This window comes from Ailuropoda melanoleuca, chromosome 15 (genome assembly GCF_002007445.2).
Source record: "Ailuropoda melanoleuca isolate Jingjing chromosome 15, ASM200744v2, whole genome shotgun sequence".
In the NCBI taxonomy this organism is placed as follows: Eukaryota; Metazoa; Chordata; class Mammalia; order Carnivora; family Ursidae; genus Ailuropoda; species Ailuropoda melanoleuca.
In genome coordinates, this window is record NC_048232.1 from 22,520,308 (window position 1) to 22,592,396 (window position 72,089).

At 38.0% G+C, this 72,089-nt stretch overlaps 2 protein-coding genes across 4 annotated transcripts; one reads left to right on the top strand and one right to left on the bottom strand.

Annotated features, from left to right (window-relative positions):
• Nucleotides 1–16,894: 16,894 nt before the first annotated feature.
• On the bottom strand, nt 16,895–41,404 carry ENKUR (enkurin, TRPC channel interacting protein). Its single transcript, XM_034643788.1, has 5 exons — nt 41,121–41,404; nt 33,310–33,455; nt 29,189–29,412; nt 25,629–25,775; nt 16,895–18,077 (listed from the first exon to the last, which is right to left on the bottom strand). Exons 1-5 carry the CDS (start codon nt 41,195–41,197, stop codon nt 17,901–17,903), a joined length of 771 nt encoding a protein of 256 aa, XP_034499679.1. The 5' UTR covers nt 41,198–41,404; the 3' UTR covers nt 16,895–17,900.
• Nucleotides 41,405–41,680: 276 nt separating this feature from the next.
• Nucleotides 41,681–51,448, top strand: THNSL1 (threonine synthase like 1). Of its 3 annotated transcripts, none has more exons than XM_034643787.1 (3): nt 41,681–41,797; nt 47,713–47,869; nt 49,098–51,448. In XM_034643787.1, the coding sequence occupies exon 3, from the start codon at nt 49,146–49,148 to the stop codon at nt 51,375–51,377; it is 2,232 nt and encodes a 743-aa protein (XP_034499678.1). In that variant the 5' UTR covers nt 41,681–41,797; nt 47,713–47,869; nt 49,098–49,145; the 3' UTR covers nt 51,378–51,448. The 3 variants fall into 3 exon arrangements, with proteins under 3 accessions (XP_034499678.1, XP_019649396.1, XP_002931132.1); XM_002931086.4 differs by lacking the exon at nt 41,681–41,797 and adding an exon at nt 41,847–42,074; XM_019793837.2 differs by lacking the exons at nt 41,681–41,797; nt 47,713–47,869 and adding an exon at nt 41,845–42,074.
• Nucleotides 51,449–72,089: the final 20,641 nt, after the last annotated feature.

A 72,089-nucleotide genomic window follows, 5' to 3' on the forward strand; every position in this document is an offset into this window, starting at 1 on the left:
TAGACGGCATTTTTTAAAGTAGCAGACTTTTAAAAATGATAAATATTGAGAATGGTTACTGAAATTGTCACTTGGGTAGTTAATCAGAGACCTCTTTGTGTTCAAAAAGTTTTTCTGAATCTTCTTCCACATTTTCTGCCCCTTATAAAAAAAAAGGGGGGGAGGGAAACTCTGGCTTTAAAATCAAGTTATGAAAAGTGATGTACAACAGACTAGCGACAATTCTCAAAAGCCAGTTTACTTCTGTATAATAAGAAATACAGAGAAAGGAGATGGTAGAAGTAATTACCTAAGCTCATTCGAGGAACTTCGAAAATTAATAGAGAATGTGGGAAAGATGTTCCCTCGCCACCCGTCAAAAAGTTCTAGGCAACTCCACCGGCCTGAGATTCTTTAGGTTTGAAGCCTAAAGAGTGGCACCCAGGGGGGTGAACTCCCAGGCATTTCATCTGGTCTAGACCAGAGGTTCTCAGCATGAGCAATATTGACATTTGGGGTAGAATCAGTCTCTGTTGTGGGGGCTCTTTTGTGCATTGCTGGATGGTTAGCAGTGTCCCTTCTACCCACTAAAAGCAAGTAGCAGTCCCAGTTGTGGTAATTAAAAATATCTCCAGGGGTACCTGGGTGGCTCATTTGGTTAAGCGTCTGACTCTTGATTTTGGCTCAAGTCATGATGTTGTGGGTTGTGAGATAGTGCCCGGCGTGGGGCTCCACTCTCCGTGTGGCTGCTTGGGATTCTCCCTCTCTCTCCCTTTGCCCTCCTCCCCTACGCCCTGCCCCTGTGCACGCATGCACGCTCTATTTCTTAAAAAAAAAAAAAAAAAAAAAAGTCTTCAGAAAGTAACAAATATCCCTTCCTAGGGTTGGTGGCAAAATTGTTCCCAGTTAAGAATCATGATCTTAGAGTGACAGCTCTTATACTGGTCTCAGCTCTTTTCTACTCTATTTCGAAGAGGTAAAGGAAACTGTTTAGCCCATAGCCAATAGACCCATAGACAGTAATAGCTCTCTTGGCTATGGAATAATGCTAGAAGAGTTTGAGGGAGGGTTTTCTTTCCTTCCTGCTTCCTGGAATAGAGAAACATACCAAAACAAAAAGAAAACATTGACTATGTTTCAAACATAGAGAAACAAATCAAAGTTCAGGTCAAAAAGCAAACCCCAGACTTGGTTTCTACACTGTCTTTTTCTTAATGACGCAATCATTTTTCATTTTTTCCTAGTCCTCCAAAATAGGGATTTGAGTTTATATTATTTAAGAGAGCTCTAAGGTTCGTTAATATTCTTTCCATTTAATGTAAAGAAAGGTGAGTCTCGGGGAGGGCAGGTGAGCTATATACTTAAGACTGCCCAAAGTACTGATATTTTAAATTCTGAGGCATTGCGCCGGAATTGGAAGTGACCTTCCCTTCTTAGACCTGTCTTTAATGTAGGGCTGTGCATGCTGGGCTGAGCAAGCCACTGCCCAGGCGAGCCCACCTGATCTCACGGGCAAACCCGGAATCAGGAGTCAAGGCTCTGAAGTCTTTATCCTGCCTCTGCCAATTAATATGACCTTGGGACTCAGTTCCTCCCGTGAAAAATGAGAACTCCCATGATGAACTGATGTGACTGCTGTGACGGTTACTAACATCATGATCATTGTCACTCATGTTATTCTAATGTTCCTCCCTCCCTTTCTTTTCTCTCTCCAACGGCTTTTCCTTGTACCCACCCAGACCTCAGGAGCCGCAGCCCTTCAGTACTCACTCGGCACCAATTCTGAGCCCCTGCATTACAGAAAGCTCACCACCACCTCTCTGGTTTTCAGAAAACCAAGGTCACATGCTTCAAAAAAATTAACAGAGCTGTCTTACTATTTGAGATCGTTTCATATAATATCCAAATGCTTAGCTGTTCATGCATGTAAAAAATTAAGTTCTTTGTGAAATGAACCAAAAAACTCCTAGAGCTGGGGCAGGAGGAATATTGGAAGTCATCTAGCCCAGCAAGGATTCCTTATATCGTGCTCCTGGCATGTGGTCAGGATACTTTCATTGAGGGGTATGCAGACCCATCTCGGTAAATTCTAATTCTTGCTATTGCCCTACCTTGGACGTTTTGGGTTTTCTTCTGGAACCATACTGGTTGCATCTTCTTCCTCATTCGCTAATGAGCTCCATGGCCATCGGCAAGTCATGGGCCTATAAGTTTGCTGCGTTTAATGGCTTTATATGTGAATACATCAAACACAAAACAAGGAAACTAATTCTGCAGCCACACAACCACCTGAATCCTAGTCTCATTTCTTGCCTTTAGTGAGGACTATATAACTTGGAAGATGACTAATCTCTCAGTGATCTGAACCTTCAGATAAAAGGTTTACAGAATACATTCAGATTCACAGTCTTCCTCCAGAAGAATCAGTTTCAAACACACTGCAAAGGGAGTATGAATTAAAACCTCCAAGTACGTCTAGAAAATAGAGAAAGAAACTTGAACGTGACTTTTAGGCCATTTCTGCATTGGCATTTATGTCACCCTTGTAATTGGAGAAGAAAAATGAAGTATTGGGGGCGCCGGGGTGGCTCAGTCAGTTAAAGCCTCTGCCTTTGGCTCAGGTCATGATCTCAGGGTCCTGGGATCCAGCCCTGCATCGGGCTCTCCGCTCAGCAGGGAGTCTGCTTCTCCCTCTCCCTCTCTCTCTCAAACAAAGGAATAAAAATCTTTAATAAAAAAAGAAAACTGAAGTATGTGCAAACCTAGGGAATATGGCCAGTGGTGCTGGGACGGCGCTGTGTGGTGACAGACAGTAGCTCCGAGCGGGTGGTTCATCCCCCATAGCGCTGTTGAACCACTAGGTCGTACACCTGAAAGTCATGGAATGTTGTGGGCCAACCGCATACAAGTGAAAAAAAATTTTTTTTAAATGAAGTGTATGAAAAAGCCTTAATATTAACACGGCTATTAAGGGGGAGACCCCATTACGTGTCGTATGTGCAACTTTCTCACTGAATTTGAAAGCCGTGCCGACACTCTCTGGGACCGTAACACCCACCGGTTTCCTCTCATCCTTCCTGCCCGGGCCGTAGGGCTTTTTCTGCACACCAGAGACACCTTCCTCTGAGTCACTTTCCAGCGTCAACTGAGCAGCCCGTGCTGCCAGCCCGGTTCCCGGACGCCTTTTCCATAACGCAATCTCCCTCTGTCAGAACGCAGCACTCCTCGTACGCAGGCACTGAAGCGAATGGAATATGGTACAGAAAGGATGCTAGAGATGAAGGAAATCTTTGTAAGAGGCACTCCAGGTGCCCAAATATATACCTTTATTTAAGGACATCCACACTCTCCTATCAACGCTTCCAGTACCAACCCTTAATGGTGGGATCTTGAAAAATTACCTATCTGTGCCTCAGTTTCCCTGTTGGTAAAAAAGGGTGGTAATCATACTTACACGATAAGGTTATTATGAGCACGAAGTGAGTTTATTTAAGTCAAGCACGTAGACTAACACAGACCCTGCAACTCCTGTATGTTTCATGTTCTTCCTGTTACAGAGAAGAAAATGGGGCAATGTCTCCGTTTCTCATTTTCTTGGCTCTTCATGGCTTTGGGAAGCCATATAATAATTGAGTTATTTTTTTACTAAATTTAATGAGCACATTTTGTCTCCACTATGAGCAAGACCCACTGCTTTGTTCATCATAACAGACCAGAAGATTCTAGATTCCACGGGTACCAGGTTCAATTTCTGTCTCCACAAATTTAGAGCTTCTGAAGTCGTCTTTTTCTGGAGTCTGTGTGTGTGTGAGTGTGTGCGTGTGCCTGCACACCCCGAGAAAGTGGCAAATATGTATCCAGCTGGTCTGGACAACCCATTCTTCTGTCATTCCTCTTCATAATGAAACCGTGTGATTTCTTTCAGCAAGTGCAGCTGGTACCACCTGGCCGGCCTCTTATGGATGCCCTGCCCAGAAAGGACGAAAGGCTTTGGTTCTTACAAATGAGAATATCCCTCCAAATGAGCTAAATACTCACCATGGAGGTAGGGCAGGAAAAATCACAAATTATATATTTTTTCTCATTCAGTAAAGCCCCAGTGTTTCTCATTGAATTACTCTTTGCGTAATTCAATATTTAGATCCTTGAATAAAAATTCTACAAGAGTCATCCAGCAGTCTTACTGTGATCCTGACCTTTCTTTATGCCCTTCATTGGATAGTACTGACACCAATATGAATATGGGTGTATAAAAAATATAGATATTTAATATATTTATACTTACATATAAAAAATAAATATGTGTATATATACACACGTGTGTGTATATATATACACATATAATTTTGACCAAATAATTTTGGCTCAACACACTCAAGACAAAAAGATATTAGTCAGGGGCGCCTGGGTGGCTCAGTTGTTAGGCATCTGCCTTTGTCTCGGGTCATGATCCCAGGGTCCTGGGATCGAGCCCCACATCAGGCTCCCTGCTCAGCAGGAAGCCTGCTTCTCCCTCTCCCACTCCCCCTGCTTATGTTCCCTCTCTCACAGGATCTCTCTCTGTCAAAGAAATAAAATCTTCAAAAAAAAATAATAAAGGTATTAGTCATCTTAAACATAAAAGGAAGTAGTAAAGCAATACATAATTATTTTTCTAGGGATTTTATTTATTTATTTGACAGAGAGAGCACAAGTTGGGCAGCAACGGGAAAAGGGAGAGGGAGAAGCAGGATCCCTGCTAAGCAGGAAGCCTGATGTGGGACTCAGTCCCAGGACCCTGGGATCATGACCTGAGCTGAAGGCAGCCGCTTAACCTACTGAGCCACCCAGGTGCCCCTATTTTGAATTCTTTATTAATAGCAAGGTGGATGCTGCCAATCCTTAAGTAAGCCCGTGCTGCCCCTTTAATTATGAGGACTCAGCGTTTTAGAGTCTACACAGGCCATGTTTGCTGAGGATGGGAGTTATGTGCTTAAGATCCTATGAACATGTTTCATAACTCCTCTTCTAAAAGTCTATCACAGAACTATCGAATCCATAGATCTCTCTTTCTGGGAGTGAGCTCTGAAGAAAAATTCTCATGCATACCCACAAAAGAAAGATAAAATGAAAGGAGACCATGACATAAACTTTTCTAATAAATGCTAAAGTTGTAGTTTTGGTGTTTTCTTCTCTTTTTTCTTTTCTTTTTTTCTTTTTTTTTTCTATAATAAGACTGTAACATATAATTTTTTTTAAGATTTAATTTATTTATTTGATAGAGAGACAGCCAGCGAGAGAGGGAACACAAGCAGGGGGAGNCTTTTTTTTTCTATAATAAGACTGTAACATATAATTTTTTTTTAAGATTTAATTTATTTATTTGATAGAGAGACAGCCAGCGAGAGAGGGAACACAAGCAGGGGGAGTGGGAGAGGAAGAAGCAGGCTCCCAGCGGAGGAGCCCTCTGTGGGGCGATCCCAGAACGCCGGGATCACGCCCTGAGCCGAAGGCAGACGCTTAACGACTGCGCCACCCAGGCGCCCCTGTAGCATATAATTTTTAAAGGGAAAAATTCATAGAGGCCAATTAATTTGAAGAAAAAGATCAGGAGGGCCTTTTGTTTGCAAAATACAAAGAAGAACGCTTTTCAAAACTGTGGCTTAAGTGATGTCAATAGTTACGAAGTCCTTGGAACTGATGAATTTTATCCTGTGGAATGACATTGTAGGCCATTATTGACATTTATCCTTTCTTATCATGAGCGTTCTTAGGTCATTCCCCAAGGAGTTCTCCGATTTTTCTGAGGAACTTCTGCATCAATCTAGAGTAGCATTTGCTAAACTTAACTGCCTTAGGAAAAAAAACACTCTTTTATGTCATTTTGCATAGCAACATCCCAAACACAGCAAACATGATGATGCATGGAAAATAGAAAGAGTCTGGGAGAAATACAGCTATGGAGGGACTGGTCATGTGTTCCCAGAAATCACTTGAGGACTGTTTCTGCTCTCTCATGACAGCTGCCAGGGGTCAGGCTCATCCATGGTTCTTATTTCCTGAAGCTCTGCCTTAGCAATTCTTACAAACAAAGCTTTATTTTATTCGGAAATCAGGTGAAAAGGGAAAAAAAATCAATGCTTATTAAAGGGGTAAAAAAATCTTTCAAGATGATGTGTACTCCCATAAGGATGGGCTGCATATTTTAGAAGTATAGTAAGTATGCACTGGTCTGAAACAGTTGCCATAGGAACAAAACTTTTCCCCCATTAAATGGAAGGGTAGTCACTGTAGTAAATTTCCACACAAATATCTAAGCTACACCAATTGAGCATCAGTCGGGAATCAAATCCAACAGACTGTGGATTTAATAGGCTGACGTTAGAGGCGGAGGATAAGGACTCTAATATAAGGAAAATCTTTGCACATCCAATGATCGAACTAGATTTGCTAAACAAACCATCAAAATAGACACTTTGGTGCCCATTGCTGTTTTTATTCTGCTCTAATTTCCCAGAAGGGCATCACCCAACTCTCAGCCGAAAGCTGTGCTGAGCAATATCAAAGAGGAGTCTTACAGCATGGTTCATAAGAATTTATTCTGAAAAAAAGAGAGCAAATGTGACAGAGCACTACATAACGGATACATAGGGTTCTGGGAGCACTGGGAAGTGTCAAGTGGGGTTAGAGTTATGGATGCTTCCACAATAAGCTGGATTTGAGTCTAGCTCTGAATGTAAAGACATTTTAGGATTACCTTAGCCTTAATCTCTTTATTTCACATAAGACTACATGAAGAATCTGCATCTGAAGCTGAAAAGGGCTCTTTTCCTATAAAATAAAAATTCTAAATGATAAGAAAGCATTACAAAAGTTTGTTAAGATTTTTTTTTTCTTAATGGTACCTAAAATGATAGCTCTATGATGACATCTTACACTTAATGAGATATGGGCACAGGAGAAGGATGAATAAGGAAAATATGATCTTGAAGACACGCAAGAGAAAAGCAGAAGTTCACTTTGTGAGGTGGAGAGGGGGCGAAAGATCATACCACACAAGACTCCCAGAAAAATATTGGTTAGCAAACATAATAATTTTAGATTTAGTTTTCTCTTAAACATTTGAATAAACTATCTAGCACACATGAATTCTGATATGACTTTTAAAAGAATCTAACAATTTAAAATAGTTTTAAAATCTAATTACTTTAAGAAAATTAGTCCCAATGTGTGTATTGAAAGGATTGTAATAATAAAATATCAATCTAGGGGCACCTGGGTGGCTCAGTCAGTTGAGCGACCAACTCTTGATTTCGGCTCAGGTCATGATCTCAGGGTTGTGAGATCGAGCCCCACGTCAGGCTCTGTGCTCAGCAGGGGGTCTGCTTGAGATTCTGTCTCTCCCTCTGCCTCTGCTTCTCCCCCTGCTGACATGCTTTCTCTCTCTCTCTCATTCAAATAAATAAATAAGTCTGTAAAAACATGTGTCAATCTAAACGCTCTGAATTGAATTGAATTGAATTTACATGAAAATACCTCAGTCTAAAAAAAATCCCCAAATACCAGATGTTGAATCATGCCAAGAGATGACTTAAGGGCCGCCTGGGTGGCTCAGTCCGTTAGGCATCTGCCTTCGGCTTGGATCATGATCCCGGGGTCCTGGGATTGAGTCCCGCATCAGGCTCCTTGTTCAGTGAGCAGTCTGCTTCTTCTTCTGCCTGCCGCAGTCCCTGCTTGTGGGTTTGTACAGTCTCCCCCTCTCTGTCTAACAAATAAATAAATAAAATCTTCAAAAAAAAGGAAATTACTTAAAACATACGTAAACTTCTAAGAGAATACTAGAAACCTAAGACTAAATGGTGATAGAATAATGTCTCCTTTACAAAAAGCATATTCTACTGAAGGCCCTTGGCTTACGGTTTACTTTTTTGGAATTCTCCATTTCATTTAATTTTTAAAAGCATAAGGATCAATTGTCCATTTCTTGGCTCATACTGGAGTAACTAGAAATTTTGAACACTTACAATCTTGGCACGTTCTTTATTTTACTTTTTATGTTATAAAATATACTTAGAAGGCTTCTTACCAGAGTCTTTTAGGCTTTACTACTGTATTTTAATTCTCCAAAGGGTGTGTCAAAGAGATTTAAAAAAAAAAAACAGTTTTGGGTGCATTACCAAAGAACTCAAGCAGTTTAATGCTACAGAAGATGATGACCGAAAATCTAAGATAATGTTATAATTTCAGGCTGAACTCACCAATCTCACTTGTCTATATCATCCGTACCCTAGAAGGCCCTTGGGTTAATGCTGGACATCATCTCACTACGTGGGTGGCAGCTGCCTGTCATCTCAACAATTCTGAAGAAAAGCCAGGGAATTTGTTTGAAAGTATTTGTCCAGATGAAGCCACATGTGGCCTCCAGGGTGCTCTGGGCCTGAAGCCTAAGCCTGCTGGCTATGGAGAGCCACAGAGCTCATCCAGAAGAAAATCTGATGTCTCCTCAAAGCCAGTAAAGATAAAAGAAACCTGCATTGGTCCAAAACAGCACAGTTCATGTGTGGGAATTGCACAAGATTAGGGTTTGTCCTCTTTGTTGGCCTCAGAAAGGCCACGGAATAGAAAGGAAAGTAGACAGCTGCTGAGTCCTTCTATTTTGTTGTTTTCCTTGCTTACAAGAAACTTTGGACAGTTAACTTTGCCTTGATTAACCCTATGGGTGGATCGGGGGCCTTATAATAGTGAACATATAATAGTGAACTGGTTATTATGTTCACTTAGGTGACGGAACCACACGACTGGAACAGAATCCTGTGACAGGTAAGACTTGACAGGCTTTCTATGCCTTAAAAAGGTCTGATTCCTCTTAATAGTGGTTGACTTGCATGACATATGGATGGTAGGAAAGATTCTCGGGCAGGCTGGAAAGCTGTTGACCCTTGTTATCCCATGGCAAAATATTTGGTAAAGTTGTCACTCGAATTGTCATAGAAGAGAAACCACTCGCTTATCTATCCCGTCGAGGGGAACTGTTTGGAAGAACTCAGACTACTGCGGTAGGTTGATGGCTCCTTGTTGCTTTTCTCAAGATATGATGAGAGAAAAGAATTCAGGCAAGGGCCATGCAGTTTGCACGGAGAGATGGAAGTAAACAGACTTGTGTTAAGGAGGGCTTCTTAGAATGCAGTTTGCCATCTAAAGTCCAAATGTGTAGCTCTCCAGTGTTGGAAAATGCAATCAAGAAAGAGAGAAACACAAAACAAAGGGGGCAGGACACCCAACACAGACTCTACCCCTGGGAAGATGAAAGGGGATCTCAGATAGCTGCAGCGACTCCAGATTGGAAAATTCACTCAGTACCGATGGCCGCTCTTCCATCCAGAACGTACAAAGAGACCTAGCGAAGGTAGTCCTATGACCTTCCAGAATGTACACAGAGGCATCCAGAAGGCACAGAGGCTTTCCTGATGGAATCCACAGTGTTGTTGGTGTCTGGCTGATGAAGAATGATAAGACAACAAAAACAGTCTATTCCTTACTTGAATACTCACAGTGATTGATGATGCCTCTCTTGGCAAGAGTCTTCTGATTCTCATAGGCTGTGACAGAAGAAAACTGCATTATCTGTCAGACTGAGTACTTCTCCTATAGATACATATATGATTGTTTTTATATTATAGATACATGTGCATAGAATATTCTAGTGCATAGAATAGTCACAGTGGCTGCTTCTGGGAAGAGGGTTACAGTGCCTGTAGGAAACAGCATGAGGGAGGCTTCCTTCCCCCTGTTCCCAATTAGGTAAATCATCAGTCCATGTACCTGCATCTCCTATTCACACACACACCGCAAAGTAAAAAAAAAAAGTTTCTAATAAAATTACAAGTGCACATACCTTTTCACCTAGTTATCTCCCTCTTGTCAACGATCTACAGATAGAACCAAATGTGTGAAATGATGTCTGTTTAAAGTCGTTAAATTGTAGCATCACTTTTAATAGCAAATATTGAAAACAATTTAAGTGAAATCTTAAACATCCATCAACAGGGCACTGGTGAAGTGTATTATATACAGCCATATGATTTAATACCACACATTCACAAAAAAGAAATAAAGAACAGTATATATTGGTAAAAACGAGCTCTACAATATTACTAACTCAAAGAGGCAAGTATTACATAGTCTCATTTGAGTTAACAAAATGAGAGGAATATATACGGGTACGTATAAATACGTGTATATATATAGTTACGCGTGTTTTTGTATATACATATACATTTGTTTTGATTAAATATTTCTGAAAGGTACACAAAAGATGATAACATTCGCTGTCTCAGAAAAGGAGAACTTGGCAGAGGTTCAAGGGTGGGATAAGTAACGCTCATTCCGAAAGAATTCCATATCCATATTCCATATCAATAACAACGTTTAGGTGTATAACCTTGCTTCATAGACAACATTTGAGTGCCTAAGTAAGGCATTTAAAAAAATATGTATATATATATTACCCCTCCAAACTCATTTCCTTATATAGGCAGCATCCCATAGAATAAAAAGTGTGATTCTAAAGGCCATATCTGCATGTACAATTTAAAAAATTAATATGTGCATGGATTTTTTACACTGATCTTGTGAAACAGTATGTTCAGTTTCCAGGGATAATTAGCATCAACTTAGTCTGTTGCTAATTTCAGTTATTTCTCACCGAGTACATTATGAAGAAAAAAACGCTGCTGCCACCTTTGATGTCTTTCACCAATGAACGAGTGAATCAATTGTTTATTGTGAAGACCAGATTCCTTTTTACTTATTTATTTTTTGGCCACGGGCATTGTTCTAAGTGCATCGAGTCTGTGGCATGGTCAGAGAGAATGTTCTTCTATAATGGAAACCCCTCTTTCTAGCTACAAGGACATATTCCATTTCTTTTTAAAATGTTCTCTTCCTATCCCTGTTGCCTTCCCTTCTCTTTGTTTTCCACTTCTTTCCTTCTGTTTTTCAGCATTAGTTTCCTAGAGAGACCATTTGTTTAAAATCCTTAGAGTAAAGAATACCTTAGAGTAGTTGGAAACCTCTAATGACTATTATTAATAAAGCTTTCATCTAAAAAGACCTAAAAACTAGCAAGAGTTTTGCTTTACTTAACATTCTTTCTAGTATGTCGTGTCGAATGCAGATTGAGCTGGTGAGTGTTGGTGCAAATCATTGGCTCTGGATCTTCTAGTGCTTTTCTGTGTCCTGAAGAGTTTCGAGACCAAACTTCTGCATAAACTAAATTGAAAATAGTCATATACTTTGAGAGCGATGGACCATCAGAACTGGAGGGAGGGTTGAACAAAGCCTACTTCAGTTTCTTTGCTTTACAGATGAGGAGACTAAGGTTGAGGGACACTGAGTGATTTCTCAAAGGTCACATTACTTAACAGTCAGAGCCAAATTTTTTTCACCATAGAGGTCTCAGCCAGGAAGAAACAAACCCTCCAGAAAAATTACCTTGCTCTTTTTGTCCCTTATCTATGCTTGTCTTTTACTTGGAATAACCAGTGTTTATGAACAAATCACCTTCTGTGGGTTACGAAGAACTTGGAAATGAGAGGAGTTATATTGCCCTCTTAAGAGTTAATTGTGCTATTAACCAGCATTGGCCTTCTTACCTACTGAAAAATTCCCTTGGGCTGTTGAAAAGTATCCTTGGCTTTGGTGGTCAAACTGTTAATGTGGGCTGTATTAATAGACAAGTTAAGTCACATGCTAATCTTGTGACATTGGCCAATGACATTAACATATCTAGAGAGATAAGAGGATTTCAGCATAAGAGTTTGAACTGCAAATATAGAACAGGAGCAGGGGAGCCAAGGTAGGAGTTGACCTGTATCCTGCTCAGAGCAGGGGAGAGGAAAGCCCAGCTAGGGTGTTGAGAATTTCATTGTCCAGCATCTCCCTTAGGAAAAGGGTCCTTCTGTTTTGAATTTCCTTGGGTTCCTGGTTTTCTTCTGACCTCTGAGGCCACTCATTCTCTAATCTACTTGCTCCTTCCTGCTCTCCCATCTGACTTCTATGTGGTAGAGTCATTGAAACCTCATTCATTGTCTTCTCACCAGATAACTTTGTCCCAAGGTGATCTCATTCATGCTGATGAATTCTCAGATTTATAGCTCTATCCCAGGTCTCTTTTCTTTTTTTTTAGAGACAGACAAAGAGAGAGAGAGAGAGTGAGTGTGTGTATCCCAAGGAGGCTCCATGCACAGCACAGAGCCCAACACTGGGTTGGATCTCACAACACTGAGATCAAGACCTGAGCTGAAATCAAGAGTCAGACACTTAATTGACTGAGCCACTGACTCAAATATCTATCTATCTATCATCTATCTATCCAACCACCTACCTACCTATATATATCATCTATCTCCAACGAGATGTCACAAGATTGTCATAAATACAAAAGGTCTAAAATTATATTCTTGATCTTTTTACCTATCCTCCCCAGTCTGGTCTGCGTTTAGATTTCCCCAACTCAGAAAATGGCACCTCAATTGCCTGGCTGCTAAAATCATAAGTTTAGTGGTCATCCTTGAAATCTCCCTCTTTCTCCCCTTTCAGTCCATCACCATGTTACATTTTTATTTTTTATATATTTCTTGAAGCCAGAAGCTATGCTTTGTCTTCACTACCAGGGCACTGGTAAATGCCAGTATCTTCTTTACCTGGTGGGCTGTGATAATGTCCTAGCCTTCCCACATTCATTCATTCTTCTGCTTTAATCCATGTAGCAAGTGATCATTTGCCCCCTCCCTGCTTAGAACATGTTAATGCCCTTGCTTTCCTCTTCATCTTCAGCTTAAATCCTTCTCCCTTCTCTGTGTACTCCAGCACCAATGGCTACCTTCCTCCTGTGGGTTGAGGGTTCCTTGCCCCGTATCCTTTATACATTTTATTCTCTCTGCTTGGAATTCTTCTGCTTCCACAATCCTTCTCTTCCTCATCTCTCCCAGCTTCTATTAATTCTTAGGCTAATTTAAATGTCATAGAGACAGAAAGTAGAATGGCAGTTGCTGGGGGATGGGGGAGAATGGGGAGTTATTGTTTAGAGGGTATAGAGTTTGTTTTATAAGATGATAGGACTCATGGAGAAAGACGGTGGTAATGGGTGCACAACACATTGAATGTTTTTTTTTTTTAAGGATTTTATTTATTTATTTATTTGACAGAGATAGAGACAGCCAGCGAGAGAGGGAGCACAAGCAGGGGGAGTGGGAGAGGAAGGAAGCAGGCTTCCAGCAGAAGAGCCTGATGTGGGGCTGGATCCCAGAATGCTGGGATCACACCCTCAGCAGAAGGCAGATGCTTAACGACTGCGCCACCCAGGCGCCCCACATTGAATGTATTTAATCCCACTGAAATGTACACTTAAAAATGGTTAAGATAGGGGCGCCTGGGTGGCACAGCGGTTAAGNTGCTGGGATCACGCCCTGAGCCGAAGACAGATGCTTAACGACTGCGCCACCCAGGCGCCCCACATTGAACGTATTTAATCCCACTGAAATGTACACTTAAAAATGGTTAAGATAGGGGCGCCTGGGTGGCACAGCGGTTAAGCGGCTGCCTTCGGCTCAGGGCATAATCCCGGCGTTATGGGATCGAGCCCCACGTCAGGCTCCTCTGCTATGAGCCTGCTTCTTCCTCTCCTACTCCCCCTGCTTGTGTTCCCTCTATCGCTGGCTGTCTCTGTCTCTGTCAAATAAATAAATAAAATCTTTAAAAAAAATGGTTAAGATAGTAATTTTGTCATGATTTTATCACAATAAAAAATTGATGTTCAGGTGACAACTCAGACTCACGTGCCTTTTAATTCTGTGCACCAGNAAAAAAAAATGGTTAAGATAGTAATTTTGTCATGTATTTTATCACAATAAAAAATTGATGTTCAGGTGACAACTCAGACTCACGTGCCTTTTAATTCTGTGCACCAGTCTCTGAGGTCCTGCAAACAGTGAACCTGTGGGCCCTCAGACTTGAGGTCAGGCTCTGGGCCACATTAATTCACTAATAAATATCACCCAGGAGGCTTTGTTGGAGACAACCTTGCAAACCGTTTTCTCAGTGATGCTTGGCAGCATTACTGACTTCAGCTTATCTTTTTGGGGGGTAATATCTGTGCTGAGTAATTCAGGAAGTATTGCCAAATTTTTGCCAGTTATTAAAGGTAGCAGTTTCCAAATACAGTTATAATCTGCGTGTGCCACTAAGGAGATTAGCCAGGCTAGGGTAATTTCAGGCTAGGACTTCTAAACTGTTCAATCCGGTCCTTTCCTGTAACTGGATTTCATAAGCTTGGAAAGTTCTACTGATAGTATGCTAATGGGCCCAGAACCAACTGGACAAAAGTACTACAGAGTTGAAGGGTTTGTTTTTGGTGTTTTTTTGTTTTTTTGTTTTTTTTTTGAGAGAGTGCGTGAGCTTGGCGGGGGGGGGGGCAAGAGTTGCAGAGGGGGAGAGAAAATCTTGAGTAGGCTCCATGCCAAGCACGGAGCCCCACACAGGGCTCAATTCCATGATCCTGAGATCATGACCTGAACTGAGACCAAGAGTCAGACACTTAACCAACCAAGCCAGCCAGGTGCCCCAGAATTATATTAATAATTATTATTAATAATAAATAACAAAATAATAAATATTATTAATAATAAACCTTAGCAAGGAATGTATTGTCTTTCTACATACCAGGGACTATGCTGTTATATTGTTTCGTTTCATTTTCATCACAACTCTACAAAGCATGGCTGTAGGTTATCAACCCCATCTTATAGACTAGGAAAACATATCTTAGATTTTGAAGCACAGTTAATAAGTGCTGAGCTGGGATGTGAACCTGAGTCCACCTGACTCCAGAGTTTGAGCTCATAAGCCCTACAAGAGATCGCCCTCTGACTTGCTCATGCAGCTAGTTGCTATGCTATCAACTGCTTTGTTTAGTAACCAAAATCCCTATCCTCTAAGTCTGGTTTATGTCATGATAATAATGCCAATGGGTCATCAAAATATATGTTCGGACATCATTGATTTATTCAACAAAGGTTTTTTGAGCACCTTTTATGATGTAGATTCTAAGGAAGGTNTCAGAGGGCGATCTGACTTGCTCATGCAGCTAGTTGCTATGCTATCAACTGCTTTGTTTAGTAACCAAAATCCCTATCCTCTAAGTCTGGTTTATGTCATGATAATAATGCCAATGGGTCATCAAAATATATGTTCGGACATCATTGATTTATTCAACAAAGGTTTTTTGAGCACCTTTTATGATGTAGATTCTAAGGAAGGTAGACGAAAAATACGGTCACTTCTCCCCCAGAAGCTTGCAGTTTTGTGGGGAAAAAGCAGACAATCACACAAACACAATACAAGATGAGCCATGCTGGAATAGGAGGATTGAGTCTGAGGACTCAAAAAGGGGTGTCATGGAAATGTAATGCGATGCAACTCTTGAAGAGCAGATTTTCTCCAGGAAGATATGTAGGAGGAGAAAGAAAAGGGCAGAGGGAACAATGTGCAAAGACTGGGGGCCCGGGGGCAGGCATCTATACCTCAGTATTCTAGGAACACCGATCACCGTGGGGAGGGGGCAGCATTTCAAGGAATCAAGCCGAAGAGATCACCGGCAAGGGGCCAGACCACATCGGATCTTTATTCGGCTCAGAGCTCTTTTGAATAGGAATAAAAACCAAGTCAAACTAGCTGCAGGAATGAAGTCTGACCTTTTAGGCTCAAGTGCCTGCTCCCAAATGGCTCTGGTCTCTGTGTCTCTTAATTCACACCCTTGAGAAAAAGAATCTGATCAGTCACTGACCGATCACTGAGTCAGGTTTCTGTCCCTCTTCTGCCTGGTAGAATGAGCCAGGTATATGTGTGTGTGTGTTTGGATGTAGATGTGGGAAGCTAGCACTGGAGCTTTTCAAGGTCGGGATCCCATGGTAGGAGTGTAAGATAATGTCTCAGGAATAACAGATGGGAAGGTTTCCCTAAGAGGCCTGTGAGTGAGAAGGGCAATAAAGTCAATCTAGCAGGACATTGTGGGCCATGGAGAAAAGTCTATTCTTTAGCAGACATTTACAGGAAGCAAGAGAAAAACCATCTGTTAAAACCACAAAGTTATCATGTAAGGCAACTCTCATTCACGGCCCCCAAACCTAACCATCGTAAGGCTGAAATAATTAGAATATTTTTGTATCACTGCTGATTGTGAATTTTAAAAAGCTTAGTATGTGTAGGGATCATCTCACAAATAAAATACTAACCTAAACATCTTATCCTTCAGTGTGGTAGAGAAGGGTGACTGTACCAGCAGAGCCACTAGACAGAAGGAGACTTAAGTCCCTGAGTGACTGCATGGAACAGAGTGTGGTCCCCGCCCCCATCACCTAGGGCAGTAATGTAAATGGGAAATTAATGTTTATCAGACAAATAAGATTTGGAGGTGGTTTGTGTTTGGAGGTAGTTTGTGCAACTAGTGTTCCTGACTTAGAAAATGCAAAGAGAAATGATGTGCACCTTTTCTAGGCTTGGCCTGTACACAACACTCTGAACTCTGGAAAGAACAGAGCCTATCGCTCCATAAGTCTGGGTCCTTGAGCAACTTTGTGCAAAGGAGTTCCTGTTCATTTGTTCACAGCACAGTACTGTTACATGAACAAGAAATGAGTTTCTATTGCGTTATTATTATATGTTTTGGGGTTTATTGTTACAGATATTCAGCTATCCTAAATAGCAAGCAACCATTCTGGATAATCACTAGCCTTAGTTTTGTATCTGCTATAAGGTAATAAATACAGAAATGATCTTCATAAAAAGATGTGAAAAAAGTTTAAAGTGAGTTTTCAAAAACATTTGTATATAACCATTTTTATTTAATTAAAGTAAACTTTTCTACAATGCTCTCAAATTCTGTTTGTGAAAAAGCTAAAAAAAAAAATGCCATTTTTTTCTATTGTCCCTGAGATAAAAATCAGTGTAAGCAGCAGATGTTATTGCTCTGATATTTTGTATTTCATGTTCTACTGAATTTCTCTAATTTAAAATTTCACACAGGAATCTTTTCCTTTTAGACTTTCCTTAGATGCTTATTTTGAGTTGAAGACAGCTCTACTCACATAAACTTATTGCTTAATAAATTAATCATACAAAAGGAAACTTCAGAATTCACCAAATAGATACAGGAGAACAAAAAAGAAAAAGGAACATTCCATTTTAGTGAAACACCCGTAGTGAATTATGGAATAAAGCATATTGAATAGCAAAGTTTTTAAAAGTTGCTATGCCTGGAAGAAGGCTGTTCTCTTTGATTTTCCTCAGTGATGCATTTTCTAAGTTGTCTTCTTGATTTTAGGTTGCCTTCCTCATTTTTCTTCCTCCCAATACGAGCCCTTCGGCATAGCTAGCATCATGGACACTGACGGTATTTGGGAAGAGCTGCAAATGACATAGACTGTGAGAGACCGTATGCTGTTGAACGTGTAGCAGTCTTCCCACTGGAGTAGGAAGAAAGCATACGCCGCTATGTCCCATTCAAAATACTTCACAGTCTTTAATGCTGTGCTCTTTGTATCATGCAGTATAGAAAAAATCTTAAGTTCCGAGTGCTGACAATATTCTTTAGCATCCAGAAATTAATCTTTGTGTGAAACAAGTACATAAAAATAATGGATCACCTTACAGATTGGAACACGCCACATCAAACTTCCGTGTCTATGGGGAAAACCTAACGCTGGTTAAAAAAAAAAAAAAAATTCTCTCACCTAAGTAGAATAATTTGAATACCCTTTAATCATTGCCTCGGCATTTTGGTAAAGACTATTTTTATTCTCTTCACAGTATTTTCCTCTTTGAAAAGCAAAGTTTCATTTTTTTCCCTATGTGAAAATGACTATATATATATTTTTAAAACTCCATTATTCCTTATTGGCAATATAAATAATCTTGTGCTTTTCGATGACGCTGATATCATGTTCCAGTTGCTTCATCTCTTCCTCCAGCTTCTGCTTGCGGATCCTCTTTGGGATGGAGTCGATGAACACCGAGAGGGACTGGAACTCCGTATGTACCTCTTCCCAGTTCTTCTTCAGCCCCTGCAAAGGGGATGAGAACTGTAAATACTAAGGTAACTGCAAAAGGAATGGAACTGGCTAAAAAAATATATAGTGTACTGGTGAAGAGAACTGTAACTAGGTAAAGGAAACTGATGAAAATAACTTTAACAAAACGATATGTATTTATCGCGTACTTGGCTCCAGTAACAGAAAATATTGTGCAGAGGCCAAATCCTGTCCTCCGTTGCGCGCTCAATTTCCAGAGGGAGTATTTATTTGCTCTGTGTTTAATGTTACTGTTACTTGTTTTTGCCATTAAATATGCGTATGCAGAGTTAGGGGCAGTATGAAAGTAAGCTCACAGCAAATGCTTTGGTAAAGACGAGAATCGATGTCCCCGCCCCCCACCCCAAGCAAGACATATTTTTGAACAGGAAATTATTTCTTATAAAAATTTTAGTTTTTTTCTTTAGAATTTTAGTTTTGAACCATTATTCCCATTCATCAAAAGACCTGATTTGGACTTGCACGTTTGCTTCTATCTGGCTTAAATGGAATTGTACAAAATGCCCAAAATTCAATATAACAAGAGATGATCCTTTATGTATTTTTTCAATATATTAGAAAGAACGCTTCATATAGTCAAGGGGGCTATACTTCCCATTAACGTGTACCCGAAATGACTGAGATGTCGTTAAATGTAACACGCATGCTAATTCAGTAATGTAGTTAATGTTTTATATTCTCAGAAGCTGACAAATGCAAAATTAGGGATCTCTAAGGAGCAATAAAGGTTATTTTCGTCTGCCTAGTTCCCATTTCTTATCACAGTGCACTAGAGGGTCCCATTGACAAAATGGGCTGAAACCTCTAATCAAATTCGAGTCATGAAATTTTTGCAAAATTAACACTTTCTGTTATTTACTAAGGGTACACAAATCACTTTATTTACACAAAAACAAAAAGTCTAACTGAAAGTAGAATTTAAAATATTGCCTTGAAGGTATGGTCCTTGAAATCCATGGCTATATATTTAGGTGTAAGAGAAGATGAGAAGTATTTTATATAATAACATCTTCATAATAAGCCCTCATAGTACAAATTTAATCTTGTAGAAACTTTCAGGGGATAATAACATTTCAGAGGTTTATTCCTATGCTTAGGTAAAAATGATGATAGGGATAGCGCACACTGTTGGCTGGGGAAAAGGGCAACAGATTTTTGAACCCTTATTGAGTGAGACTAGATGAAAGCTTTAAGGAAAGGGAAAGGAAGAGGGAAAATATCCAGGTTACATTTTAAAAAGAGGAGGATGGGTTAGTTCAGTTCTTCATAGTGTATGAGATATATTCCAAAAAGAGGTCCTCAGAAGAATTCTTTTTTCATAGCCTTTCATTGTGAAATGAGAAATCTGTTTCCACGGTGCCCCACGGGGCTGCCTACTGCACAGAGGAAATCTATGCTTTTATACACTTTCAAATATCAAAGGTTTTTCATAGTTACTTGAGTGATATGTCCACATTTTTTGTGGTCACAGCAGCTACACTTTTTCTCTGTAGCCTTTATCTTCTAAAGGATAGTTTGCTTTATCTGCTGGTGTGTACAAAAGCCTTTGGATCAAAGTCAACAGGCAGGGATGGAAACTACATGTAACTCATATGTTATATTGACATAGCCTCTCTGCTGTTCTTAAGACTTATTTTTGTTTGTTCATCTAAAAAATCGTTTATTCATTGCAGGAATAGTGATTTTCTTTTTTTCTTAATTGACTTCTCTCTCTTCTATTTTATTTTATGTTTTTATTGTTAGTTTGGGAAAAGCTTCAAGTAAGGAGAAGCGGTCATAAAATAAAGAAGTGGTGCCTTCAGTTCTATGTCCTGCTCTGGGCCTAGGGCAGGGTGCTGCGAGGTGGCTGCCCACACCATTCCCTCCCCCACCCCCCACTCTTTCGCCCTCCAGCCTCTGAGTTCAAGTTCAGCACTGGTGGGAGGAGAGAGAGGTTGGGGCATTTCTTCTTCCTCTCCCTTAGTGTTACCTGGACCCTAGTTCTGGCTCACGTGTCTGTGAGAGCAGCATGGCTCAGCGGCCCCTATTCCAGGCTCCAGATCTTACCAGGCTCTGGTAACACTGTTTCTTGCCTCTGCCCTTCGAGCCTAGGGTGGTGATGGATTTCCACGGTCCTTAATCCTGGGGTGCTTCGGGGTTTTTTGTTGGCTCCCTTAGCCCTGCTTTCCTTTTGTAAATATTTCCTACATAAACGCCCTTCAGAATCCTGGCCAAGGGTGCCTTGCATTTCCTGCAGGATCTCTGACTGACAGAGCTTCCTTTTGTGACTTCCCATGCACGTGTGCACAACGTAGTGGGGGAATCGCTGGCCTAGGAGTTGGCCGATGTGGGCTTTAATCCCTGTGTAGCTACCGGATAGTTTTGTGACCAAGGGCAAATGTAAACCAAACTCTAAGTTCACTGACAGTAAAGAGGGCATTTGTCTTGCTCACAATAGTATCCCCTGGGCCGGGTATAGTGCCTGTTCAAGAGAATGAATAGATAAATGAACAAAACTTAATATATTTGCATTTTATATCCTCATATGTCAGATGAGAAGTGTGGAATCATTAGACCAGATGATCCTTTAGGTAGAATGAGACTGTTATTTTATGAAGAATGAGCAGGATGTGGCCTATTCAGGGACATACAGCTATATTGTCATAGTGCTGTGTGCCACTCTGCACTGAGGGAAACATGACTCAGGGTTTGTCAGGAGCAGAGCTGGTCGTTTTGTTACCATGGCAGCTATATTACCTGGCTAATAAGGCATATAAGGAAGGGTCTGCTATTGTTCTATCAAACTCCGCAGTGACCGTATTAGGAAACTGAGGGCTGCTTATCCACTATAGCCAAAAAGACACAGGACAGAAGAGCCTTTTCCTCTGAGGGAAGTTCTTCCTCTCTTTTTCTGTTTTTGTTGTTGTTGTTCTTGTTCTGTTTTGTTTGTTGTTGTTGTTTTTGTTATAATATAACATTATATCAGTTTCAGGTGTACAACATAATGATTTGATATTTGTATATGTTGTGAAATAATCAGTACAAGTCTAGTTACGATGTCACTGTACAAAGATACAGAATATTTTTTTCTTGTGATGAAGGCTTTTAAGATTCACTCTTTTAGCCACTTTCAAATATGTGATACACTATTACTGACCATAGTCACCATGGTGTGCATTACATCCCCAGACTTATTTTATATGAAGTTTGTATCTCCTGATTCCCTTCACCCACTTCCCCTACCCCCCACCTCACTCCCCTCTGGCAACCACCACTCTGTTCTCTGCGTCGATGAATTTTGTTTTGCTTGTTTTGCTTTTTAGATTCCACGTATAAGTGAAATCATAGAGTATGTTTTTTTCTGTGTGACTTATTTCACTTGGCATAACACACACACACACACACACACACACACACACACACTCACAGGTATGCCACATCTTTCTCACCCATTCGTACATCAATGGGCACTTAGGTTGCTTCCATATCTTGGCTGTTGTAAATAATGCTGCAGTGAACATGGAGGGGGCATATATAGTTTCAAATTAGTGTCTCCATCCTCTTTGGATAAATACCCAGACGTGGAATCGCTGGATCATTTGGTAGTTCTATGTTTCATCTTTGAGGAACCTCCACACTGTCTTCCACAGTGGCTGCAGCAGTGTGCATTCCCACCAACAGGGCAGGTGGTTCCCTTTTCCCTGCATCATCATCAACACTTCTTATTTATTGTCTTTTTGATAATACTCATTTTGACAGGTGTAAGGTAGTATTTCATCATGCTGTTTAATTTGCATTTCCTTGCTGAGTAGTGATGTTGAGCATCTATTCACGTGCCAGTTGGCCATCTGTATCTCTTCTTCGGGAAAATATCTATCCAGATCCTCTGCCCATTTTTTTTTAAGATTATTTATTTATTTATTTGGCAGAAAGACAGCCAGCGAGAGAGGGAACACAGCAGGGGGAGTGGGAGAGGAAGAAGCAGGCTCCCAGTGGAGAAGCCTGATGCGGGGCTCGATCCCAGAACGCTGGGATCACGTCCTGAGCCGAAGGCAGACGCTTAACGACTGCGCCACCCAGGCGCCCCCATTTGCCCAATTTTTAACTGGATTGTGTGGGGGTGTTTTGGGTGGTGGTTGAATTGTATGAGTTCTTTATATATTTTGGATATTAACTTCTTATCAGATATATGATTTGCAAATATCTTCTTCCATTCAGGAGGTTGCCTTTTCATTTTGTTGATGATTTTCTTCCCTGTGCAGAAGCTTACTAGTTTGATATAGTCCCAGCTGTTCATTTTTGCTTCTGTTGCTCTTGCCTTTAGAGTCAGAGCCCAAAAAACCATTGCCAAGACTATGTTTTCTTCTAGGAGTTTTATGGCTTCAGGTCTACATTCAAGTTTTAAATCAATTTTGAGTTAATTTTTGCATATGGTGTAAGATAATGGTCCAGTTTCATTCTTTTGCATGTGGTTGTCCAGTTTTCCCAACACCCTTTTTGAAAAGACTGTTCTTTTCTCATTGTATATTCTTGCCTCTTTTGTCATAAATTAACTGACCATATATGCATGGGTTTATTTTTGGGCTCTCTATTCTGTTCTTTCCATCTATGTGTCTGTTTTTATGCCATTACCATATTGTTTTTAAATTACTATATCTTAGTAATATAGTTTGAAATCGGGGAGTGATTTGAGCCATCTTTTCATCCCTGGAATAAATCCCACTTGATTATGGTAAATGATACATTTAATGTATTGTGGAATTGATTTGCTAATATTTTGTTAAGGTTTTTTGTATGTACGTTCAACAGGGATATTTATGGCCTATGATTTGCAAGTGTATGTGGTGTCCTTGACTGGTTTTAGTATCAGGGTAATGCTGGCCTTGTTAAATGAGCTTGGAAGCATTCCTTCATGTTCAATTTTTTGGAAGAGTTTGAGGAGGGTATGTGTTAAATCTTTGAATGTTTGGTAGAATTCATCAATGAAGCCATCTGGCCCTGAACTTTTATTTGTTGGGAGTTTCCTGATTACTGATTAAATCTACTTACTAATACTTGGTCTATGTAGATTTTCTACTTCTTCATGATTCAGTCTTGGAAGATTGTATGTTTCTAGGAATTTATCCATTTCTTCTAGATTGTTCAAAATGTTGGCATATAACTGTTCATAGTAGTCTATTATGATAATTTGTAGTCCTGTGTTCAGTGTAACTTTTTCTCTTTCATTTCTGACTTTATTTATTTAAGCCCTCTCTCTTTTTTTCTTAGTGAGTCTAGCTAAAGGTTAATTTAGTTTATTTTTTTAGAGAACCAGCTCTTACTTTCATTGATCTTTTCTAGTCTTATTAGTTTCTATTTCATTTATATCCACTCTGATCTTTATTATTTTCTTTTTTTCTAGAATGTTGGGCTTCTTTTGCTCTTCTTTTTCTAGTTCCCTTAGCTATAAAATTAGGTGGTTTCTTTGAGATTTTTATTGTTATAAAATTCCTCTTAAACTGTCATCCCATAGATTCTGGTTGTATTTCTATTTTCATTTGTCTAAAAGTATTTTTTTTTAAAGATTTTATTCATTTATTTAGGGAGAGAACCTGCGAGAGGGGGGAGGGGTATAGGGAGAGGAAGAGAGAGAATCTCAAGCAGACCCTGCACTGACTGCGGGGCCCTACATAGGGCTTGCTCCCACGACCCTGAGATCATGACCTGAGCCAAAACCAAGAGTCAGACACTTAACTGACTGAATTACCCAGGCACCCCCAAAGGATTTTTTGATCAATTCTCCTTTGATTTCTTCATTGATCCATTAGTTGCTCATTAGATTATTGTTCAATCTCCATATGTTTGTGATCTTTCCAGTTTTCTTCTTGTAATTGATTTCTAGTTTTGTGCCATGATGGTTGGAAAAGATGCTTGCTATGATTTCAATCTTCTTAAATTTATTGAGACTTGGTTTGTGGCTTAACATACGATCTTTCCTGGAGAATGTTCCATGTACACTTGAGAAGAATGTGTATTCTGGTTTGGATGGAATGTTCTGTATCTATCTGTGAAGTCCATCTGGTCTAATATGTTGTTTAAGTCTGAGGTTTCCTTATTGATTTTCTGTCTGGATGGTCTATCCATTGGTGTTTTTTCCTATTTTTCAACATTGGTTAGATATAAAAACCTGGCTTTCACAAAAGCATGTACTTTCTATAAATGGTAGAATTCAAACTAGAGAGAGATGGAGTGGGAGAAGGAGAAAGAGAAAGAGCAAGAGAGAGAGAGAGAGAAGGGGGGGTGGGCTAAAACCCAGTACTCTGAAAATGAAATCCAAAGTCCCACCTCCATGTCTGCCAGCCTTCTTGCCTACCTTCTTCCTTTCTTCTTTCCAGCACACCAATATTAAAGCTCTGTGTTTATACTAGACACTGAGTTAGGCACAAAGGAGACTGCTGTCAACAAGAAGACACAGTCTTTGCCCTTAGGTCAATTCTGTTGTCTGGAAGACACTCTTACTGTGCAGTTTAAGGTCCACCTACATCCTTCAGTGGATACTCTGTCTTAGAATTTGATCAAACTTACAATCTCTACACACACACACACACACACACACACACACACACACACATATCTACATACATACGTATATACATATCACCTCTCATCCATTATATTACAACATTATCTATAGTAGAATTTTATCTTACGTCTTTTTAATATCCTTGAGGCTTAGCATGATACTTAATGCAAAACAGGAATTTAGTAAATGTTTGCTAATGATTATGACATTAATAAAATGTTAAGAATTTATAGCAGCATACAAATCCATTTTCAAGAGAAGTTAATGTGGAAAAAAAAATTTTCTGGTCACTAGAAATGACTTTTGTAAAAATCTTTCAAAATGACAAAATAAGAATAAAGTACTATTTTTACCTCTACAAGAGATATCATGACTATAGAAGAGTACAATTAGGTGCTTAATAAATACTCTGTAAAGATATTTTAAATGCTTCAGATAAAAGTCTTGCATTAAACACATAAGGTCATATATTTTTAAGCCTATTTTATTCAAAACAAGGAAAATACATAAAAGACCTAACACCTGGTTATTTTAAAATTTGGACGTTTGGCTTATAGGAAAGGAAAAAAAAGTTGGTCTAGGAGCAGTTTCAATTATTCTAGAGCTCCATCTAGTGAAAAACATCTATTTTATGGATATTATTTTTGAAAAATTCAGGGACATGACAATGAAAATAAAAATGCCTTTTCACTTTACTTACGTACGTTCGCTGAAGGAGAAGGTAGGCTTCCTTACAGCACTAACTACCCCCAGGAAGAAACAAAAGCTCGCAAATTTGGAAACAAAATATTATTCCATAATTCCTAATTGCAACTTTTGCTCTCCCCAAAGAGCCAGTGTGCTGTACGTAGCCCTCACCATAATCAAAGAGAGTGTTCTGATTTCAAAGTCAAGGTGCAGGCTTTCATATTCATTGATAATGGACCGTTCTTTCAAAGATGTTCCAAAGTACTACATATGAATATAAATTACAGAAGAGTTACCTGCAGAACCGCCTTCCTTTCTTCATCAGAGAGCCTTTTCATTGCTGCTTTCCTAAGGTTTTCCTGGATATAATTATCATATTCTTCTTGGGCTTTCTTTACTTCCTCATTTCGCTTACATATATATTCAGGTGTGACGCCATAATCCTTATAAGAATTTTTCAGAAAAAAATTAATATCCTGAATATAATCTTGTATTTGTGTACATATCAACTAATGATTGGGAGAAAAAGAAATGTTACAGATTTTTTTGAGCAAAACATGTCAAATTGACAAAACTTAATGTTTTTTTTTTTCTTTTCCCATTGGGGACTAGTTGATTCTATGTCTTTTAAAACCATCTGAATTGTTATTGTGGCTGCTTGTATTTCTCTTCTGAAGTTTCCAGCCCCTGTTCCTGGCTGATGACTCAGTCCTTGTTTTACCTCTAAGAGTTGGCTTTTCTTTATTTCTTTTAGGTGCTTCAGCTTTTACCTTTACAGATCTTGAATATCTTGAGGTCTCTTTTACAAGTTCTTGTTATATAAGAGAAGATAAATGCCTCCAAAGTATTATAAAAAAACAAATACATGACGCATGTCTGCTTTAAGTAAAAACTGAGTTGGGACCCTAAGGTTGTTTTTGGCATGCAGAATCGATTTTTAAGGTTCCTGGGCTGCTTACAAGGACTGAGAGTGAAGCAATCTGTTGTGATTTTTTCAGACTAGTAAATATGCTTGATATCACTGTGTACAGAAACAGATCTACTCCTTACTTATTTTTCAAAAAATTATTTAAGAATGTACTTGATGCCAGGTATACCAGTGAATAAGAAAGGCCAAGTTGCTGTCCTTATGGAATGTGCATTCTGTGGTGAGAGAAACTCACCAAAAATAGAGTATAAAGTAACATATGCATCAGTGTTCCAAACTGAAAACAAAGAATAGTAAGGGGGAAGAAAGAAATAGGATCTATTTTAGATAAATAAGGAGGTCAGTAAAAAACTCTCAGAGGAAGCAGCTGTTAAGAAGTATGACAGTCATTAAAATTATTCATAAACATTCTGGTTCTCCTCCTCCTAGGCAGTTGATGGGACAACACTTTCCTGATCCCCTTGGAGTAAGATGTGATCATGTGACCTGACTTGCCCAGTGAGAGTGGAAGTGACCTCTGTCCCTTTTGGGTAGAAGCCTCAAGAATTAATGGATGACTTGCCATGTTAGTATTCTGTTTAGTATAATGATGGGAAATATTTGGGGCTGCCTGGGTCTTGGAATGAGGACAAGAAGCAGAGCTTCCAACCCTTAATGGACATGGAGCATAAGCAAACAATAAAACTTAGTTGCTTTTAGCTACTGAAATTGGGGGTTATTTGTTACCAAAGCATAACTTAACCCATCCTGGCTAAAAAAGGGATAGTTTGAAATCCTAGCCATAAATGTGTTCTGGCAAGTTGCAAAACCTTCTACAAATAAATCCTAAGAGCACGGTATTCTGGTAAGTTAGTGCAGTGGTAAACAGTCCAACTCATTTCAGGAAACACTGAGGGCAAAACCTCATTACAGCTAAAGTAGTTACTGATGCTCCCAACAGATGATTCTGAGTCATCGCAAAAGGATTAAATGATATTTGGCATATTCTGTTTAATAAAGGGGATAACGTAATACACTTCAGAAAAAAGAACTATCTCGCAAATGGGCAAAAGCTTCAGTGATCTGAAATATTCCCACGTGCTGGGTCACTGAGGGCTGATGCATAATGTTAATAATTAATAATACCCACTCTCTATGGAACTTCTATTAGGTGCCAGATACCGTGTCAAGCGCTTGATAGATTTTATATCCTCTAATACTCACTACAACTCTGTGATAAATCTAATAATGTGAAAAAGTTCACAGGGTTAAGTGGTGGAGTCAGAATTTGAAGTGACGTCTCACTCCCATTGCTCTAGACCTCAGGCCACCATCAGTGCTCTGGTTTGTTTTCACAGGTGGTTTCCCATGCACAATTGGGCATACAATATTTTATTTGAAACTAAAACATGAGGTTCACTCACTTTTTCTAAAAAAATGACATTGCCCTTTAAAGACTTGATCTCTCACTTACCATTAATAGGTTTTAAAAACTTAACTCTGAGCAGTGGTGAGTAAGTTGAGAAAGTCTTTCGTGAGCTCTGAATGCCCGGCCAGCAACCCCAAGAGTGTAACAGGTGCAGAGCGTTTGCATGGCTTGGTAAACAAGCACAGGGATACTAACTTAATATTTTTCTGTCTCCATGATGAATACTCTCAATTTGCTGTTCAGGGCAGAAAATGTACTGAAGCGGACAGCTTAGGCAGAAGGCAGCCAGAAGGAGGGGCACGGTGTGGACATTGGTGGCTTAACCAGTAAAGGAGAAGGGTTTTTACATCATAGTGGACAAATAATGGATTGGAAGTTGCCTTAAAGAGCCAGCCAGAAGAGTGAAATTTCTGTTTTTCCACCCCATATGGGACAAGGGCTACATGCAGCCTTCAGGGCACAGGAGGAAGCATTCATAGAAGCTGGAAATAACTTTATCGCCATGTGCTGCCAACCCCTAGATACCTGCTAAGGTCTCTCCAAAGTGTCTTAGCTTAATGAGTGACAGGAGTTTCGCAGACAGTAAGTGGTATACTCCGACAACAGCCTTGAGGTTCCCATTTTGATTTTGAACAGGCACTGGATTCATCGTGGTAGATAACTAAACCCCTCAAACATCACTACTGCAATTTCTATTTTTCCTCTTCCTTTCTTCCTTCTGTCCTCCCTTTCTTTTTTGCTACAACTTATTATTATGGATTATTACTCTTTAGGATTTTGCATTCATATTTTACTATGTGTGTTCCAAGCAATTTTGCACTCTGTAAGTATACAAAGTAAAATAGGTTTTGTATGAGGTATTTTTGTAAGCTTTTTAAATTTTAAAGATCTTCTATATTTAAACAACCTGAAGCTCCTATAATTTTCAACAATAAAATTGTATGCCTATCTCATAAGTACTTTTTCAGATAGAGATGAAGGTCCCAAAGGACTAGATTATTGTACAGTACTTTGAAGGTCTGCTTTATTCCACACACATTCAAGTTGAAATTGTAATGTGAATTATTTACACTACATTGATAGAATGGATGGCTCTAAAATTATTTCCCTCTTCATTTTTCCTCATTCTGTTACCAAGATACTACAACCCAATGACTAAATCTTTGGACTTTCCGAAAGGTTATTTCTTAGTAATGACTCATAGTAATGACTATGCTGTTCATGAAATTTCCACCACACTAAAAATTAACATCTTTTAGAGAATGTTTGCTATAATTGTTAAATATATTCATAATTGAAATTAAGGGAAATAATTAGAGTTTTCCTCTACTGGACTACATGGTGTTATTCTTTCCAAATTCTCCATAACTTCATCACATTAGATTTGGACCAAACACCACATTAGATTTGGAGGAATAATTTACCCTGAGAACACTATTAATAATATTATGGATAATCATTATGAACACCATACTTAAATTATTTGCATTTAAGTTCTCATTAATACATCACAAGGCTACCTTTTTATTGATGTATTTTGGAACTAGTCCTGAGGTTTCAAGATCATGCTTGTCTCCAGTTCTTTTGTCAACATAAATTGGTTTAGGCTTTCTAGCCACGCCCATAATGACGTCGGCTGCATTTGTATTTATAAAATTTTTGTCGCTCTGTATTCCCATGACTGGATGGTCAGTCCTCAGTGGCACAGGAGGCTTTTTGGGCTCATTCCGATCAAACTTTTTTTCTGTTAAACATAACATTTTCTTGTTAATATTAAATTATAAACATTGCTATCCAGTACTATTTATCATATCTAGATATTTTACCACTAGTATATTAGAGTTTTATTAATAATATATTCAAATATTTAGGGGAAAATCAGTAATCATAAATGCCAAAAATTAAGCACAACATAATCAATTAATGTTGAAGAACGCTATACAAATTTAAGGGAAGAAGATAAGCACCCCAATCATATGCCAGCTAACTAGTATATTTTTACTAGCTGTTGTAAAAACATTTTCTACAAAAGATATCAAAAATAAATGTTTAGCTTTTTCACTGAAAAAAATTCAAAGAAACTTCGAAACTCTTTTCTGAGTACTAGCAATACTACTAGTAATTGTTTTTTCAGAGGAAAGTTACTGTAAAGTCATCAATAACTCAAACTTGATGAAAGTCCAAGAATTATGGATTTTTTCACTAGAACTCTTATTATAAGGTATGAAGATCATGTAATAGCTTTGTTCCCAACATGCAGCTTAACGAATAAAAATTACCAACACAGCTGAAGTTTCTAATTCGTTCCTCCCTGATTGCATCTCACTTCCTAAAATTACTACTATCCAGGGGACCCTGGGTGGCGCAGTCCTTAAGTGTCTGCCTTCGGCTCAGGGCGTGATCCCGGCGTTCTGGGATCGAGCCCCATATCAGGCTCCTCTGCTAGGAGCCTGCTTCTTCCTCTCCCACTCCCCCTGCTTGTGTTCCCTCTCTTGCTGGCTGTCTCTAACTCTGTCAAATAAATAAATAAAATCTTTAAAAAAAAATAAAATAACTACTATCCAGAATTGATCTTATTTATTTCTCTCTACCACATTCTCTTCATTAGCAGCAGATGAGACTGGCCATTTTCACACAACCTCTTCAACTTGACCATTCTGACTCCTCTATTTTGATAGAGCCACATCAAAACAAGAATGCTAAACGTAAGAAAGGCTAAAATGTGAGATAATCACAATTTATTTCCAAGAACTGAAAGCAACAGCCATCTTGACAAAACCTTACCCAAATCTTAACCCCACACAATTACTAGGTACTTTGCCTTTATTCATTTCTGCACTGTTTGAGCTTTTTATGAGTTTATGTAACTTTTATTAGTGGAAAAAAGGTACTTATTATTAAATGTCTAAGGCCTGGATAAACCTCTTGTAATGGGCTGAATTGTGTCCCCTCCAGTACACATATGTTGAAGCTCTAACACTAGTACCAAATACATTTCAGTTTAAGCCACCCAGTCCGTGATATGTTGTTATGGCAGCCCTAGCAAGCCAACACTGCTGATATTAATTCCACACACCCAGAAATATTATCAAGGGGTTTTTGAATATTTACTTATTCATTAATTCATGCACTATGTTTTTGTTGAGAAATACTATGTCCTCAGTTAATGTCCTAGGAACTGCAGATATAGTAATGAACATGAGACAAGTCCCCGTTCTCTTGGAATTTACGTTACGGGGGGAAAGAAAAAATAAAATTTAATACGTAGAATATAACATATGTATTTGCTTGAACTATATGTGAAATTGTTTACTGTTTCTGATCTACCAAATAGTATCTTCTGATTTAACGTATTAATGAGATGTCGTGAGCATTGGTAGAAATTGAATTTGTATTAAGGAGGGCACGTATTGCATGGTGCACTGGGTGTTATACGCAAGTAATGAATCATGGAACTTTACATCAAAAACTTGGGATGTACTGTATGGTGACTAACATAACATAATAAAAAATTATTATAAAAAAAAAGAAATTGAATTTGGAGTTCCTATAAAGCCTGGAGCAGAGAATAAGGGCTCGTTGTTACAACCCAAACAGCTTCCTTCTACCAGATACATTCAACCAAATGAGGTTTGCATAATCTGTTTGCCTAAAAAACTAGAGTTATCTATCCTCTAGACGTTCACTTTGAAAATATTAAGAGGCCCAATTTAATTATGAATTGAAAGTGCATGCAAAAGTGACTATAAGGAAATCTGCAGTGTTAGAAATGTATATAAGAGGTAAAACTGAATTCTTAGAAAATGAGGAAACAGTTTAGAAAGGCTGATAATTCATTCTTACATGAGTAAATTACAACCCTTGACTGGTTTTTGTTGTCTGCCCGATGGTGCCTAGAGCCGGCCCTGTCTTTTCGTTATGTTAATCTATTTAAACATCACCTTTTCTCTCATCCCAGGCGTAGGCGTTGGCAGTGGGGTGAGGCTTGAAAAATGGCATGAGGGTGTCTCTTCACAAGTTATTTGGTAGCTGTGATAATAAATCTGAAAACCAAATGGTTTGTTTTTTTATCAAAATGGCAAGGTCAACACAGCCTTGTAGTCATGCAGATGTTCTATCAATTGAATTTAGAGAAATATTCATGTATCTGTAAAGTATCATTCAGTGTGTCTAGAAATTACTCTCTTCAAAACTATTGTGTTCAAAATGACAGAATATTCGAAAAGACTGGAAGCAGCCTTGCTCTACATTACCTTTAACTCATTGGATTGAACTCTTGCCAACACCCCCACCTTCTTGATTATTCACAAGACTAATATTTTTTTGTGTTTGTTTTGTCCTGTTATAAGGGGAGAGAGAGACTTCATCTCTTTTTCCTTATTTGATATTTAGGATTTATATGTTTGGTAGTTGTGTTATATAATGTGCTTAACTCTAGAGAGGATACATGAGAACCTAAGTAATATCATTGAAATAAACTGATTCCATTTTAAGATTTTCCAGTGCTCTCAAGTGGCTGTGGGTCACAAAGTACCAAGACTCCCCTTGAGAAATATACAAAAGAGACTTTTGAAAGACATGAATTTATGCAAAATGTTGTATTTTTAGATTTGCTTTTTCCATCTTTCCTGATAATATCCTCATCCTTTGTCATGCCATTATGGGTTATGAAAGGGGATTGTGGGATATAAAATATTGCCAAAGGGAGAAGTAGTTTCACTTTTGTCAAAAGGTGCACCCTAGGTGGGCTTGAGATGTTGCATTATTTCCTTGATGCCAGGCAACAGAAAGAGGCTAACTTTGTAAAAAGAGAGAGACTAATTTCCCTCTCCTCTCTATCATCCTAAAACATCAGGAAAGACACACCCAGGATAGGAAGAAGCCGCTTCCGTGCATACATACCTGTCCGTTTTCCAGGTGGCCTTTTTCCTAATAGCTATATACTCTATGACCATGATTAATTACATAATTTGCAAAGCCTACTACAAGATAACAACGTGGAGCTCCTTGATCAAAAATTAAGAATTTCAAGAGAGCACAGCAGAGCATTAAACCAAACTTCTAAGCACACACCCTGTGTGACTACACACATGCCCAAGAAGTTGGCTTTGTCTCCCACTCATTCATGAAGCCTCCTCCATGACACCTGACTCATTTACTGTCTTAATGGTCTTAGAGATCTGGGACAGTTAAAGCCCATGCCTGATAGTTGCTTCAACTGGTATAACAGCTGTGAGTCTCATCTCTTACAGAAAAGACTAGACAAGGTTTAGAAGCCACGCAATCTTCTCACTGGGGTTTTGAACTCTTCTTGTAATTGTTATTTGTTACTGAAATCATCTGGCTAGGGACCAAGATGGTGAGGCATGTGGGGCTGGAGGTGGGGCTTTATTGGCTAGTCCACGATGTAGGTCAGATGCTTGTACCATCACCGGGAAAGTTGATTTTGGGGACAATTTAGTATTCCCCACCTTCTTTTTCCACTACATTCTCTCCTACTACTTTCTCCTAGAACTTCAGATTCTGTTAAATATGAGGTAAACTTCTCACCTGTGAACATTCAGTATTCATCGACTGTAAGATAATTCTAGTTAACTGATCTGTTAGCCCTTTTACTATTAAATAGAGTGATAAAACCTACTGGGTGGTAGAGGTTTTTCCTTTGAATGTTTCTTCAGGAAATCCTTTGGAGAAGGCACTGCAACTTTTGGTGGTCCCATAGTCTTCATTGCAGTTTTATGTTTTTGCATGTTATCTTTTACAGATGTCTTAAAAATGGATATGTACCTAAAATTAAAAAAAAAAGTTGTAGCATTTGTATTTCCAGTAAAAGTGATTTCAAGTTTAAGAAAAGATATACATTTTAACTATATATAAGTCTATATTCATTCAGAGACAGACATAAAGTGTAATTATCTGAGCCCTGTCTATCAAGCACCCTTGATGGAAGCTTTGCCCTCAGAGAGAGGTTCCAGGGTCAAGTTTGTAGTAGTTCCTTGTTAACTTGTGAACATGTGTAGCATTGACAGGGATGTCACCTCTCCCATTCCTGATATTGGTGAATTGTGTCCTTGTTCCTCTGCTGATCTGTTTAACTAGGCATTTATTTCATTGATCTTGTCATTGTGTTTCTCTAATGTTTACATGTTTTCCATTTCAGTGATTTCCACACTTATCTTTGTTATTTCCCCTTATTCTGGTTTAATTTGCCCTTCTTGATTTAGTTTCTTAGGGTGCACCTTTAGGTATTTGACTTTAAACTTAATAGTTTCCTATTAGAAGTATCTAAAACTGAAGAATTCCCTCTAAGCCTGCTTATAGCTGCATCCCACAAATCTTGATATGCTTGTGTTGTCCTTTTCATTCAGTTTACAATACTTTCTTAATTCTTTTCTGTTATTTTCTTTGACTTCAGAGTTTAAGTCAAAGATGTGCTTTGTTTGGTTTCCAAATATTTGGGGATTTTCCAGATGTCTTTCTGATTTCTAATTAATTTCTACTATGGCTAAATTATATATTTTGTACAATTTCAATCCTCTTAAACTTTCTGACACTTGTATTATGGCACAAAGCAGAGTCTAACCTGGTAAATGTTCTATATACAGTCAAAAAGAAAATGTACTTGGCTGTTGCTGGCTGGAATGTTCTATAAATATCACTCAGGTCACACTGGTAGTGTTTTCAAGTGTTCTATTAATTATGGAAAAATGTTGAAATCTCTGACTACAATTGTGGATTTGTTCATTTCTTCTTTTAGTTCTATCAATTGTTGCTTCATATATTTTGAAATTCTTTTTTTTTTTAAGATTTTATTTATTTATTTGACAGAGATAGAGACAGCCAGCGAGAGAGGGAACACAAGCACGGGGAGTGGGAGAGGAAGAAGCAGGCTCATAGCGAAGGAGCCTGATGTGGGGATCGATCCCATAACGCCGGGATCACGCCCTGACCCAAAGGCAGACGCTTAACGACTCTGCCACTCAGGCACCCTATATTTTGAAATTCTGATCATAGGTTCATAACATTTAAAATTACCATATCTTCTTGAACCGACTACTTCATCATTATGAAGTAATGCTCTTTATTCCTTTTGAAACTCTGTACTCTAAAATCTACTCTATCTTGTATTAATAAAACCACTTCAGCACTCCTTTGATCTGTGACAACACAGTTATTACATTCTTTGACTTTTTACTTATTTTGTGACTATTTTTTTTAAAGGATTGGTTTTTTTTTAAATGGAGGGCACAGAAATTTAATTTTTTCTAATCTCTTTTATTTGTTTGGACCATTAATACCTGATGTAATTTTAAAAATACATTTGTGCCTAAATTTTCCATCTTGTTATTTGTTTTCTACATACACCTTTGTTCATTCTTCCTCTTTTTATCTCACCTTATTTTTTATTTTTGTTTGACTTTATTTTGTGGATATTCTAAAGTTTACAATATACATGTTTAACTTACCAGAGCCTACCTTCAAGTAACATTATACCATGTCACACACAGTATAAGAACTGTACAAAAGAATATTTCCATTTACTCCTCCTCTCACCTTTGTCCCAGTGTTTAATATATTTTACTTCAATGTGTTATAAAACCCATAATTCATTGTGATTAATCCCCTGTAAAAAGCTCACTATATTTTAATTAAATTTAAAGAGAAAAAAATAATTTCTAATATTTATCATATATTTACCATTTCCTGTGTTCTTTATCTTGTTATATAAATCCAAATTTCCAACTTATACCCTTTCTTGTGCATTAAGGACTTTGTAACTTCTGGCTTCTATTGTTTCTGATGAGATACATGCTATCTTTCTTCTTCTGTATGTGATGTTTCTTTTTTCTTTGGCTGCTTTTAAGATTTTTCTCTTTATTACTGGTTTTAAGAAAAATATTTTTTTAAAAGATTTTATTTATTTATTTGACAGAGGTATTATTTATTTGACAGAGATAGAGACAGCCAGCGAGAGAGGGAACACAAGCAGGAGGAGTGGAAGGAGGAAGAAGCAGGCTCATAGCGGAGGAGCCTGATGTGGGACTCGATCCCATAACGCCGGGATCACGCCCTGAGCCGAAGGCAGACGCTCAACCGCTGTGCCACCCAGGCGCCCCTGGTTTTAAGAAATTTGATTGTAATAGCCCTTGGTATGGTCTTCTCCTCCTCCTCCTCCTCCTCCTTCTTTTTCTTCTTTCTGCTTGGGACTCATTGTGATTCTTGGATTTGTGGATTTGGAAATTTCATTAACTATGTCAAAATTTTGGCCATTATTCAAATATGTTTTCTATTAACCCATCTCTCTCCTCTCCTTCTGCAATTCTAACTATACTTATGTTAGGCTGCTTGATGTCATCTACTCACTGATTCACTCTTTTCCTTTTCAGTTTTTTCCTTTCATTTTGTATTGTTCTATTACTGTGTCTTCAAATTCAACAATATTTTCTTCAGTGTTTTAGCTACTGTTAATCCCATCCAGTAGACCATTTTCATTTTAGAAGTGGTATCCTTTATGTCTAGAGGTTAGATTTTGGTTTCCTTTTTTGTTTTGTTGTTGTTGTTGTTGTTTGGTCTTTTTTTTTAATCCTTCCATTTCTCTTCATATCTTGCTCATGTTTTCCTCTACCTTTTTGAATACATAGAGAATATTTAAAATAATTTTAATGCTCTTGTCTACTAATTCTTTCATTGATGTCATTTCTTTGTCTGTTTGTATTGACTGATTTTTCTTTTGGTTATGGATTATATTTCTGGGTCCAGAAGAGCTTTGAGTCTAGTTCTAATTTGGCCCCACTACTGAGGCAGGCAATATACTTTTGAGTGGACTACTCAATGCCCTGTGCCTTAGGAGGTGTTTCCACTCTGGCTGGTGGGAATTCAAACTTTATCTGGCTCTACTATCTTCTGTTGGTTATTTCTCTGGCCTCTGTAGTTTCATTGCATACATGTACTGTCAACCAGACTTCAGAAAAATCTTCTTGCATATTTCTATAGCACACACACACTCTCTTTTTCTCTCTCCAGTTCTCTCCTCTCTGGTTCTCCGTGTCTCTGTGCTGTGAACTCTACATGCCTTGACCTCCCCAGGCTCTGAACTCTGTCTCCTTTAACTCAAGGAACTGCTGGGTTTTGTTTAAATTCCTCTTCTCTTGACTTTGGCCTGGAAACTCTCTAGGAAGAATGTTGGGGCAATTGTGAGGCTTGTTTCTCTTCTCCTAGGGATGACTGCTCTGTGTTGCCTATTGTCCATTGTCTGAAAACCATTGTTTTACACTTCCCCCCCGCTACTGTTTTAGTTGTTTAAGGTGACAGAGTAAATTCCATCCTTGATTGGAAGCAGAAGTTTAGCTATACCACTTTTAAAAACTTGTATTCTCTTCTTACATAATGCGGATAAATTTGTTTGGAGAAACACTGAATTGTTTCTTGCTTTAAGGGGCCTTTCCTCAATCTTGAATTCAATAGCTAAGGATTAATTATGGTCTAAACTGAATGAGCTCATTAGATACCTTCAGGAAATAATGTTCGATCCAAACTTGTGCCTTAAATTTCATATGCAGGTTGGAACTGGCAGATATTATCTCTTGATTAATGAAATAACTTTCCTTGTGGTAAGAAAAGAGTATGTATACTCTCACCTCTTTTTAATTTTCAATCTTGTGATTAAATACATTATTTTGTGAGCTGAAAGCTTACCTATTTGTTACACAAAACAATACATTTCATTCTATTTGAATAATTTTTTAACTTTCCCAAATTACAAAAATAGAAAACAATGATGAAACTAATATAATGGTATATGCCAGTTACAACTCAATTTTAAAAACTGAATAAAAATCTAGTTTTCCTCTATCTCCTCAATCCAGTTTCCAAATAAATTCAGCTTTCTATATTTCTATTTATGTATGAAATATAACTTGCTTTTTAAAAGTTAATATAATGTGATCTCTTTCCATGTTAGTACATGTAAAGTTTACTTTCTTTTCTTTACAAGAGATGAAGAGAAGTGTTATTATTATGGAAGTCTGCAAAGACTAGAGAGCCAAATTAAAAATCTGAATAACAATTTCTAACACTAGTTACAAAATTCTGAGACCATACATTGGAACAATGGGAATTTTAACATAAAATTTTGTTATACTAAAAACAAAGGCTTTGGAATATTTTTTACATTCTTTGAATATAAGTTCATTTGAAAGGACTACTGCTTTCCCCAATTGAATTATTGGCTACAAATTGTCTGAATCTCAGGAGAAAATGATCCTGTCATCTAAGATTTCACAAGTCAAGATTGCTTAGCAAAGTTAAATACATAACTAGACTGCAAACAAAGAGATGTCACAAAGCCTCAGAAAATATAGATTTAACAGTATGGAAATTGAAAAAAATGAAAGATAGTCCAAGAAGAATGAGGAGCTCTGCAAATGAAATTCTGACTACATGTCACAGTTAACATCAATGAAAACCAGAAAGCCTAAAAAACAGCCAACTAGTGGGTGCTTACACATTAAATACTTCCATTTTTAAAAAAGCATGCATCCAGAAACTCCACAATGGTGAGCCTGATGTCAATTTTGGAAAGCATCTAAAAGCTTGTAGAGAGGCAATGATTAAACAAGCCATTTGGAGTTTCAGTTCACTGAAATGAACATCATTTCTTTTTAAAGATTATTTGACTCATAAATCAGGCAAATACCTTAGAAGTAATATACATCTTATGTTGGCAAAGCCTCTTATCCTCGCTGATAAGGTAAAGAAATATGAATTGATTAATGGATGCATATGGATGACTGACTGAACCCTCAAAATCAGTATTGGTGTCAGCCTAAAAAGATGTGTCTAGTAGCCTACTAAAGTGCAAAGTACTTGCCCTGTTCAATGACAGGTGGAGATATAAAAGACATACTTACTAGATTTGCAAAAGACACAAAGCTGGGAGGGATGGTTGAGAGAGTATATGAAAGAGTCAAAGTTCAAAAGTACCTCCATAGATAACAATGAGTTTAGATCAAAAACAGTTACATTAATTATAGGATGGGAGAGACCAACCTTAGTCATAATTCATGTGGAAATTTCAATGTGAGGCAACGGCAGGGAAATGAATGTCAAAATGCTAATGAGTGTATTAATAAAAGTATTGCGCTGCAAGGAAAGAGATAATGGTACCATGGGCTGTTCAGTACATACCTAGAATATTACCTTAAACAAAAAGGAAAGACAGAATGATTGGAGACATTAAGTAACTGGAGCCATCAGTAGAAGGGTGAGAAATTTGGTGAACAATTTGGAAACTACCTCAAGCATTGTGAGCAACTGAAATTTTGAAAATGGATTCATGGCTTCTCATTGACTTTAACACCGTTATATCTTGAGTCCCAGCTCATTAAGTTCAACTACAAGAGGATGCCTTTCACCCCACTTTTGTTACATATATCCATTTTCTGAGTTCTCAGTTATCTGCATCTCTCATTAGGGTTTCCAATAATATATGGTTTTACTGTTAGTCGACATGTTCATGTTTATACTGTAGTGTCCCAAGGAGACTGTAACCTCTGAGGTGTGGGAGATCACAATGCAGTTAAGTTGTTGAGGAATCCACCTCTTTGTGAAAGCTGGACAGTCATTTTGCTAATCTTGCAAAGAGCTGCAGTGAGCTTTCCTGAAGCTGGATTTGTAGCTCAGTAATGCAAATAAGTCTTGTAGGTTAATACATTTCTTTCTTATTATTAATTCTTACTATTAGTAAGGGGATTGGGTCAGGACAAGTAAATGTTAGTGTGGTGAGAGGAATGTGTTATCATGCTCTGTTTTTATCTATCAGTGGTTTGCTTGTCTGACATATTATCACATTAAAACCTTCTCAGGGTTGTTGCAAACAGCGTAGGTTGTTGTGGATAGTCTCACTCTAACAGAGAGAGTTCTTTGGCACATTTGGATGCCTTCTATTCCCTTCACCATGAGTCCCTTTTTCCTACTTAGTCCTTCGGAGTCAACCAAGGAGTTTGTGCTGTCACTTCCAACATTTCCCAAGAGCATTCTCCACGGGCAATGTTATACACATAATAGAGGCTCAGTTATTGCTTGCCAAATGAATAAAGATTGTTCCTACGAAATTTCGTGAAAAAATTACTTAGATGCAGTAAAGCTGCATCTTTTTAATTTACCAGTGAACAAAACACCTATCTCATAAAATACCTTAACATTCAAATTCAGTACTCTATAAAAAATACAATCTACCGGTGGTTACAGAAAGGAGGAGCTTTATCTAATACAACATACAGGAATTTTTGACCAAAAATTCATTCAGCAGTAGTTAATTTGAATTCTTCTCCTAAACTCTGCAACTCCATCACATTTTACTTTACATTCCTCTTTCCATTCTCAACTAGATTTTGAGAAGTTAATAGAATATAATATAGGTACTGCTCTTGTTAAAACTAGATACTCAGGCTTAAAATGGAAGGATTTGCCCACTTGATGCTATGCACCTAAGTAATTACTGAAAGGAAACGTAAAGATTATCTGGATCATTTAGTTTGTTTTACACATCAGAAAACAAATGAAAATTTATTAATGATTCCCAAACCAATTAGTTACAGAGCCTGCTTTTTAGCCTAGTGCTTTTTCAATGTGATTTTAACTTGCATCAGCAAAAGAAGGCAAAAACCAGCAAATATTTCGAGTACTAGGAGGAATAAAATTTTCTGCACTAGTCACCTTCTTTTCTCCCCATAGATTTACATAAGTTCTAAACTCCTACAGAGGATAGTAAATGAGATATTTACTTTGGGGTTAACTTTTTGAAATGTGGGGAAGGGGTCCTAATACCTTGTAAACATTTTAACTCAATTACATACTTTTGGGCCACCACCCATCTGCTCTTCCTTCTATCCAACTATCAGATCCGGAGAAGACCTTAGAAGCTAATCTATTTTGTTTTACCAATCAAAAAACTGAGCTTCAGAATCAAACAAGAATTTATATTTGACAATAATCTCAGAAATAATAACTACTATCCCTTTAGAGAGGGAGCAGCAGTAGTGTAGTCAGAAATAAAACAATGAACTCCTGAAACCAAATACCAAGCATCCTAACACAGGATAATATAAATGATTTTCTCTTCTCAACAGCAACAAGAAATTTCACGCTGTTTTGTATACCACATCATGTATGAGCAATTAGTTAAATTACGGAACAATTACATACTGTATTAACAGGCAGCTAACATAATAAAACGGCCCTCTCACAGCACTGGATGGCCCTCTCTGTGAATTGTGAGATGCAAAATACCTAGATTTGCAGCCACTTCCTTAAGCTGAAATCAAGGCTACTTTCACTGAGACAAAAATATATGTTATTTCTTTCTCAACGTCATATGATGCTGTTAACCTTAAACGGCAATAATTTTTCCCTATTCTTGTTTCAAGTGATAATCTTTGCTTACCCACATACCTCGGAGGCTGGGGAGGCTCCTTCCAGTCAATAGGTATGAGGTTATAAATGCTCTCAGAAAAGCAACTTGTATCCATGGCCACCAAAATGACTCCTTAAAAATATTCAACTTTTTTCTCACTACACCAACATCTGTCTCTTTTTTCACTGTTTCCCCTTTCCTACTCTTGTCTTCTCAGAGGACTACCGTTTTCTCTCTTTCACCTAATTCCCCTTTGACCTCTTCTTAGCAGTCCTCTTGGGAAGAAAATAAAATAACCCTTCTAATTCTTTTGGGGTTGCTTAGCGTTGTTGACGGCATGGTTGCCTTGGAAACAGTTGCCAGGCTACGGGGAAGTGGAAGGCAGCACGGTCAATTAGGTTTCCCCCCCGCAGTTTTTCTGCTTGAGTTCAATATGGAAACGACTGTTTATATGTGCCTTTGGGAATAATGAGTTGAATGGCATCCCCTTAAAAATATTGCTCGTTTTTGTCTCTGCGTATTTGGAGAGAAAGATATACTCTACTAGAGACAGTACGGAAGCGCAGTTGGTGTGCAGCCGTCACACAATAAGGCTCTTGTGCGCAGGCGCCAATCCCGGCGGGGGCGGGGCGAGTCGTTGAGGCCGCGCTGGCGCCGGGCCTCTGCGGAGAGCTGGACCCGGTGGGGAGGAGCCTGAGGAGCAGGGAGGATTCAGGTAGGTGGAGCGGGTACCGAGGGTCACGTGCCCGGTGTGCGGTTCCTCGGGGCGTGGGTGTGGCGGCGGGCGCGCAGGCCTTCACTGGCGCAGGCGCAGAGACAGCAGCGCGGGGCTGGGGGCGGGTCAGGCGTAGCGAAGGCCTGGGGCCTCGGCTGTGGGCGAGCGGGGTGAGCCCCAGAGGTGTGGCACTCCGTCCTGAGGCAGCGCTGGCGGCTCCTGGACGCTCCTCCCCATTTTCTTTCCTTTACCCCGTCTTCCCAGTGTGATTTTCTTGGTGAGTGATTTGAGGAGAAAGAAAGGGAAACTGCAGAAACCGGTCCGTTCCCGTTGCATGCCTTCCGCGCCTCGTTCCTTCCCCTGTCCGCTACTCCGTTGTAATCTCAACTCTGTGTGCGCTCGTTTTCCCCGCTGCTTCTGCCCCGGGCTGCCCGGAGCTCGCTGCGCGGCCCTGCTCGCCGCCCGTGGGAGTGCGCGCCCGCGCACGTCCCGCCGTTCTCCCCATCCACCTGTCGCGGAGTGGTCCTCCCGTCGACCCGACCTCCCTCCTCCTCCGGTTCTCTGTTCTCAGCCCTGTATACCTCCTGGTCGGGCCCCTCCTCTTAGGTCTTTATCCACAGGCGTGTGGACTTGATGTTTGTTAAATAAGCAGCCTAATCTAGGAGAAGCCTCTTAAATGGGCCCCTGAATTTTCGTCAATTTTTGTGGTGTCCCATTTTGAAAATGTCTTCTCGGGAGCGGTTTTGTTCCGTTTTGAACCGTCTGCACTTCCATAAACTATTTATGCACGTATTACTGCTGAAAGAAATTCATGCAGAAGCCTTTGCAATCTCGAGTCTCTAAAAGACATTTTGGCAATATCTGGGAAAGAAGATAGTTGGTCTGAACGAACCTTACAGATGCCACTGCCCAAAGGGAATAGAGATGGTTTAAGATAAAAAACCAACATCAGTTTTGGTCATCTCACTGCCAGTGTAATCGGTGGAGAGAGAAAAACAGCATGATGGCTTCGTTAACCTTTTAGTTCCTGATTAAAAGTCTGTGCAGAATGTGTGGGTACTTATCGGTTGGGGCTCTTAGCGAATTTCATTAGATAAGAATAAATTTAGTTTTTACTTATCTAGTTGATCAGATTTTCATTTTTTTATCCCAGGCGTTGATCATTTTATTTCAGATGAGTGGCACGTCGGAGATGATGCTCCTGTCCTTCGCATCAGACCTTCTACTTTTCAAAACATTTGTGTGTGTGTGTGGTATATACCACTTTTGTCGTTTTCCTTTCCCCTTTGACTATTTTATGTTTTGGGTTTGGAGGGCTGTTTTGTTTGTTTTTGCTTAGCATGTATAAAGAGAAGATTCTCTTTATACATGCTAAGATTTGAACTAAGGACTCGTAATGATGATACCATTAACCAAGTGGATGGTCATTGGCCAAAGCTTATAATTTTCTAATGAAGAAGAAACACTTTGGGATGCTTCATATTAATCAGTTCCTAAAAGAGCCAGTAAGGGCAAAACATGATTTCTCCAATTAGTAAGTACCAACCAACCTTAGCTAGCCTTGACTTTCTGGTGTTACTGAATACAGTAATTTCAGGGGTGTCAGCATATTTATTGTGGTTTTAAAAATACCAATTTATGATCTCCTCACTGTAGTATATTTCGTTTACAGTCATGATGAAGTTGTTAAATCATTTAGAAAGGAACTTTTTTCCTTAGATACTTGATCTATAATTCTGCTTGCCTTTTGAAAGCATGTTTACAAAGACTATAGTTCTCATTTTTATAATTCCCTCAGAATGGCAGTACTGTTCAAGGTAATGTCTATGTCCAGTATGCCCACGGGGAATTAGTATTGGTATACTGACAGAGGTCATAAACTTTTTCTGTAAAGGGCTAGATAATAAATACTTTAGGCCTTTGCAGGCCAACTGGTTTTGGTCAGAACTGCTCAACTCTACTGTTGTGGCTCAGGAGCAGCCAAAGACAATACAAAACAGATGAACAAATAAATAAGCGAAGTTGTGCTCCCATGAAACTTAATTTACAAAAAGGGTGGTTATAATTTTACACAGATTTGGCCTGTGGGTTATAGTTTGCACAGACCCCTGCTGTAAATGGTTGTACGTACAAGTTAGAGTTTTTTGCTAAAGATTAATTCTAATTTCCTCAGATGAATAAAATGAGCTTAGGTAGGAATATTAAAAAAGACAACTAGGAGGAAAATTAACTCTGTATAAGAGATATTCTTTATAATAATATATTTCTAAGTTATAAAATTGAAAAGGGTACTTAAAAAGTCTTTTGAATTAAATACTCATATCATTAGGAGGATATCTAACAGTAAAAGGCTAGCCACAGGAAAGGCTTAATCAGCTTTGGTACTAAGATAGGGGCAAAGATGAGCGATTAACTTGTAAATTCTACTTGATTGTAAGATCCCTTGGGTACAAGATGACTGGAGTGTGTGGTCCTTCCACCCTCTCCACCTTGCTATTTGCAGGGAAGTAATAGCTGACTGACCAAAAGGCGTGTTGAGAGGATTTTGGTCAATAGTCCAGAGTAGCACAACTTTACCTCACCCTGGTTAGTTTATGTCCTAGGAAATTTGCATTTTTTATTATGTATTGGAAAACAATTTATTGCTCTAAAAATACCGTCATTTTTAAGAATTTAAAAAAAATAGTCTTCATAAGATGATGGACTAGATTTAGTCATTCTTCTGAGAAATTTAGATTGTATTAATATAGGGTGACAAGCATAATCATGGCATAAATATTTTCAGAAGTTCACTGAACCACAGCCAGTTCTCATGAAATAATTTTTAAAGTGCTATGACTTATGTTTTATTTTGGAATAGTATGTAACAAATATTTTAAAAGGGTGACAAATGCTAAATCATCCTGACTAAATAGGATTTGGATAATTTCCCAGAGGAACAGGAAACTAGGTGATTTTATAATGGAATTGAAAAAACTCTTCTGGACCATTTTGGTAGTAAAAATTGATAATAGGTATTAGTTGATTAGCAATCATATAGTGGTGTCCTTAGGAAAACATCACTGTAAATAGGTTGCTGAAAATTAATTTGAATTTCTGGTTTAAAAATGTAAGTTTATTAGCATTCATAGGAAATAATTTAAAAGTGATTTTAGAAAGTGATTTCTGTACTTTTTTTTCTTGAATTCATTATTCAGTTTTGATCAGCTTGCCACAGTAAAATTGTTAAATTTTGTGCCTTGAGATCAAAGAGTACTTGAATTATTTTGTACATGTGGACATTCTGTTTTTGTTTTTTGAAGTTATTGCTGTGACACTGACAGCCTTTTCATTTGTCTGTTTGAATGACAAGTGTCTATTATGTCTAAAAAGTATCCAGTGGAGTTAGTGGATCAAAAAACCCCACTCTAAGTGATCAGCAGGAAAACCTATTTAAAAAGTATTCATGTATGATGGAGTTGTGTAGATCTTCCACCCTCTGAGGAGTTAGACAGACTAAAATGTTTTCATGAAGAACTTGGCTCTACAAAAAATATTTAGGAACATTGATACAGTAAAACTTGAGTACTTTATGGCCAAGAGATTTGGTCTTTAAGTACTACTTTTGTTTTCTGCCTCCCGTGATTGACTTCCATTTAATTTGAAAAAGTTTTGTCCTTTGGCTGAAGAAAAACTGCCTGTTCGTGACCACTAGACTGAAATACCTATAAAGTATAAATAAATGCAAAAGCTTAGTAACATGGCTTTGAATCGTAAAGGAAAATGATACACAGTTGATCCTCATTTTTCATGGGTTCCATATTTGTGAATTCTACTCACTAAAATTTGTTTATAAGCCCAAATTAATACTTGCAGAACTTGTGCATTCATTCATGGGCACACGCACAGTGGTGGAAAATTTGAGTCTCCTGATGTGCGTGCTCCAAGCTGTGGTCAAGCAAGACGATTCTCCGCCTTGCTGTTTCAGCTCAAATGCCGTATACCAGTGTCCTTCTGCCACTCTAGTTAATGCCACATTTTTCACATTTTTGTGCCTCTAGTTGGTGATTTTGCTGCTTAAAATGGCCCCTAGATTGCTGACATGCTGCCTAGTGTTCCTAAGGTATTAAGGGTATAATGTGCCTTACAGATAAAACGTGTGTTAGATAAGCTTCATTCAGGCATAAGTTAGAGTGCTGTTGGCTGTTCAGTGATAATGAGTCAGCTACATCTATATATATGTGTATAAATTATATGTTAAAAATATAAGAAATATATAAAATGACTTTAAACCCAAACATAAAACAAGCCTATGTATTGATCAGTTGGCAAAAATGTGACTTGAGGGTCACAGAAACCTAACCCTGTATTTCCCTAGGAGCAATGGGAATATGCACTGTTCACTAATTCAGTACTCATGATGACTTTGTAGAACATAATACCATGAATAATGAGAATTGAGTTTATTACCTCTGAAGTAGAGACTTAGTTTCCAGATGAAAGTTATATGCTGTGGATATTATTCTATCTTGTCTTTTGGTTTGCTTACAATGGATGTTCAAACCCTAAAATTAATTTGTGGCTAAATGTTACAAAATAAAATTAGTATGTTTCTTAAAATAGAATTTATCTTCTTTATTTTTCTTTAAAAATGATAATATTTGTTACCTGTTATAGCACTTTAACAACTGCCTTTTGCTATTTTCAGGAAGATTTTTATTGTGAAATAATATACTAAATTCAATTAAACTGTCTTAATTTTCTGGTTTTAATTCATATAAAATAAAGGAAAACAGGTTAAAAAGATAAGGCGACCAACGCATAATGTTTGTGTTACGGTCTTCTACTTTTAATGGTAAGCATTGTAGCAACCAACACAAAGTGAAAAAGATCAGTTAAAAGATTGAATCTCCAGAAAAACCAACCAGCTACTCAGGTAATACAATTACTGTTAATCCAGACATCAGAAAGCTACTCATCAGGAACTGAAAAAGAACACACACTCCTGAATAACAGGTGAATCAGGTGGTTTAAGAAAGTGTTCCCTCTCCTCCAAGGAAACTAGCTGGTGTTAAAGTACTATACTAGAATGCAGTTTGGTAAAAAGACATTTGCCAATATGGTTCAAGTGTATACTTCTCTGATCCTTGGTTTATGGCAGGGAAGGAATTAGACTGTGCATAGCAAAACAGTTCTTGATTCATGTAAGTACCCATATTTTCTCTGAAGGGTTATAAACTAACCAAACCATTAAAAAAAAAAAAAAAAACCACCTGGCCTTGAGTCAAGATACTCTGATTCAATTTATATGTTTTTGGTTCATTGTCGTGGAGTGACAATAATATTCCTATATCTATGAGAATATTCTTATGTGCCAGTCTATGATATGTGTTTTGAATTTATTATAAACTCAATTAAATAGCCAAGGTGTACCTGTGTGTAGCAGACACTTTATTTGCACTTTTTACAGTAGGCATTATTACATGCAAATCATGTAGAGATTCAGATGGATAAAACAACCTACAAGAGTAATTCAAACATTCATTTCATAGCTTTAGTCCACTGATTTAAATTTTTCTGTCATTACTGAACATCCAGTTAAGCAATTAAAATTTCAGGTGTCATTGTGAGAGATTTTATATTTGTTCTTATTTGGTTTTATTGCTGTCCTTCATATTGCTTGGTTTGGTGGAAGAAATTCCTTCAGTACTGTTTAATGAAATTTCTTTTCCATTATAAGACACAGATGTTGAGGAAAAAAAACAGTATCTTAATCTTTTAATAATAGATTTGGGGAAACATGAAAAGGGTCAATTTGTTCTTTTTTGTGTACTTTAAATTTTTTCAGGTGGATATTTTAATAATAGACCAGTCTATTGTGGAATTTTATAACATTGTACGCAGTGATGATTAACTTGAAAATTTTTCTGTTATAGACTCCGTTTTTTGCAAAGATTGACTTTGCCTCAGCATCAACAAACCCTTCATCTGAGATTGGTTCCTGTATGTCATATGGTTTACAAGTCAGCACATACAAGCTGAAAAGCCAAATAAGGAAATGTATTCCTTCTCTTGAGAGTTCTAATTTAACTTGTAAGTTAAATTCGGTGTTAGTTTTAAAGTGGTTTAAATGTTTAATTACAGAACACAGTAGCACAGATAATCAGAGTAGTAAAGGATTGAAAGTTTTCAGAACGTATTTGAACATGTCATCTGATATTTAATATGGCTTAGTTGCAGAACATGAACAGCCTCACTACATGTCTGAGGACTTCCTTTAGTCAATATGAATGAACACTGCAGCAGTTACTAAATTGCATGTTACATGTGACTAAGAATTTGACTTGTCTGGCATACATTTGTGTTTTAATGCTGAATATATTTCCAAAGACAGGGATTTGAGGAATATGGGGAATTGCAGAGCTTCTTTGGGTGCCAGAATAATTATTTCCTCTCATCATTGGAAACGTTCCTGATTTTTTTGTTTTTTGGGTTTTGGTTTTTTTTGCTATCACTGTAGAGTCTGGAATTTGAGTGAAGTTGTCTCCACCGATAATGTTTAGAGGACAGAAACAAAAGTGACAGTTTCATGCCGATAAGGTTATAGATATGTAGCCTTTGACTTTGCTGTTAATTATCAGTTTTTCTTATCTATTTACATAATTTATACCTTTCATTTTAACTTTTTTAAAAAGTTAAAAAGTAAGGGTGATTCTTTACAGCACGCATATAAAAGGCACATAAGAAAGAAAATCCCATATCTCTGCCCTATAGTTTGGAAAGTTATTTAAGCATTTTGTAAGCAAATATTCTACTTTGCTGTTGTGAATTTTATGAGAAATTTATGAGTAGCAAGATAGTCTGTCAGCATGTTCGTGTAACTGAAGTTAGAAATTAAATATAAAGAATGTTGTTCAGCTTTTATGAATTACAAGTAAATAGCATTCCAAATAATCCTTGTTTATATAGGTTATAAGCCAAGAAACAATTTTCATTACAGGAAAAGAAATACTAATCTGATTTAGTATGTTTTTTTTTAAAAAAGCATCTATGACATGGCATTTTCTGAATAAAACGTTGGTTGCAGTTTCACATTTTTAAAGTTTTGATTATCCAGTCTTGAGATTAAAAACATTATTAAAGGGATAAGATGTTATATATGAGAATTTGGGTTTGAATACTTCAAAAAATGTCCCATACATTTGAAAGATTTCTAAACAGTTTATGTACCGTGGACATGGTTATTTTCAGTCCCACTTGGGATTTTAAGTTTGCTGAAATTAGTAACCAAATGTCTTTTTTGTTTTTATGTTTTGAAAAGGGCTAAAGCCAGTTTTTAGGTTGACTTGGGCAGAAAAGTGAAAAGAAAATGCTCCACTTTAACCGATGTCCGCATCTGAAACAAATAGCCCAGAAATGTTTTTCTAGTATACATGTTAGAACGGATAAACATGTGCAGCTGTTTCTTTCAAGAACCTTTGCACTTGCAGAATTCAGGAAGTCATGGCGCTCAACCCACTCTCTTGTTGGAGACAAAAATATTATCCTGATGGGACCGCCTGGTGCTGGGAAAACAACAGTAGGCAGAATAATAGGTCAGAAACTAGGTTGTTGTGTCATAGATGTGGATGATGATATCCTTGAAAAAACCTGGAATATGAGTGTGTCTGAAAAATTACAGGATGTTGGTAATGAGCAATTTTTAGAAGAGGAAGGAAAAGCCGTGTTAAACTTCTCTGCATCTGGAAGTGTGATTTCCCTTACGGGGTCCAATCCCATGCATGATGCTAGCATGTGGCATCTGAAGAAAAATGGAATAATTGTATACCTGGATGTACCTCTACTAGATATAGTCAGCCGCTTAAAATTAATGAAAATCGATAGGATCGTAGGTCAGGATGCTGGAATGTCTATGAAAGACTTACTTAAGTTTAGAAGACAGTACTACAAGAAGTGGTACGATACCCGTGTTTTCTGTGAAAGTGGGGCTTCCCCAGAGGAAGTAGCTGACAAAGTGCTCAGTGCAGTCAAACGATACCAAGATGTGGACTCAGAAACGTTCGTTTCAACGAGACACATTTGGCCTAAAGACGAGGAACGGAAGGTTTCAACAAAATTCTTTAGCGAAGCAGTGATTGAGGGGTTGGCTTCTGACGGCGGACTCTTCGTTCCTGAGAAAGAGTTTCCAAAATTAAACTGTAGGGAGTGGAAAAGCCTCGTAGGAGCAACCTACATAGAAAGGGCACAAATACTGCTGGAAAAGTGTATACATCCTGCGGATGTACCCGCTGCCAGATTGGGAGAAATGATTGAAACTGCTTATGGGGAAAACTTTGCCTGCTCAAAAATCGCCCCTGTCAGGCACCTTGCAGGCAACCAGTTCATCCTGGAGTTGTTTCATGGACCAACAGGGTCATTTAAAGATTTGTCTTTACAGCTTATGCCTCATCTTTTTGCATACTGTATTCCCCCAGGTTGCAATTATATGATACTTGTAGCTACTTCAGGAGACACGGGGAGCGCAGTCTTAAATGGTTTTGGCCGTATTAATAACAATGATAAGCAAAGAATAGCTGTGGCCACATTTTTTCCTGAGAACGGAGTAAGTGATTTTCAGAAAGCACAGATAATTGGCAGTCAGAAAGAAAATGGATGGGCAGTGGGTGTCGAGTCAGATTTTGATTTTTGCCAGACAGCTGTAAAAGGAATTTTTAGAGATTCTGATTTTACTGGCTTTCTTATTATGGAATATGGAACAGTCTTAAGTTCAGCTAATTCCATAAACTGGGGCCGACTGCTTCCCCAAGTAGTTTATCATGCTTCTGCATATCTTGATCTTGTCAGCCAAGGATTTATTTCTTTTGGAAGCCCAGTCGATGTCTGTATTCCCACAGGAAACTTTGGTAACATTTTAGCTGCAGTGTATGCCAAAAGGATGGGAATCCCTATTCGAAAATTTATTTGCGCCTCTAATCAGAACCATGTTTTGACCGATTTTATAAAAACAGGACACTATGATCTAAGGGAAAGAAAATTAACACGAACCTTTTCACCAGCAATCGATATTCTTAAAGCTTCAAACCTGGAACGACATTTACACCTGATGGCTGATAAAGATGGAGAATTAATGACAAAATTATACAATCAGTTAGAAGAGCAGCGTCACTTCCAGATAGAGAAGATGCTCGTTGAGAAACTTCAGCAGGATTTTGTAGCCGACTGGTGCTCCGAGGGAGAGTGTCTGTCAACTATTCGTTCCACCTACAATACTTCAGGCTATATTCTGGATCCACACACCGCTGTTGCCAAAGTGGTTGCAGACAGAATGCAAGACAAAACTTGCCCGGTGATTGTCTCTTCTACGGCTCATTACTCCAAGTTTGCACCTGCTGTCATGCAGGCTTTAAAGATTAAAGAAATCAACCATACTTCATCAAGTCAGCTTTATTTACTGAGTTCCTACAATGCATTGCCTCCCCCGCATGAAGCTTTACTAGAGAGAACGAAACAGCAAGAGAAGATGGAGTACCACGTCTGTGCAGCTGATGTGAATGTCCTGAAGAGTCATGTGGAAAAACTAATACAAAATCAATTCATATAAAAACTTTTGGAGTCAAATATTTTTTTTCCTGGCAATAAGCATGCAATAATAAATCCCAGGTGTTGTCTGGAGTACAATAGCATTTTCATTTTTTGGTAAATATTTCTACATGTAGATCTATTATCTCGGAATTTCAACTAGCCTGATCTCTATAACTGAATATTGTACCTGCACATCCTCCTTGGAACCTTATAATCTGGAAGTGACAGAAGGGTAGCATAGTGCAGGGACCTTTGTGTTGTGCTGTGCTTTGCACTCGTGAGGGATATATCAGTTTCCATTCCCTCATCCCCACTTTTAAGTGGATCAGAATGTCTGGTAGTCAACTTGGCAATTAAATATTTAAGCGTAGTTGTTAAGTAATACATCTGTAACAATTACTAGTTTTCTATTGACTAGAAAGATAGTCTATCATTCAGATGGCTAACCTGTATGAAGGAGTGGTAAGTTCATTTGTTAAGGTAGGGCCAGTGTTCGTACCTCTCTTCCAAGTCCCATTTTGGACTACAACCGATTAGATGTATCCTACACCATCCAAATTAGATAAGTGCTCTGTCCTTCACTTCCCTTTGGATGGCTATAGTTAGGGTGATGTATTTTAAAAATCAAGACACGTGATTTAAATCTAGGATGTAATAGTCAACATAACTACTTAGTAGTGGATATAGAAGTAAGTATCTATTTCATGAGAAAAGTTTTCCAAAATTCAGAGTATTTCAATAGTCTTAAAAGTTATAAGTAGCAGTTTTTCTGTATTATTTGGAGTCCATTCCCATATAATTCGTCTGTTGTCTCTCTCTTCGATGAACATTGTCTTTTTTGGCAACTGAAGCCACACACAATTGATAACACATATATCGAGCTTTTCTTTCTTTGTAGTAGCAATTTTAACCAAGATTTACGTTTGTGAGTTTACTGGATATTTTATTTGTGGATTAAAGATTGTTACTGAAAGGATCTGTAGTGTAATGGACTGCTCTCAACCACAAGATGGCATTCCTAACATAATTTGTCTTTGCAGATAATATTCTGCTTCATTTTCTAAGAGAACCACCTCCATGAAGAAGCATACTAAAAGTTGTAAAGAAAACATTTTAATAGTTTAATGTATAGAAACAATTTGTTTAAAAAAATACTAAAAACCATTTTTGTGTTAACATTGAATGTCTGGCTTGGCTTCTACAAAGTAAGTTCTAAAACCAAAAATTGAAAACCAGAAGCAGTGACAAGAAAATAATGGAGGATTCAAAGTTCAGTTATTCTTTTATTCTTATTTTTTTCTTTTGCTTTTAAGAATATCTGTTTAAGTAGATGACATCTTTAAAAAATAGAACAACAAACAACTAAATAAATGTTCACTGTATGAGAACGCACTCTTTTTCTGAAAGGGGGAGCAACGGTGCCCCCAAAAACAACAGCTGTGATTTCTGTCCTCCACTGTAGCTAGGGACACCACACAAAAAAATGAAACCATGTACAGCACAAAAGAGTCACTGCAAGATAGTTATGAGTAAGTAAAAAATGAGTGATACAGCTAAGTGCTATAAGGATTAAAAGGAAAAGGAAAGGACTGCCATGGAATAGTCAGAACAGGTTTCACAGAGAACATGGAACCTGAGGTGAGTCATGGGAAAATTTTCTAGGTGAAAAGGAAGGGGAAATATTCTAGACAGAGGCCAGGGAAACGCATAAGGTGAAATGCCCAAGAGAGCACCTGCATTTATTTGGAGTCAGTTTCTCTCACTGCCCCAAGCTGTTATTTGATGCCTTCATTTCTTCTCAAAGCCAGCTCTGCCCTTCCCCTCTCAGCTAATAACCTTGTCTCATTCAAGAGAAGCGAGCAATAACTTTGTCTCATTCAAGAGAAGCGAGCCCCCATATCTGAAGTACTTCCGTTTCCCATCATTGACTGTATAAATCTGTGCCCGTCATTCTAACTTTTCCTACTACCCTCTGCTCGAATGAGTCATGCTGCCCCTCCTTTCAGAGGCAGACCTTCACGTGTGCCTCTCCTCGTCAGTCATCCCTGCTGTCTCTTCAGCCTCTCCCCTCAGATGGAACCTTTCTGTCATTCAGATGCTCTCCTCCATATCTTAAGAGCAAAACAAAATCTCTGAAAACATTCACATTTCTTCCCATCTACTCTTTTATTCCTTTAGACTCCAGATCAGTGCTCTTCAAAAAGAGTTGTCTATACAGTCACCATTTTCTTGCCTCTCATTTTCTCCAGTGTGTCAAGTGTATGTACAGGTTAAAGAGGAGTAATAAAACAATAACCCATGTACTCACCACCTTGCTCTAAGAGTAGAATGTTACATCTTTGATAGCCGCACTGTCTCCTCTTTGATTACGAGCACTTCTCGCCCGCTGAGATAACCACTATCCTAAATTTTCATCATTCTTTGTTTTTATAACTTTCCATTGCTTAGTTTTGCCTCTTTGAATCTTATGTAAGTGGAGTCACACTGTGTGTTTTTCCATGACTTCATAGTTTGCTCAAAAACTTTAAAAGCCATCTATGCAGATGAATGGAACCACAGTTCATTAAATTTGTATTACTATATATATATATAATATTCCATTGTATGAATACCACAGTCTATCCATTTACCAGTTAGTGGGCATCTAGACTGTCTCATGTTTATCTGTTCTTGTATGTAGTAGGTGTACTGTTTTGTAAAATTTGTGTGGAAGACTAGTGAATATGGACTTTCAAACATTTGTGCTTCTTCCCAATAACATGTAAAAATAGGTTTCATATCTCGGCATTATTAAAATAAAAACTTGTGCTTTGTCTATGAAATGAAACATTGTTATTAAATTTCAGGCTATCCTAATTTCTAGCTTTATCTTTGAGAAAGTATTTTATAATGTCATAAATATAGCAAATTTAAGATTTTTGAGAAAAAATGAGACTTTAAAATTACTTCTTAATGGAAACCATAAAATATGTTTCCATAAAAATAGATAGTAGAAGGCCTCAAATTGTTTTGTGTGAAGTTTTTGTTGGATTGTAATAACAATTCACTTTGAAAACCAATCACGGCAAATAGTTTCAATCCATTAAATAACTTATAAACCTTACATAATTCAAACCACTTAATGTTAGTTTTCTTAAAAAGGCTATTTTCTTTTTTTTTTTTTTTTAAAGATTTTATTTTATTTATTTGACAGAGATAGAGACAGCCAGCGAGAGAGGGAACACAAGCAGGGGGAGTGGGAGAGGAAGAAGCAGGCTCCCAGCGGAGGAGCCTGGTGGGGCTCGATCCCACAACGCTGGGATCACGCCCTGAGCCGAAGGCAGATGCTTAACCGCTGTGCCACCCAGGTGCCCCTAAAAAGGCTATTTTCATGTGAACCTCAAACCCATAAAAACATACAGGTTTTGTCCCAATCCAGGATGTTGAATAAAGTCTGCCTATGAAATAGTTATTTGTGTGGGCCCTGTGTGTGCAGTCCAACCATTAAAATCATTGGTTTTATCTCTTCAAACTTTAAAAACAAATAGGCTCTTTTACAATCAAAGTTAGCATAAGCTTCTCTGGTTCAAAAAAGTAGAGCCAAGAAGTTGCCAGTGTCAAGCAAAAGGGACCCGTCAGAGACAAGAAACCGAGTCAGCATAATGTCTAGCAATACTCCGATCAATTGGCAATGCTTTCACGAGAGCTCTACCTCAAGAAGTTAAGTTTGCTTCCTACAGAGGGTGCATTAGTCAATTTAGCTATTTTTGTTTTCAAACTCTTTTATCTCTTTCTGAGTTCTTAATGACTTTCTTCATCTAAGTGGTGATAACAATTGTCTGGAGTCACTGCACTGAAGTTCATGTGCAGATGCGACATTAATTAGGTTATCATTGTAGACTGAATTATTGAGAGTTCAGTGGCCTATGATACGCAGACTTGCTAATGGCAGGTTAAATTTCATTCACGAATATTAGGAGAGTTTATAACTTAAACCCCCAATGAATTATTTTAAGTAAATTCTCATATTTGGTGAATGAGTCCTAAGATTAGTCAATTTAATACCCTCTCATACTAAATTTGATGGTATCCTTGCAAGGCGTTTTAAACAAATGATTTGTTACTGTTTTTCAAAATGGAAACTTTAAGATCAATATTCCAGAGTTCATGAGAAACGCCAGAAAAAGAAAATCCTCCAGGAGCCATTTTGAATAGTTAGAAGTTAATTTTTTTGACAAAAGTTATGTTCTTGGTACTCTTTATGGCACAAATATCAACACATGGTAATTTTTAATTTTATTTCAAAGTAAATTAGGCTTTTTGTATTCATGGTAACATTAAAATTTAATTATATGTGCAACAATAGGTTTTCTTTGAAGGCATGTAAAAAATATTGTTTTGGGTATACTTGATAGCATATGCCCCAGATTGGCAATTCTTGTGATCGTATGTCATTTTCCTTAAAATTCGAGGACTTCTATGTTTCAAAATATTTTGTTTCATGTACAGCACTCATTATCTCATGTTCTTATTGAAAATAAATAGTATTTTGGAAAAAAATTTTCTTGTGTAAAATTTAAAGTTTTTATTTTAGTTCTTTTAGGAAAGAATTTGAATATTTCCACCTGTTACCTAAGATATCTATCTGCTCTTTTGTCAAATAAAAGGGAGACTCATTTGGTAGGACCTGAAGTTAATATACGGTTTGATTTTTTATTTGGGTTCAAAAAAAAGATTGTCAAGTACATCTGTTTTTCCTTCATCTGTCTGAAAATTGATTCACATTTCTTTTACCTAATTTTAGTTACTGCCAGTCTCTGTTAAAATATTGATTATAAACATTGATAAACTGCATAATATTTAAAAATAGGGTTCATAGAATTAGGAACTGAGGAAGAGAGGGCTAAATAAGGTGGACTTGGTCTCACAACTGGAGGTGTGTGGTGGGCTGAGAAGCTGGCAAGAGGAAGTTTCTGATCTCCATAGGTTATGGGGTGTCAGTACTGATCTACGAACTCTTTGTGAGAAGGCAATTCATCCTCGAATTTCTTTTGTAGTAAATACAATGTAGTGATTAGTAAATGTTTACTGGACGATATTACTTCTTCCTTGATCCTCAGTTGATCTCCTTGTGCCTCACTTTCTCTATGTGTTGTAGATGGATAATACTTAGAATTTGCCCCATTCTTTAGAGAACAATGATCATTGGGATTAGTAAATAACTAAGTCCTTCTTGGAATTAAATTGCTATATAAATAATTTCTATATAAATTGGACTATTCTGTAGTGACTTGGGAATTAAGCTAGGAGTATATAAGATCAGGAACGCTAGAATGAACTGAATGAAAATGGTGGTCTAATACATTCAGAAGGTAGGTGGTTTATTCCTAGGGCAGCAGATTTCAAATATAATGCACATCAGAATGAATGTGGGTCCTTGTTAAAAATACTGATTCCCCAGGCTCAGCCTTGGGTTCTGGCCCATTAAGTCAGGAGTGGGACCTAGAAACTCGTATTGTTTTTAGTTATTTATATTTATGGCAAAATGCACATAACCTAACTTCTCATGTTAGCCGTTTTTAAGTGTACAGTTCAGTGCTGTTATTCACAAGATATATCCACTTGTGCAACCAGTTCTCCAGAACTCTTTGCAGCTTGCAAAACTGAAACTGTATACACATTAAAAAATTCCCCATTTCCCCTGCCTGCCAGGCCCTGGAAACCACCATTCTACTTTCTCTTCCTGTGAGTTTGACTACTCTAATTATCTCATGTAAGTGGAATCATACGGTATTTGGCTTTTTGTGACTGGCGTATTTCACTTAGCACAATGTCCTCAAGTTTCCATCCGTGTTGTACCACCTTTCGTTTATCCATTCATCCCCCAACGGCCACTTGCATTGCCTGCACATTTTGGCTATTGTAGATATGGCTGCCATAAACATGGGTGTACAAATATCTTTCAAAACACCACTTTCAATTCTTTTGAATATATTTCCAGAAGTGGAGTTGCTAGATCATATAATTCTATTTCTATGATTTTTTGAGGAACTGCCTACTGTTTTTCATAGCTGCTGCCCCATTTCCTATTCCAACCAGTGGGAGCTTGTATGATTTTTAAATTTTTTTTTTAATTTTTTAAAAAAGATTTTATTTATTTATTTGACAGTGAGTGACAGCCAGCGAGAGAGGGAACACAAGCAGGGGGAGTGGGAGAGGAAGAAGCAGGCTCCTAGTGGAGAAGCCTTGATGTGGGGCTCAATCCCAGGACCCTGGGATCACGCCCTGAGCTGAAGGCAGATGCTTAACGACTGTGCCACCCAGGCACCTCCAAATTGTGTTTTTAAAAGCAAAGTTATGCATATACTTAGTTTTAAAAGTCAGTCCTGGAAAGCTGAGGAGATGGCAGACTGTTGTCCCAAAGAACCACCTCCTTGAGCCTGAGATTTGAGCTTCTTTTATGTTAGGAAGAGGGGAAGGTGGGGAGGAGTCGGAGTCAAAAGGTGACTGATGCCTGTAGTTGAAGAGGGTTGAGTAACTTCTCTGTCCTTGGTCATTTGATCTATGCATACAGGAATCTGGTCATGGCATTCCTGTAAATCTTAAACATAGCAGTCATTTCTGTACATATTTCCTTATCTCCACAGGTAGGTTTCAGGTTAAAAAAAAGCAGTTTTTGCAAATCTTAGCTGCAACATGCCTACATAAAGGGCTAAGCAGAAGTTTCGAAGGTATAGGTCACAGCAGCTAGGGAAATAGAAGCAACATGGGGTCAGACATGCTAAGTTTTTCCATGGTACACATAATAGCATATTAATCTGGCTTTAAGGAAACTTGTTTTAACTTTGTTTAACCCTTTCTTCCCAAATTTATTTGACAATTGAAAGAAAACTTGTAAATATTTTGCAGGACACACTTCAAAAAATGTCGGAATGGGTGAAATTGGCAGAGGAACTTTGGAGAGGTTTCATGTGTCATAAGTAGTGCCTCTACACTATTTTTTTTTAAAGCAAGCAATTTAATCCGACCTATTTGAGAATGAAATAAAAACTGGACAATAATGAGAGTACAACATAAAATTTATAGGGTGCAGCTACGTTGGAAATTAGACACATAAGGCCTGCAATGCTTTTAATATGTATGCACATGTATGTGTATGTGTGTATGTGTGTATATAAGCTAGAAAAGAAACCTAATAACCCTCCAAAAGATTTAAGAATTAAGGAAAATATCAGCCAACACTTGTAATTGAATTACATGCCTTCATTAATCATAACCATAGGTTGACTATGGATGTAAGAGACAAAAATTGGGGCGCCTGGGTGGCGCAGCGGTTAGGCGTCTGTCTTCGGCTCAGGGCGTGATCCCGGCGTTATGGGATCGAGCCCCACATCAGGCTCCTCTGCTGGGAGCCTGCTTCTTCCCCTCCCACTCCCCCTGCTTATGTTCCCTCTCTCGCTGGCTGTCTCTATCTCTGTCAAATAAATAAATAAAATCTTTAAAAAAAAGAGAGAGACAAAAATTAACTACAGAATTCTGTGAAAATCAGTTGGTTATATAGAATTACAGAAAACAGTATTGTATATTTTATTATTCATAATTTTGCTATACATTTTTTAATCAGTAAAAGTCATAATAAATGTAAACACACACATTTTTTTTTCCAGGGAGCCTTTTACTACTATTGCACTGAATATTTGGCAAACACCTAATATTACTTTGCTAAAATCTGAAGAAGTTTTAATTCCAAAACACATTTACCCTCTGGGTTTTGGATAAGGGATTATGAGGCTGTTCATTTTAGCACAACACAGTTTTCTAATAGAACAGAAAATATGTGCAAGAAAATAGCATTTCTACTGGGTCGAGTGGCATAATTAAATGATTTAATATACTGGTTTGACAAAATAGAAGACTATTCATATTTGTTTTGAATTTTACAAGGCTCAAGTCAAGTAGCGGTTTTGAAAAATAATTTTACTCTCCCTCGATAGTACTTTTTTTCTCTCCAACCTCCAAGCAGATTATCTCTCCAATCTGCTTGAGACTTTAAATAATATTGAAACAACTGCCAAATCAATACGGGTTGTTATCAGAAAATACATCATTTCTTGTAAATTCCACATCTGTGTAATTTCTTCTTTAGTAAAGCAATGTAACTTAATCCTAAAAGATTCTAGCAGCTTATTTTTTCACAGAATTCTGTATATTTTCTAGAAGAAGAGTCACCCGGTCAAGAGGTATCCCTTTTTCTTTTCAATGTTTTAGGCTACTATGAAGAAATACCGATCATTTTTCTCTTGAGAAAAGTTGAATAGAACAATATTTTACTGGCAGCAGAAAGAAAGAAAATATTAGTTTAAATCAGGTCAAGAGCATACAATTTCTACTGGTCAAAAGTAGTACAAAAATGCAATAAAATTTTAGGACAAAAATAATCAAAGCTTAAATATCCTTTGAAATATGCAGGTCATTCTTGTCAAAGAGGAAGAAATTCATGTAGGAACTTTATAATTTTGAAAATGGTTACGCATATATTATTTGATTTGATTTTCTCAAAACCTCAGATAGGTTGAGGTGGTCACCAGAATGAGAGGTCCAGAAATTACGATTTGTCCATGTGCACACAGTTGGTCAGTTTTAAAGATATTTTCTACTCCACTTTTAGGAGTATGATGTATAAACTAGAAGGCAAATTTATTGATTTGTAATGGTAGATGTATTTTTCTAGGGACCATAGATTTGGTCTTCTCCTTCCAGGACTCTCCATCCCTTGTATGAAAATAGGAAACGAGCAGTCAGTGGTATACTTGGTAAACAGGAGGTCAAATCAAAGAAAGCACAGTTTTAAGGGATACTCCACCCATAATTTTCTGTGCTTATCTCATGATAAAGAAGGTTTCTGTAGTGAGCATAGTATTCTTATCTGTTTGACTCAAGGTCTTTCTTCTCTGGACAATGCTGCCGTCTGGACACACCACTAAATTTTGGCCTTTGGGTGTCAGTTCATTATACTTAAAGATCACACATTTGGGTGAACATGTTCCTCTTTTGGACTTGTTACAAAACAAAAAGTCATAGTCTCAGCACTTGGGAAACTTATGGAGAACTTCGATAAGTCATTTGACTTATTACAAGATCATGTCATAAATGTTATGATCAGGACCAGATAGAACCATGGCGTTTCCTGAGAAAGCTAATTAGATCTTTGTTTTCCCTTCGGACTGATGTTCTTTAAGTATCTGATCCACTTTTCTTTTGGAGAGAGACCACAGTTTCTCACAGACTCCCACACCACCAGCACAGTGCAGGGAAGGCTGGAAAGAGACCTCTGATGGCAGAGGATAACCTGTCCTATATTGTTCCCAACAGCTCACCTCTGACTCCAGACCTGCAATCCTTAACCAGCAGAACAAAAATATGGGAACTAACCAAACGCACCCTCTTTGGAAGGCAGTTTAGGAACCATTTATTGATATTCAAGCATATTCTTCGGTCTTCTCAGACTTCTGATTCCTAGAAGCATATCAAAGTAGTCTTTTTAACCACATACAGAATTGGTAAACACACTTTTTTCTCTGTAATGTTCCTAATGAAGGTTACGTCTTCCTGAAGGCTGGTGCCCTGGACGGTTGCCTGGCTGGCCCTTCCCTAATCTGCTTCAGGCCATGATCATGTTCTAGACCTAAGACCATTGGAAGAGGCCAGGCAGAGAAAGAGACATCAGAGTGAGGGATTAAAGGTGTTGCAGAGGAGATGATCACGTATGAGTCAAACTTTAAAAGTCAAGTGACAGTTACATAGATAAATTGTGGGCAGAGGGAAACGACATGGCATGGAGTACAGTATGTATAGTTCAGTTTGCCTGGAACAAAATGTCAATGTGGGGTTATAAAGATGAAGCTAGAAAATCAGGCAGGATGTATGGGTTTATAATTTTTGAAAGCTACGAGGTGTCACTGAGGGATTTTAAGTAGAGTACCATAATCAACATTTTGTTTTAGAAAGATCGTGCTGGCAAGGCTGGGGATGGAGGGATAGAAGGGATGGAGGGAATGGCCTCGTGAGCCAATTAGGAGTCCAGAGCATGGACTGAGGAGGTGGAAGGAGTGAGCAGTTTCAAGAACTGGGAAGTCACTTTATAGGATTTGGTGACAGATTCAATGAGAGGGGCATGGAGAGAGATTCTGGTTCGTAAACTAGATGGATGGTTTTACCATTCACAAAGATCAAGAATATAGAAGGACATGCAGTTTTTGTGACAAATGAGTGGGGAGGAGATGTTGATTTTTTTGCATGCCCAACTCACTGAACACTTAATTTGCCTTTTATTTTCCACCACAAATTATAATAAATAGTCTCCAAATCCTCTTCAAAGGAGAGAAAGGAAAATACCTCAATCACTAATGAGAGCATCTGGGGATTTTCCAAGTTTTACCTCCAAATAAATGCATTTCTACTTTCCCCCTAACTTCCAATCCTTTCTTGCACTTCTTTCCTCCTTATCTTGTTTACTAAAAATGACTTCATAAATCCGACCCACCTATTTGTCACCATTTTCATGCTGCAATTTAGGATTTACTTTGTTTCATTGTTCCTGAGTCACCACCATGCTTGCTCTTTTGAGCGTTAGTATTTATATGCTGTTTATNATTAGTATTTATATGCCGTTTATAATAATTTCTAGTTAACTTGTTAAAATAACAAGATTTCTTTCTGATAAATACTTATCATTTTCACCACTTAATTATAACTCTCTTTAGAAGTCTAAATTCCTTGGTACCTGCGAAGGGTAACAGTATATTATTGTCTAAAGGATAAATTCTTAGTTAATTGGCTTATTGGTATATTTCATTCTGGTACCTGGCAATAAAATATACCCCACACTCAATTATTGGAATTGAATCTTGTTGGGCAGTCTTCTTTATGTAATGGAACATTTTAACTTGCAGCCATTTTCCAAGGTACAGAATATTATAGGATATTTCAGATTCTCTCTGGTGCCATTTTGTTCAATATCTACTCATATATATATATATATAGGGTAAGGTATCATAGGAAGTGATAGTTTCCCTTTAAAAGGAGCTGTTGTTTTGCTTTTTTGGTTATCAGGAAACATGACAGAAGTTTGATAACTGGCTGGAAGATTCCCATGACACTTATGCTTTAAATAGACATGGAGCAGGGTTGTGTCCCCATTTCCCTATCTGCCTTATAGTGCTGACTTCACCAAATGTTGTGATCTCCACTGACAATAATACATGAATTAGGCATTAGACATTTAACTCTTAGGGAACTTAGGTTTACAATTGAAAAGATACTCTTATGACAGTGACAGTAAGCACCTTTCTCATCTATACAGGCCCTGTTTCTTAATCTATAAAATTGATACATACCTGTTGTGGGTAGCTAATAAAATAATGCCTGTGAAGCGATTTTTGAAAGAGTACATGATATTATTCTTACAGGTGCTATTGCTATTTACGGTCTTAAATGTTGAAAGAACTTATCTTAGAAAAAGTGATTTCTTTAGTAGAAGCTTCCTTTTTGGAATGATTTTAACATGTTCCAGAAGAATCCTTATAATACCACCTTAGGTTGATTCTGAAATGAATGCTGATTATTGATACTGGAATAGAATGGATGAATATGATTTCAAAGGCACAGTTTTGTTTCAAACTGTGTGTGTGTGTGTTTTTTTTTTAAAGATTTTATTTATTTATTTGACAGAGATAGAGACAGCCAGCGAGAGAGGGAACACAAGCAGGGGGAGTAGGAGAGGAAGAAGCAGGCTCATAGCGGAGGAGCCTGATGTGGGGCTCGATCCCATAACGCCGGGATCACGCCCTGAGCCGAAGGCAGACGCTTAACCGCTGTGCCACCCAGGCGCCCCTGTGTGTGTGTGTTTTTTTGTAGCTTTTGAATAGTATCTATTTCTCAAATGTCGACTATGTGGAATGACCTGGGCCTACATTGCTTGGAATGAGAAAGATTCAATAGTTGTCAAAGGTAGTATGACTTATTTAAATAAGGATGTGTATACTGAGAATCATTGAGATCACTTTGGCAATTTGTTTGCATAGCAGATGTCTCTACAATGAATTCAAAATTTTCACTGCCATGAATTTTGATAGTCATTTTAGCAGAACATTGCTTTAAATTATTTACTCTGTTACTGTGAATTTTCAAATATACCTTGGTGAAATGAATTTAATGTTACATAACAATTCTACATGCCAAAATCATAAAGCTTAAAAAACAATATGATGCCTTCTTGGAAAGCAAATTCATCAAGCTTTGCTTGAATACCCAAACATGGTCTTTTTAATAGGAACGATTTGGCTCTTGCATGCTCACTCAAAATGGTCACCATGTTATGTACCGGACATTTTCTCACTCTCTAGCTATACGCAGTATCTAAGTTGGTGTCAAGATTTTTAACTGAATGGTAATGTTTCATTTATACCTATGCATGACAAACTCCAGCAAATACTCAGTAGCTTACAACAACCACCACTTACTGCTGTCCCTGTGGATTAGGACCTCAGGCAGCAGTGGAAATGGCTCATCCTTGTTTCATGTGGTATCATCTGGGACAATATCACTAGACCTGGGGGATCCCAAAAAGCTTCAGTCCCAAGTCTGGGCCCTGGTGCTGGATGTTAGCTGTGGTGTCTCCATTCTCTGTGTGTCCTCTCTCTTTCCATGGTCTCCCATCCTCCTGGGACTCACTCCTCATGTGACTTCTCTTCCCAGTAGGATAGCCTTTACATAGTGGCTGCATCCCAAAAGCAGCTAGCAGGCTACTTAAGATACGGGCTCCATCGTCCCAGAACACCACTTCCACTACATTCTATTGGTCAAAGCAGGTCACAAGGCCAGTTTGATTCAGGAGAAATACACCCCCACCTCTCAACAGAAAGAGTAGACATGGCAAAGGGGTGTAGACTGAGAGAGGCACAGTTCATTGGGGACCATTTTAAACAATTTGCCATGGTTATATTAAACGTTCCTCTTAAAATTAAATTGAAGTTCCTCTTTTTAAGAGGAGTTCACTTAAATCAAGAAGACATAGCTTCTTGGTCATGATTTGGGAATTTTAAAGCTAAGATAAAATAATGTTGAAAATAATAATATTTGAAGCTAATGGTAGTTCCAACTTTGGTCTTTCTTCCTTAGACAAAGCTGTGATATTGTCTTCCTTGCTTTGGTGAGAATTTGTGTGCATAAGTTCAGAAAATATGCCATGCATGCCTTTTAAATAGTTTGCTTTCCAAATTTGACAAGATTGTGGGTATCTTCTCATGTTAATAAGTATATGAATAGGATTTAAATGACTGAATAGAAATTTATACAGGGGCACCTGTATAACCTGGGTGGCTCAGTTGGTTAAGTCGATTCTTGATTTCAGCTCAGGTAATGGTCTCAGGGTCTTGAGATCAAGCCCTGCATCAGGCTTCAGGCTCAGCGGGGAGTCTGCTTGAGATTCTTTCCCTCTCCCTCTGCCCCTCTGCCTGCTGACATGCTCTTTCTCTCTCTCTCTCTCTCAAATAAATCTTTAAAAAAAAAAAATAGGGGCGCCTAGGTGGCACAGCGGTTAAGCGTCTGCCTTCAGCTCAGGGCATGATCCCGGCGTTATGGGATCGAGCTCCACATCAGGCTCCTCTGCTGGGAGCCTGCTTCTTCCTCTCCCACTCCCCCTGCTTGTGTTCCCTCTCTCGCTGGCTGTCTCTATCTCTGTCAAGTAAATAAATAAAATCTTTAAAAAAAAAGAAATTTATGCAGATGTACAATGATACATTTAATCTCTTTTCTTCTGATTAATATGTATTTATAGTTCCAGCTATTTTAAGCAAAACTTAAATGAGCATTTTAGGTGCTTTTTGATCATTTATTTATACCAAATTCCTAGAAGTGTAATTTTGAGTTAAGGGGTATAAACATTTAAAAATTTGATGCTGTTCTTCAGAAAAGAAGTTATTCCACTGTCTTATGATTTCCTTGGTTTTGATGAGAAACTGCAGAAATTTGGATCATTGTTTCTCCCAATGTAATCTATCTTTTTCCTCTAGCTGTTTTCAGGGCTTTTCTCTGTATCTTTTATTTCTAGCAGATTATGGTGTGGCTAGCCACCACTTTCTTTGGATTTATCCTGTTTAGAGTTTGTTAAACTTCTTGAATCTGTAAACTTATGTCTTTCACTAAATAAGGGAAGCATTTGGCCATTATTTCTACAAATATTTTTTCTGTCCTGATCTCTCTTTTCTCTGTCTAGGACTCTAGACATTTTCATGATGTCAGACAGGTTCCTGAAGCTCTATTACTATTTTTTCTGTTCTTTTCTGCAGTGTTATTTCTCTCTGTTCTTCACCTTTGATCATTTTGATTGATCTATCATCAAGTTTACTGACATTTCCCTCTGCACCTCCATTATTTTTATGAGCCCATCCAGTGATTTTCTTATATCAGTTACAGTGTTCTAAGTCTTCCATTGGTTTTTTTCACTGTTTTCATTTCTCTGCTGATATTTCCCATTTTTTGAGGGAAGTCTGCAAGATAAGTGTCCTGTATTGTTCAAAAATTCTGAGACCAAGAAAGATCTAAGAGATTGTAAAACTCTCTCAGATTAAATTTGTTTTGATACAAAGAACATTAGTGGGTTGATTGACAAAAATGTCTGTAGGTTAGATAAGAGTATTATATCAACGTTAATTTTCTGAGTTTGGTAATTGTGCTGTGGTAGTGTAAGAAAAAGTCCTTGTTAATAGAAAATTCACACTGAAGTTGCAGAAGTAAGGAGGCGGCATGGCTGCATTTTTCTCTGAAATGCTTTGGGAAAAAGAAAGAAGAAAAATGTGTTAAAATGGTTATGGTTTGAGGAATCTGGATGAAAAGCATATAGAAATTCATGTACTCTTGGGGCGCCTGGGTGGCTCAGTCATTAAGCGTCTGCCTTCAGCTCAGGGCATGATCCGGGGGTCCTGGGATCGAGCCCCACATCAGGCTCCTCTGCTATGAACCTGCTTCTTCCTCTCCCACTCCCCCTGCTTGTGTTCCCTCTCTCGCTGACTGTCTCTCTCTATGTCAAGTAAATAAAATTTAAAAAAAAAANCTCTATGTCAAGTAAATAAAATTAAAAAAAAAAAGAAAGAAATTCATGTACTCTGAAAATTTTGTTAGTCTAAAATTAGTTCAGAATACAAAGTATAAAAAACTTAAAGGTCATGAAAATTAAGGAATAATCTAAAAACTGTTCAAGATTGGAGAGTACAGAAGAAATAAAAATGCAATGCATGATCTGGACTTAATCATAGATCTATAAATGACATTATTAGACACTCAGCAAAATTTGAGAGAAATGTTTGGATTACATGGTGGTGGCTATCGGTATTAAGTTCCTCGTTTTGAGGATTGTGTTATTGTTATGTGTGAGAGTGTCATTGTTTTTCAGATATACATACTGAAATATTAAGGAGTAATAGGCCATCAATATATAATTTGGAAGTTTGAGAAGAGAAAAATAATCACTTATAATGCCACCACTTTTATTTAAGATTTTATTTGTATAAGATTTTATTTATTCATGAGAGAGAGAATAAAAGCATGAGTCAGGGATGGGGGCAATGGGGAGGGCCAGAGGGAGAGGGAGAAACAGGTCCCCACTGAGCAAGAAGCCCAATTTGGGACTTGATCCCAGGACCCAGGGATTATGACCTGAGCCACAGGCAGACACTTAACCCACTGAGCCACCCAGGCGCCCTCCCACTACCAATTTAATGTAATGATCATTACCATCTTTATTTTTCTGTGTATTTTAAAATAATCTGAAGTATATATTACACGTAATAATATTATTTACTCAATTTTGTATCATGTTTTGACTTTGTATGTTCCTTTTTGACATAAAAAAAGAAATAGCACTTCTTTTAGTTAATTTAGTCAATTATAAAACTTTTGCTCCAAAATTTCTCAAAACCACTGAAATATAGTAACAAATTTCATGAATTAGTTTAAAATATCATTAGTTATGTGAAAGCCTATTTATGTTCTAATTAAAATTTTTTTTTAATTTGTCCAATTTCTAATTAAATATCATTCATTATTCATACCTTTTCCCATCCTTGTTCCTCTGTATGTAACATCTTTTTGCCTGTATACGTCTTTTTACATTGGCTGCTTTCAAGATTCTCTCTTTATCTGATTGGTTTTTAAGGTCATCAGTCCTTTACTTCCATTGTGTCCAATCTGCTGTTAATCACATCTAATACATTTTTAATTTCAGATGTTATAGTTTTTTGGTTCTAGAGTTTCCATTTGATCCTTTTTTATACTTCCCATATTTCTTCTAAAAGCCTGCCTCATCTTATGCATTATAGTTATATTTTCCAATAAATTTTAAGACATATTTATCAGAGTTATTTTTAAGTCTTTGCTAATTTCAACATCTGGGTCATCTGTGGGACTGTTTGAATTGACTGATACTTCTCTTAATTATGGGTCACATTTTCCTATTTCTTCTCATGTCTAGTAAGTTTTTATTATATACCAGACATGGTGGATAGATCACTGTAAAGCTCCTGAATTCTATGGTCTACCTTTATTTTTTAAAAGATTTTATTTATTTATTTGCCAGAGAGAGAGCACAAGCAGGGGGAGCAGCAGGCAGAGGAAGAAACAGGTGCCCCGCTGAGCAAGGAGCCTCATGAAGGACTCGATTCCAGGACCCTGGGATTATGACCTGAGCCAAAGGCAGACACTTAACTGACTGCACCACCCAGGCGTCCCTAGGTCTACCTTTAAAGACCATCAGGTTTTGTTGTAGCAGGCGGGTAAATTGCTCACCAGTCGTTTTGAACTTGTAGAAGTTTGGTTTTAGGTTTTATTAGTGTAGGTCTATTTTAGTTTTTCTCTGAGTTCCAAGGCAAATCCCTTTAGGCTGGGATTTGAACTTCACTTCGAAAGAGTGGCCCTTCTGGGTTTTCAGTGAAATGTTCTAAGTGTTTGTCAAACCCCTTTAAGTTTTCTGGTCGTTAATTCCCTTTGTCTTCTCTGCAGTCCACAGTGGCTAAAATCTCTGCTCTTTGCAGTGTCCAGCTGCTGTTTTTCCTCAGGCGTCCCCAGAGTCATGCCTTGAACACCCTCTGTTCCAGGCTAGCCAAGTACTTAAAGGTAGTTTAGGCTCCGATTTGAGGGCTTATCTGTACCACAGGTTCCTCTTTCTCCTGGAATTAGCCTCCTCAGTTTCCAACCACTCGAGTAGCTCCTAATCCCATCTCTGACTCCTTAGGCTAATAAAATGGTGACTTCTTGGTTGAGCTGTGTCCCTTCATTCCTCACCGTCTGAAGGATGCTCTCAGGGAAAGGTTAAATAAATATGGGTTATATCTAGTACAGTTTCCTTATTTCAAGAATTTAATCCCTTTGAGTTTCTGCCTACAGTTATTCACTCTCCATTGTCTTTAAATGGCTGTTTTATTTGTATGTTGTCTAGATTGATAATTCATACTCTTAGGTGAGTTGGTCTGATATAAGCCACTTGGCCAGATCAGAAGCTTCTGGAATGAGCATGATGAGACTAGGACTTACTGGTTTCCTCCAGTGTATTTTCACTACATGACCCATCCTGCTCTGGAGCTTTTCTTTTCTTTCTTTTTTTTCCTTAAGTTTATTTTTTAATAATCTCTATACCCAATGTGGGGCTTGAACCTATGACTCCAAACTCAGAAGTTGCACGCTGCTCCTCTGAGTGAGCCAGGCAGGCACCCCTGGAGCTTTTCTTTTGAGGGCCAGATTTCTATTCCTTGCCACTTCATGGGAAAATAAGATGTGAATATGGTATTAACATAATGATGTTTAAAATATAAGTTGTAGTAGAGAGGAAAGTAATATGAGTCTCATTCAGTAATCAAACAGCTTCAAATATTTCTAAACTATAGTATATGAGCAGAAAAAGTATAAACATATCACTAAGAGAATTCTTATCAATGAGCACGATTTTATAACTCAAACATTATTTCCAGAAATTGTTTAAATCAGTCTTTGTTTTGATTTAGCATTGATGAAACCCTCGGTCATTTTTTCAGTCCTTTTTTTTTGTGAACAGCAAAAGGATCGGAAGAAAAAGGTTACAAGAGGATGTGGAGCAGTGCTTAGCAAATGCGATGGAAGGAGTTTTTATTAATTATTACAATTCAATCTGGCTATTTCCTCTTCTTCACAGGCAAACGGAATATCTCCTAGGCAAACAATCAAAATGATACTATATGTCTTTGCAAAGCCAGAATGGTCTACAGAAAGCTTAAGTACAGTGTATCAAGTCCAGAATTAATCTCTCTGATTAATGAATGAAAAAGAGGAATTCATGATCAGTAGTATCTATGAGCTTTTGATGAGAGCATTATGTCAAACATCAGAACTATCACCTTCATTTTCTTGTGTGGGTGGTATGCTCTAGTTCCATAATTTTTTAAAAGATTGATTTATTTGAGAAAGAGAGAGAAAAAGAGAGATAAAGAGAGAGAGCACAAGCAGGAGGTGCAGGGGAATCTCAAGCCGACCCCACACTGAATGTGGAGCCTGAGGTGGGGCTCGATCTCATGACCCTGAGATCATAACTTGAGGCAAAGCTGAGAGTCAGACGCTTAACCAACTGCGCCACCCAGGTGCCCCTCTAGGTCCACAATTTAAACGTTTTCTTGTGTCTTGCAATCTCTGTAATATATTAGAGGTGAAAAACTTCCCCTTTGCTTTATAGAGACAGTTCTGGGGCTCGGTCAGCTGTAGGCAGGTCCTGGCTCCAAAACCAGCTTTAAGATGCTGGGAAATGTATTATATCTACCTTCTAGAACATATGAATAAAAATACTTGCCTTACGGGGCTGTGAGGATGAAAAGAGATAGTTCATAGAAAGCACTACAATGCTTTACTTTCATCAGTGTTCCATAGGATGAACCTAAAGTAATTTGTTCCATAAAATACTGAAATCTCACTATAACTTTCCTTAAACAGATTGACTTTTTACCAAACTCTGCTCTGTTGTCTTCTAGACAAAAGGTTTATTTACGGAAGTGCCCACAGGTCTTTGTTAAGTGGTTACTGTTTTTAAAAGTAAGTCCTACATGTCAGTTTCATTCTCTTAGAAATACACAATGCCTAAGTGGCGCTATTTTATTTAGATGGAAAAAATGAGAATTTGTCATTTGCAAGCTAATTTGAGGTTTGGGCCAAACCAGTAGACTCTCACTTTGCTGTTAACCAACTAAAATGAGTTTTTGGCAGCAAGATTCAAGGTAATTGACTCTGAAGCTGCTGGGGCTTTAAGTATTGTCTAACCAAATTTCTATAGTTCAGAGAATGGAAAAACCCAACTTTCCCTCTTATGAATTTAACCCAGTGTAAACACAAACTTTCAAGGTTTGTGCAGGGATGCTAATTACTTTCTTCTTCAATTTTTCCATGATGAAGTTATTCTTGGATGACAGCAAGCAGGCTTAAGCCTCAGGAGCATGTGAGGCCACTGGAAAATGCTTCATTGTCTTTCCATCTTTCTGGGTCACTCAGCATTCGATTATCCAGACTAATTGTAGGAAGGGAAAGCATGAATAATTAAATTGTGCAGACTAGCTCTTGTACCTTATTTTGGCTGAAGACTGCACCCTTATTCTCCAGCTATTTTCCAGAAGAGCTAACACATAAAGTAAAATGGTTTGTTTACAGTCTTTGCTCTATTTCCTCNTGTAAAGTAAAATGGTTTGTTTCCAGTCTTTGCTCTATTTCCTCTGTCCTTTCAAAGAAGTATTGACAAATGACAAAACGTCTCCCTCCTAAGTACCCCATTTCCTCTGCCTAAAGCAGTGGTATCAACAACAAGGAAACAAACAGAGATCTAGGTAATAATTCCCCAAAAAGGTAGACTTGCCTATTCTAGAACTGTCTGGTTATAAAAAGAAAGACAGAACTCGAGGCTGAATTTGGCTCCTGCCTTTTCCTTTTCTTGATCATTTTCCAATGAACTTAAAAAGCTATTTTCCTCTTTCTTCCCATTACAGGGTTTGCTGGCACCTGAGAAGTAACAATGGAAATAAACATTTAACAGATGGTCCCAGCAGTTTCCCTGACACACACACACAGTACAAAAGGGAAGCATACATAATGGAGTCGATTAGATCTTATTTTAATATATGTTATTTCCCACAGAATAATTTCTGGTCATAATTTGTTTGTTTTGCTTGTTTCTGCTTTTTATCTCTGTGGTCCCTTACATAGAGTTTCTGGAGTCTTCCTCAAGGGCAGACCCTGTACCTCTCTTATCCCCTCCTCCACACCACGGAGAACAGTGCATCATACTGTTAGCATAAATGGCTTCACCACAGCTCCCCTGCAGAAGTCCTTTGGGAAAAATCAGGAAGGTTTCCCACATCTGCACCTGGTTCTCATGAAACCAGAGGTCACAGCATGGAGGTAAACTGAGGAATATTAGCAAGAGAGGAAGAGGAAAAAATTGAGGGAATATATTAAGGGCCTTTCACTGATAAGCGGGAGAACGAGAAAAACCGAAGGTACCCATGTTAGCCTCAAGGTCATAGGGAAGCCTGAGAGGATATGAAATGACCACCACTGGGAATCTGACTTTTCCACGTGGCCTGGAGGTGACACGTGGGTTCAAGGCCAGAGTGTTCACAAACATAATCAGGCCACTTAGTCTCATGATAAAGAGCAGAGCCAAGTTCTGAATCCGAGCATTCCAAGGCAT

Coding starts and splice junctions, on each gene's coding strand:
- ENKUR (XM_034643788.1), bottom strand. CDS start 41,197: ATGGATACAAGTTGCTTTTCTGAGAGCATTTATAACCTCATACCTATT. Junction 33,456..41,120: donor GAGCCTCCCCAGCCTCCGAG/GTATGTGGGTAA, acceptor TTTTAATTTTAG/GTACATATCCATTTTTAAGA. Junction 18,078..25,628: donor AAAGGAAGGCGGTTCTGCAG/GTAACTCTTCTG, acceptor TCCCCTTTGCAG/GGGCTGAAGAAGAACTGGGA.
- THNSL1 (XM_034643787.1), top strand. CDS start 49,146: ATGCTCCACTTTAACCGATGTCCGCATCTGAAACAAATAGCCCAGAAA.